We start from the raw sequence: 72,089 nt of genomic DNA on the forward strand, positions 1-72,089 counted from the left end.
GAATAAGATCTGCTGCCATCCTTAGCCTGATGTTCCTCCCATGGTGTGGCCAGGGAGGGGAAAGATTTGGGGTTGTACTTATGTGCACTGAACTGAGCTCATCATCGCTTAGAGACAGCTGGTGTTTCACCACCAGCAAGAGATGATGGACTAAGCTTCATCACGTGTCATCCGCTCTGATGCCACCCACTCCGACCTGGGGCCCTCCCCACGGGCACCACCCAGCTGCAGCAAAGACCACCTGGCAGGATGGCAATTGCCGGGAGTCCTGATGCCCCAGGGGGATGGGCATCTACCCCTTGAAATACATGGGGAGTTAACGGTGCAGGCATCAGCAGAGCAATCCCTGTGTGGTCAGGGGGCTACAACCAACAGGGTACATGGCGGCCCCACCATAGCGGACTGGCTACAGTGCTGGATATCAGGTGCAAAGACGTCCATGGCCGTCGTCAACACAGAAATCGTAACTGCATAGTGCATGGTGGAAAACGCACCCAGCAAGGTGTCCTCGCCCAAAAGATGGAGAGTGGGCAGGACTGCAATGCGACGACGAGAAAGTGGGCTGAAGATCTCAATGAATGATGGACATGATGCACCTTGTAAGGCACCCTTTCCCAATTGGCTCGCTCTTTGGGAAAATTTTGAAGAATGGAGTCAAACCGTACAGGGGACCATCACATAAAGGCCGAAACATATGAAACTCCTTTTAGTCGCCTTGTACGACAGGCAGGAATACCCTGGACCTATTCTAATGCCTGGACCCAAGGGGTGGGGGCGGGTGGGGGGGGGGAGTGGGGGGGTGGGGTGGGGGGCTGGTTGGTAGTCATACCAATAAAAAAAATTTAAAAAAAAACTGTGCAATGATTGCAGCAGAGCTGGTAAATGACAAGGCTTCTTTCACAGGTGGTGTGGCCCCTGATAGGGTAGGATAAACCTGTACAGGACTGGAATAGGTGGTGCTGGGTGGGTGGATTGGGCAGGTTTTGCACCTGGGTCTTCCACTGGGATGGACTAGGATGTTGCAGAGGTTGCGTGGGTGACAGAACACCACTTTAGAGGAGTGGGAAGTATCTGAAGTAGTATGTCTCTCATTTCAGGAAACAATTAACAATGATAAGTAATCAAAGACATGGCGAAGAATGTGGTCCAGTTGTTCCAGTCCGGGGTGGTACTGGATGATGAAGGGGACACTCCTTTGTAGCTGGTTCTTGGGGGTTGTGGGAGGATTGGGGGTGTGAGGGAGAAATGGCATGGAAGCTCTGCTTGCAGGCTAGGTCTGGGGGTAGTGCCTGTCTGTGAAGGTCGTGATGACCCTCAGCATACTGAGCAAGGGAGTTTTTGTCACTGTAGATACGCTGTCGCCCAGTGGCCAGGCTATATAGGAGGGATTTTTTTTGGTGTGAAAGGGTTACAGCTGTCAAAATGCAGGTGTTACTGGTGGCTGAAGGGTTTAATGTGGACAGAGGTGTGGATGGAGCCATCAGAGAGGAGGAGGTCAACATCTAGGAAGGTGGCATGCTGGGCTGAGGAATGAAGTTTCTATTGTCTAAAATTAAAATTAATTTCATGTTTCATAAGACATGTCATTGGAGGAGAACAGATAGACAATGAGAGCAGTACATTCAAAAAGTACTTTGCCCACAATTATGTGACTTGCCTTACAAAAGGGGCAATTACTAAAAACAAGTTGTATCAGGTTCTCTTTGTGGCGGAACTGAATTTATACATAAATAGAATAGTAGGTTCCTCCGTGAGCATGGATATGGCAGGGGATCAACAACTGCCCATGATGTGGTATGCCTTGATCATGAAGATTTAATTTGATTTGATTTTGTATATTAGTCAATCTGATCTAATCTATGTATTTTAGTGTACAATGAAATATATACTTCACTGTTACACAACCGAAATACCCTTACACACACTCTCAGCCCTTAAACCAGTGCTTCATAAATAGCAGGAACTATCTGAGATGTGGATGGCTTTAAAATACAGAATAAATATGCAGAGTACACCTCCAGCCTGAGAGCAGAGTGGAGATAAGCATCTTATCGATTGTATACAGTTTGTTTACATCGTTTAGTTTGGTGCTATTCTAACCTCCTTCAGAGCAGAAATGGACAGTAGCAGATTATTTAACTGTTTTTAATAGTGCTATATACATTTGTTGCAAGAATTCGCGTATTTTTCGATATTTTATCTTGAGTGACTTGTGTAGTTTTCCACCGCAGAAGCTGCTAGTGCCACTTTATTTACTTGATTCCACAACCCTTGTGAATAGTAAATATTCAGTAGACCTCAGCCTCAGAGTTTAATCTCGCATTTTTTTAGTGTATATACAATTAGTCAGTAGTGCAGTAGTGGCTTAGCTGTTTTTTTTTTTTAGTCTAGTGACCATTGTAATCAGCATAGTTAGCTACTCAGTTCAGTGCCAGCTATTGCCTGTGACATCTCCAGGGTATCAAGTTACATATTTAGCTCTTCCTGTGTTTTCTTAATAGTATATATTTGTTTAATTGCTTGCGTGTTTTGGTATTTAAGAAGTTTAGCCTCGCTTTTTTGTTAGCTGTATGTGTAAATTTAGGCAGTCTGTAGCTCAGCTGTCATTTTTTCTGAACAGCCAGCTACATAGTTCATTGAGGTATCAGCATCCCTTTGTACCTATCAGGAGGTTAACAAGTTGTTTACCTAGGTTTGACAGATTAGATGCCATATGATGGGGAGTGTTCATTGCAATCATAAAAATATTGTCTCTATTGAGTTTGAAATGGAGTGTGAAAGGGAAGTTATATGGTCACAGATAACAGGTCTAGATGAAACCTAGTTAATTGTTGGATGTTTTATTGACCACCCGACTCTGCTGTGACAGTTCTAGAGTTATTCACAGAAAGTCTATGGTCAGTTGTGCATAAATACCCAGATCATGCAATAATAGTTGGAGATGACTTTAACCCACCTAGTATAGCCTGGGACATTTGTGAATTCATTGCAGGGGGTACAGACAGACAGTCTAATGAAGTACTTTTGAAAACTTTTCCAAAAACTGTCTTGAGCAGCTAGTTCGGGCAATAGAATTTGGACCTTGAAGCTACAAACAGGCCGGACCTTATCGATGGATGGGGATTATGATCATGATATCATAGCAACTATGGTTACAAAAGTTAACGAATCAGTCGAATACAAAAGTTAACGAATCAGTCGAAAGGGCTAGGAGAGCATTTCTGCTAGAAAGAGCAGATAAATGGTTATTAGCATCTCACTTAGGCAATAAGCTGCAATCATTTAGTTCCAGAATGGTGACCATAGAGGAATTATGGGCTGCCTGTTAGGTTTTAAGAACCCTGAACTCTTCATATTTTCAAGCTAAATTAAAAACTGAGCTGATATTCTGGGGAACACTACTTCAGTACTCTTTTCACTGGCTTGTCACCTGACCAACTGCCAAGACCCAATCTTCCATCTTCAGCCTGTTTGTCAACTGTTCCTCTTCTTGAGTACAAGTGTCTTGAGCACTGGCTTTGAGTGAAACGCATTACAATAGGATGCAAAAATTTAATATGTACTGATACTTTGAGCTGCTCCATATTTAGGGTGTCAATAGAAATAAGCAAAACTGGCAATTAATCAAGAGTGTTTTCATATTGGTGCCGGCTTTGAGTGTGTACAGGATTTAGGACTCTTTGCTTAGTTTTGCATTCATATTACAGGATGCATACGCCTTGGGACAACTGGGAAATCCAGGAAAAACCTGGAAATTTTTTCATCTGAGAGAAAAATCGACAAAAATAAGGGATTTTTTCATTGTTTTTGTTTTCAGTTACATTTTTGTTACTCCGACTGGTAAAAACTGATACCCTAACAAAGAATTTTACTATATCCTGCTACTAGAGAATAATAATGCATCAATAAAACATAAACAGGAGAAAAAAATAAAAAATGAAACTTCAGTTGCAAAGGAAATGCATCATTTACAACAACAAAATAAAGTGCTAGTGTTTGTCAACAGCAAAATGTGTCAAAGGCTTTAGGACGAAGACTGTGCAATATTTCATAAAACTGCTTCTGATGAGCGTGACATCACAACTGTTTGCATTAGGTTCATCTGAGCAGTTCCCAGCACGCTCTTGTACGTGCTCAGTTGAGTTAGGTATGTGCAGTACGTTTTCCCACTTCTGACTACGGTAAGTGTGGCTGTTAGCTGTAGCAATAAGCCAGCCAGATGCTACCCAGAAATATTTTTCTGGTGTGCCCAAGCTGTCAGATTCGTGTATAAGCAGAGCAGAGTTGTAGTGGGGAGGGGAGTAGCCTCCACGTGACCCATGTTTTCATTTACAGCTCTCATGTCAAATGAAAGCAAAACCGATTTCTAAAATCTGGACATACAACTGTGCATTTTAAGTCGAATTATACATTTTAGTATGGTTTGTGAAATTCCAATGCTCTTGGAATATCCTTTGATATCCTGTTTTGTTTATATGACATCATGTAAGATCTCTTAATGCTATATACGTACGAACAGAGGGGCTGCCTATGTCATCGTAGGTGTGCATATGCAGTAACACCTCTTTTCTGGCGCTCTCTGACTGCTGAAATGAATTCCATTAGATCCCAGGAAAGTATTCCAAATGGTGATTTGAAAAGCATTACTTACAAAGTAAATTTTGTTTTGCTCAAGATGAATTATGTTACATGTTAGAATGCACTTTGAATTTCTGTAATCACAGAGCATTTTACTCTCATTTAAAGCTTAACTCTTTCACGGTCAGCCACTTAAACGAAATTCGAGCCCAGAAGGCCAGACATTCGTGACATTATTTAAAATTTTAATAGCATTTTTGTGTGATGTTATTAACTTTTCCTATTTGTGTGTTTGCACTAATTAAGAGTGATATTGGTATTGGCTGACTACATCAGTCCTTTGCTCAGAATCTCTGCTACCATCAGCTGGCGAGATCATGTGTTGTGAGCTATGATTGGCTTACAAAAGCACATCGCAACCTTGATTAATGTGCTTTGGAAATTAACATGCTGCATTTGGTGGAATTCAAATATATACTTCCGCAATACGAAAATATGCAGTGTACATGTTGCTGCACATCAAAGATCATTTTGAAACTTTTTTTTTTTCCTGGAGCTCATTTTCTAAAGTACCGGGAAGTTCTACACCAGTGTATAAAAGAACTGATAAGTTTTACAGTTCCAAGGAAAAGCATACTGTCACTCAATAAGGAAAAAGTTTATTTTCAACATGGAAATCCAGGATTTTTTTTCATTATCCACGTATATACCCTGATACTAGCGATGTTTCTTCCACTCAAAATAGGTCTTTGATTTTGTATATGTAAGAACTTAGTTTGAAAAAGTTGTGTCAAGCCAACAAAATATGCTGTTGAAGAAATTATTGTAGAGGAAGATGAATGTAGACTTCAGGAGGTAGCGGAAGACAACTTGGGGAATAATGATGTTATTGAGGTATCACCTACATTAAGAATCTTCGTGCAACAACACTGTTAAAGCATGTGATGCAGAAACGCCTAAGACAGCAAGTGATTATTATAAAGAATATGTAGCAGTGAAATTAAGAGAGTACACTACAAATGTACAAAACAATGCCAGTATAAAATGAATGAACTGCTGGTTCAAGCTGACATGGGAAATTTGGTTAACAATCCGATGTAGTTCAGTGAACTTACATTTAGCACATGGTCAAATGCTACTGTATATTCATACTAGTATGAATAAAAATGATTCACAGTTTGGTTATTTTCTTTAACTGAACCTTTGCACATACATAAATACAGATTAATCACAATTGTCTTGCCAGGCGACTCACCCATCTGAGTTAAAATGTTGTGCAAATCCATTTAAGATTTCTGCATGTGTCTTTGAAGATTTTCAAGTCACAGGTCTCACACTTAAAAATGATCTCTTGTGTTCACTACCTTGCTACCAGCTGGCAAGAACCACACTTCAATTTTCAGTTTTGTTGTCAATTGGTCCTATTAGTCTGTACAAGTGTATCGAGCTCTGACTTTTTCTTAAAAAATTATGCAGATATGTGCATGCTTGCACAACTACTACACGGCTGTCTATGAACTCAGAAGCAAAAGTTTTCTCAACATCAGGAAAACTGCAGGCGTAATTCTCAAAATGTTCACTACCACCCTCCTAGCTCTACCGACTCTGTAGTTGAAAACACTTTCAACCAGCTGTCATGTGTGTTCATCAAAGCATGGTTTCAACATATATTCATGCAGGGCAAGTATCCCTTGAATGTGTAAAGCATATTTGTTGTTCTCCCTACTAGTGGCATCTCCTCTGGTACACCTAAAATATTAGCATCAACCTGTTTCCAAAACTGAAGTATTTTGCAGATTCCACCATCCAATATGCATGTTTGCATACATTAAGTGGCTCCTAACAAAACTACACTGAAAAACCTGTCATAACTGTACTCATAAAAATCAGTTCCACTACTGGTAGGTGCACTAATTTCACAGTGCCTTCCATGCACATCTCCAAGGCAGTGTGACAAGTTCCTCAGGTCTTTATAAACCTTCACAGTCTGCAGCCATTCTCTTCTTTGGCAATGAAGCTGAAACAACAGGAATAATTAAATTATTATACTGTTTTGGCCTTCATATCTATAAATTGTACTTGTTAAGCAGAAATTGGACACAATGCTTCATAAGTAGTATATCACTGATGAGCTTACTACACTATCTTGTAAGTGTGTGTGTGTGTGTGTGTGTGTGTGTGTGTGTGTGTGTGTGTGTGTATGAATGTAAGTTTTTATCTTCATCACATGTTATCAATAGAAACTACAAGGCAGATTTTGTTATATAAAACAGTGGTTCCAACGTGGAGGTAATTATTCCCTGAGGCATAAAATGAATCTTTCTGAGGGGGTAGAAACCAAAAGGGTTTCACTTTCTCTCTGTCACAAAACTAAATTATTTTTGAAAGAATATTATTATTGTCACTATAATTTTGTAAGACTATTGATTATATAAGATACCAATAACGGTTTTTTTTTTCCAAATATTATCATTAAAGCATGACATGGTGTTGCAGAAATTACATCTTGTGAAATGAATGTATAATCATCATCATCTTCTTCACATTGTCCAATCTCTACAAACGTATATTCTGTTTGGTACTATGCGTCTACGAGTGAGACATGCAAGTAACAAATGTTACATATATGAAAATGTCTTGTCTGAGTTTTATGTAGTTCCTAGAATGCACCAGAAAGTCCTTCAATATTCACTTTGAAATGGAGAAACTAATTAATTGGTAATACAACAGACAGTAACTACATACTGGCTACTATGCTGCTCTATACAATCAGACATGAAGCATTGGTATGATTAAGTCTTCTGATTTCTGCCAGCTTAGAAAAGGAGGTCCAGCAATCAAGTGATTTACAAACGTGATTAAAGTCGACACATTTTAACTGGGTTGGTTTTAGTTTGGTCTATAAAGTGTGGAAGAAGCAAGTGTCACTAGGTAGGGAAGTGGCGCAGCTTTCGTTTCTGAGTAGTTGTTGATAGCACTTGTAATGCACTGGGTATTGCTTCATCATTCATTCTAGCACACAGACTACTAAAACAAAGCACAGGAAAAGAAACACTGCATTCTGGATATACATATTTGAAAGCAGATTTTTGATCACGACATCAATGAAACATAAAGGATCTGAATAGACTCAGAGCATGACTTATTATGTGCATTTCCTGAGAAACCAAATATAAAAAGATGGTTAGAAATAAGCAGTACCATTCTGTCATTGATGCGTTTTGGACACGATTAAATAAAATAAATAATTGATGCATTAGATTTTGGTTTAATAAGACACAAACAAGAACTAAATACTGTTTATCTTGAATCATTTCATAAATAAAAGCGATCAAAGAATTTTTTCTACTAAAGTTAAGGTTGAGAATACCTTTTTTGGAGGAGGGGTGGGGGGTAATTAGCTAATAATTGATTGCACTCAGTGGTAATGATCTCAGAATGGTTGGGAACCACAGACATAGAGTAATAGATGTTTTATCATCTATGACAGGTCATTTGTATATTTTTACTTTACATTATTCATATTTATTGATATTATTTTCCTTACTTAATGTAATTCTTTCGTGCTTTACATATAGCAGTCCAGACTTAGGAACTTACACTCTGGTAAGTAATATAGCTGTTGCTGAAATGTGAAATAAACACTCGAGAATGGTGTAACTGTCTCCAGTTGCTGAGAATCACAGTGCAACCAGTTGCTAAGAGCCAGATTGTAAGTGCAACTCTTTCTTCAGGTAAGACTGCTCATTCGTAGTTGTCCTGCTTCGCATTTTTTCCCTCAATACCAGTACGCAGCCAGCAAAAATTGTACACCAACATACGCGCAAAATTATGGCCTAATTAAGTTGTAAATTATAATTCAGTGACTAGTTACACTACCAGCACACATCTGATGCTTCTGCAAAAATTCAAACCGCTCTTTTAAAGCTTTGATTTTTGCATCACCAACACTGCAGCTGACATACACAACACCCCTGTCTGGATATCACTGTTTTTCATTGCAACTACTTCACTATGGCAGCATTCGATCTTATATCAGTGCATATGACTTTAGTGCCATATAAACAAAAATGCACTGTTTGCTTGGGTTCACACAAGCAATGCTCTTCTCAGCAGTGTTCTCTTTCACTCGTCTAGAGTACACACTTGTTAATTTATATTTATTATTTATATTTATCACATGAGTTCTTAACTCTGTGTTACTCAAATTCTCCTTAAGAATAAATGGACTGATAATAACTAGAAAAAAGGAGTGGGGGATAATTAGGACACTGCTTTTTCGAAGACGATAATCAGCAATCTTTTATATCTCCTCCTCTTACAGAAACATTTTTTAAGTGGAATCATGCTAACAGTTACAGCATTTACTCGCTCAAATCCCCCCCGCCCCCCTCCCTCTTTTTTACGTACCCTTAACTCAGCAATTACTCTCCATGATAAAATTTAACTGTTTCACATCTCCATGCAGACCTATGGCAGAATGTAACTACGATAATTTCTCGATGCAAACATTTTAAGCAAACTGAAACTTCAAGATCTGCACATTGTGTTTTTACTGACAGTGAAATTATCAAACCTAAAATTATTACCATTAACTGCGAACATAAATGTGGTTATGGAATGCAAGAATGGGGGGAAGGGGATAGTAAATGTCAGAACACACAAAATTGTTTGGAATGGGCAGGCAAGTGTGCTTAGTCTATACAAGTCTAAATGAAGATTATAGTAATTCCATAATAATATAATTATGTTTGTGATAAATCAAACACTCACTGCACCAGAGGGTTGTCTTCAGAGCACACCTCTCCTTTTACCACTAGAGGCCTGGCATAAAGTAGGCAATGTTGTCAAGCAGTTTCGACAGCATCTCCGGTGGACAGCTGTTGGTTTCTGGCAGCTGCCGTGTCAGACAAATAAGAGGGCCAAGAGCACACAGAAGTGAGTCCAGCAAGACAGATAAGCTACCAGAAACAGCAATTTGACCCTCATGTTCTTTCAGGCGTTCACCAATAATGCCGAGTGATTCCCCGAGCAACTTCAGATGAGCTGCCACGTCCACAGGCTGTGTGCCAACCACCTTGTATAAGCCGGGTCCCACTGCAGGCTCAGCTACCAGTCCCCGCCCACCAGATGCTCCTGCTGCAGCTCCAGCCTTTGAATCTACAACTTGTTGCTGCTGTTGCTGGTGGTGGCGTGCACTTCCACTTGATGCTGATGTACCTGCACTACTGCGTGAACCACTTCCAACTGCGCCAGTCACTGACATTCCTCCAGTAGTAGTGCCACTTTCTTGCCTAGCGGCTGCCCCCGATGTTGCACCCGATAATGAGGATCCACCACCAGCTTTATTGATGAATTTCGAGCGGGACCCAGAAGTCCGCCAGCGACCACCGTCCGTCTGCTGACTTGATCCGCCAACTCCTTGAGTTACAGAACTCTGTGCTGATGCATCTGATCCAGGCTTGGTCAAAGCGACACGTTTAGCACGCCTTTTCCAAGCATACTTCTCGTTGTTGGGTACTGTTGCCCAGAGCTCACCAAGACGCTTACTAATAGTAGCAAAGTCTGTATCGGGATTAGCACGCAGTATTTCCTGCCTAACCTCCTTTGCCCAAAGCATGTAGGCAGTGAACCGTGTTTTGCCTTTATCCTTCCGTTGTGCTTTAGTACGTCCAACTACACGACCATCTCGCACCACAAGTTTCTTCTTAGTTGATTTCTCGAGCATATACAGTGACTGACCTCCACGAGATGCCGTTCCTGAGCCTGAAGGTCCTTCATCGCCTGTCCGGCTGTTGCTTTCATCAGGAATGGCTGTTGTGTTACGTTCTTCCACAAGACGATCTTCGTCAGATGCTGCTTCATCATCAGAAGATGATGATGAACTGGAACTGGACTCATCATCTTGAACATCTCCTGTGAACTCATCTGAACTTGAATAGATATCATCTCCCCCATCATTTGACAAGGTATCACGATGGTGGACACCAGAACTGGATGTTGTGCGGTCTGAGTGTAATGTGGACGATGCCCTGCCTCGCCCTCTGCCGCCACTGCTACCGGCAACAGGAGAACTAAATGAGTCGCCACCACGTCGCCTATACCGATTGTCAATATCATCAGGTGATTCAAAATCCATCAGTTTTGAAGACTTCTTGCGAACTCGACCTGAGCGCGAAACACCTGTCACCTCCAATTCGTCTTGCTTAGCTCTTCCTCCAGAGGTAGAGTCCATGTCGTCATCAAATTTCCTCTTCAACATTTTGGACATAGCTTTAGCACTGAAACAAAAAAAAAAAAAAAAATACTGTAATTAGTGTTGCAGATGGATCAACGTGTACCAGAAAGAAAAGCAGGTACATAATAAGCTCTGCATTTATTTGTGATAAAGTACTGGTAGGTTATTAACAGGCTGTTTCACTTTTAAAACATTTTGTGTTTTATGTCTCTGTTTCAGTCCATTCGATTTAGGCCTATGGGAAACAGAGCAATGTGGAACAAAAATAACAGACAACTGGCAAGAGAATATTACTTAAAAATATTACTATTAAGTAACTATTTCTTATTTTGAAACTGTTTTGAAATCTGACCCTTTTCAAAGTTCACATCCTGTCCTGCTCATGATGCAAATGAAAGAGACTGGTTGTGAGCTTACGTTATAACATGCAACAATAACACACAAATCTGCTTCATATTTCCTTTTCTACAGCTGCTTCATTAAATGAATGGTCTTGAACAGTGTCTACATTTGAACAGTTTGCCACTGCCACTGCCACTGCCATTAAAGCAGAGAAGAAGTGGTATACTTATTATGTGCAAGTTTTTCTTTAGTGTTTCCAAAGAAAGATGCTGAAAGCAAAGACAGGTGTCCAGCCTACATTAGAACAGATCTGTCTTCTTATCAGACAGAAAATCTAAAGAACTTTTGGTTCCTCCACTAAATCAATAAAAAGACTGAAGCCATCTGTTCGGACAGTGTGACCATAATTGCATCAAAATGGAGGATGTTACAAAGAAGGTTGAAATACTAAACTCCTTTTTCCAAAACTGTTTCACTGAGGAAGATCACACTACCCTAAATAGTCATATGAATGTCAAAATAACATATCACAAAATAAGTGACTACAGGACAGAAAATCAACTGAAATTGCTCAACAGAGAAAAGGCCACTGGTTCCAATGGGACACCAATATACTTCTACATAGAGTATGTGAAATAACTTAACTACCCTTCTAGCAGTAGGTTACTGGAGAGAAAAACATTTCTAGCGACCAGAAAAAAATGCAGGTCATTCCCGTTTTCATAAGTCATCAAAAAGGTGCATAAAACAATAGGCCTGTATCGCGACATTACTATGTTGTAGAATTTAAAAACGGGTTTTATGCTCGCGTACTAGGACATTTCTGGAGACCAAAAACCTCATTCTGTAGGAATCTACATGGATTCCAAAAACAATTATTGTGTGAAACATGGTCACTCTAATAGCCTACAGGATCAAGAAAACAGCAGATGCAAGCATCCATATTGATACCATATTCCTTGACATCCCAAAGGCTACGTAACTGGATTGAAGGATCCATAACAAACAGAACGCAGCATGTTAGTATCAATGGCAGAAACTTTCATATATAAAAGGAACCTCAGGTGCACCCCTAAGGAGCATTATAAGACCATTACTTTTCGACAATATACATAAATTATCTAAAGGGTAGTGTCAGAATTTCCATGAGGTTTTTTGTGGACGATGCTGTAATAAACAGAAAAGTTGCAACACTAGAAAATTATAGCAAAATGCAGGAAAACAATGCCTGATACATGGCTGGACACTTGGCTCTCAACTTAAACAACCTTGTCCCAGGTCTTCACGCGATCAGCATGTTATTCTGAATTAGGCAGTATGTTGAGTAGCAGAGGGTGGCCAAATGCTCTTCCTGTAGTTGAATTTGTGTACCACCATCTGTCTGTGTCTAATATTATCCGACGTGAAAGTGTGCAAACGTCTTCTAAATGTTTACAAATAGTGTAATTGATATGACACATGGATATCAGCCTGATATTCATTCACCTAGTCAAATGTGGGGAACAGACTACAAACCACAGCCAGGCTGGCTAAGCACATTCTCCCTCATTGTCAATCCACAAGGCAGATCAGATCTGGGCCCAGAAGTGGCATGCTAACACATGGGGCTATCCAGGCAGATCTATAAACAAATATAGCACACTGCGGATGATGAGGTGGAAAGATCCATTATTGAATGATTACAGAATTGTAGGACAATCACTGGAAGCAGTCACATCCATAAAACATCTAGGAGTATGGTTATTGAGCAATTTAAAGAGGAACAACCACATTAAACTAGACAAAAAAAAAAATGGTTCAAATGGCTCTGAGCACTACGGGACTTAACTTCTGAGGTCATCAGTCCCCAAGAACTTCGTACTACTTAAACCTAACTAACCTAAGGACATCACACACATCCATGCCCAAGGCAGGATTCGAACCTACGACCGTAGTGGTCGTGTGGTTCCAGACTGTAGCGTCTAGAACTGCTCGGCCACTCCGGTCAGCTAAGATAGACACCAGACTGAGATTCATCTGAAAGATCCTCAAGAAGTGTAGTCCACCCACAATGGAGGCCACTTACAATGCCCTCATTGGCCCAATACTGGCATATTACTCATTGCTCTGGTCTGGGATATGTACCAGACAGGATTGACGGAGGAAATAGAGAAGATCTGAAGAAGAACAGTGTGTTTCACAACAGGTTCAATTACTCATTGCAAAGGTTCACAGAAATGCTCAGCGAATTCTAATGGCAGACACTACAAGATAGGCTTCAAATTCGGAAAGAGTATGTTCTTAGAAGAGACAAATCAATATATTGCTACCTCCTCTGTACATCTCACAAAAAGGCAATAAGGTGGAACTAGAGAGATTTGAACTCACACAGAAGCTTACCAACAATTGTTCTTGCAAATCATAAACCACTATGACAAAAAAGGAGGGCACACAGTACAATCTCCCCCCCCCCCCCACCTTCTCCCTGCACCCTTCCCAAGTCACCCCCAAGTAGCTTGCAAAGTATAGATGTAGAAGAGTTATGGGCAGCAGTGTTGTGCGATACGGAGAACTCGGTATGAAAGGAGCAATCTCGGCCTTATATATTTAATGCCCCTTTGTGTGTGGAGTAGCAGTAATGTTTAACATTGATATAGAAACTGGATGAACACTTAAATGTTTCATTAAACCAAAACTGAAATTGCCATGTAAATCAACAGGTTTTCATAACAAGATTGTTGATCGCTGAAGATTAAGTTTCCTGAGTTCTACCCAGTAAGGACCTGAGAGGAAAATAAAAAATGAGCAATGCTGATTGACATAAAAATTAAATAAGAAAACACACCCATCATTTTCACAAATAAATACTACAGAACATGATATCATACAAAAAATGCCTCCTTCGGGACTTTTGCTATCATTCCATTATGTGTGTGTGTGTGTGTGTGTGTGTGTGTGTGTGTGTGTGTGTGTGTGTGTGAGAGAGAGAGAGAGAGAGAGAGAGAGAGAGAGAGAGAGAGAGAGAGAGAGAGATGTATGAGAAAGGCAGTGGTGTGTGCCTACGAGGCTATGTGAAATTCTAGATCAGGCAGTGAAGTCACTCTATGCAGTTTACCACTACTAGTCATTTCCTCTCCTTTTCCACTCACAACTGAGCAATGGAGAAACAGAGCTCTCTTTGCCTTTACAAATGTCTGCTTGTGTCTGTGTATGTGTGGATGGATATGTGTGTGTGTGTGTGTGTGTGTGTGTGTGTGTGTGTCCTTTTTTCCCCCTAAGGTAAGTCTTTCTGCTCCCGGGATTGGAATGACTCCTTACCCTCTCCCTTAAAACCCACATCCTTTCATCTTTCCCTCTCCTTCCCTCTTTCCTGATGAAGCAACCATTTGTTGCGAAAGCTTGAATTTTGTGTGTATGTTTGTGTTTGTTTGTGTGTCTATCGACCTGCCAGCACTTTAGTTTGGTAAGTCACATCATCTTTGTTTTTAGATATATTTTTCTAAATTAAGAATTAACTATAAATGCACAAAGACAAAAGCTAAATATTTAACTTGCTACTCTCCTAGTGTGTCACCAACGGAGGCTGGCACCTTGCTGAGCTGTGTAGCTGCTCATTCAAAAGAAATGACAACTGCACTACAGGCTGCATAAATCTACATTTTACAGTTACTAAAATAGCAGATTACAATTCTTACATATAAAAACATACTAGGTATTAAGAATTAAACTATGAAAGCTCACAGAAAAAGCTAAATATAATTTGCTACTCTACTGGTGCATCACCAATTGTAGCTTGATGCTGACTTAGGCTGTGTCGAAGTATCACCATTAGGAATGTGGCAAATTAAAACAGGTAGTGTGAGTTAGAGATGACTCCACAGGATAACTGGTACAAGAATTAGCAGTAAATTCAATATGGAGGGCAGATATCTTGCAGTGAATGGGATTACAGAGATAAGGTCCAGTGAGTACATTGTATCATTTGGGGAAGGTTAAGTAAGTGTCATGCTACTGCCAATCAGTGCATTTTACACATCTTAATATGCATAACACCCCCCTCCCCCCTCATCATTAATCCCACAATCCTCCAGACATCTACCTCCACTACTCACTGTTCCCTATCCATTACCACCTTCTTATTTTTTCACTACTACTCTGTCTACACTTTAATTAGGTTTATGTGTCTACGAACTTTCACCTATTATCTTTTCTCAGCAGTTATCTCCATCCCAACCTCTGCGCCCCTATCTCCTTTCTCTTGTGTCTAACATGCAGTTATCCGTATCAACACTACAGCATTACTGCAATGGCATCACTTTTTGATTATCTTTCACTGCACTGTCTCCTTATACCTTGCCCTTTGATTCATCTTCAATTCAACCAGAAAACACAAAGTTTCCCACAGAACAACTCATATTTGTTCACCTGATGGAGATAAGAAACCCTACCAAATTTTAGTATATCATATCTCTCTGTCTGCATTTTATTGCACTACAAAATCTGGAATTTTTTGTCATTTTTTACATTTTAATAGCAAAAATGAAACTTGTTAACATTTTGAAAATAAATTGCCATTTTTTATGTATCATCGAAAGACTGTGAAATTTGGAGTCTGTATACTCAATAGCACAAGGATTGCAGAAAAAATATCTCATGCCTATAAGTAACACCATCAAGGCAGGAAAAATATGTGCTCTTACAAACATTTTATTTTGCAAAAAACACAGTTCACAATTACATCAAATATTACTTAGAGAACACATCAGCAACCAGCCAAATAAAATTAATGTATTTTGTTCCATTGTTATTTTTTTATTTTTGTAACACAGAACGGGTTTTAATTTTTTTCTTGAGAATGTAAAATAACCTATTGAAATTTAAAGTGTCGGGATTAATATACTTTTGACCTAAATGAACTTGTAAGTGGTTAAATCTATGAATGAAACAGAATCCCCCAGCAGTATTTATATTAAAAAAAAAAAAAAAACTGCAATTGACTGATTTTTTTTAAACAACACTATACAAAACAAATGTAATTTACCACAGTTAAGACTTTTTTCTGAACAGTGTACAAACACTTATCTGGAAACTGGTAAAATCTTCCAACTGTGGTTTTACAACATTCAACAACAGCAAGCACATGAGGAATGGGGAACTGGACAACTATCCTCTCATTTTGGGCAATGGAATGATGGTGAAGGTCCTGAAGGATGCATAAATGATATGGTAACATCATGTTCTGTTTATTTAGTTCAAAGATTATCCCAAAGTACCTCACGTTATAACATTTACAAGCCACGTGTCTTGATGGGATCACATTTTCTTCTCTCCAAAGGATTCCAATTTATTCCCTAAATTATGCTTCATGCTTGGTCCCACATCACTAATGATCTTCCTTTCTTCCAGATTCCATACACAATCTAATGGCTTAAAGTTATGAAAACTTCTGCTTCAAGGAAATGTTTCAAGATCAGCAAAGCATTTTATAAGGTACGAATGTGTCTTATTTATAGACTCTTCAGAATCAACATTAAACATTGTTGAGCAGTGATCTCCTGTGATGCTCTTGGCAGGATAATTTCTGTGTCCAAGTTACACACTCTGCGGCGTCCTGGTTGACTAGCAACCTCTATTTAAGACGGCTGCGGCTCGCGAGATGAGACTCGGTCAGGGGCAGTGACGCAGACTCTGTCGGGGCAGTGACAGAGACACGGTCTGCAGCAGTGACAGAGAGAAGACAGCACACGGAGCATCACAAGTAGTCAGTCAGCACTTGGTGTCCTGCAATGATGCACGGTGTTGACATTCTGGCGCCTGGGTGTGACGGTGAGCGGAACTGGAGTGCGGAAGCACTCAGTGGTCAACATAGGCTCTGTTTAAGAGTTGTGCCTATCTCGAATCCTGAGAAGAATGTGGGAGTTGAAGCTGGCGTGGGTGTTAACAGCGAGCTCCTGGACTAACTTTAAATGGTGAGCCATTTTGTGGTGGAACTTTTGGATGTGACGGCTCCATGTAGACACACTGATTTTCGCTGGTTGTTCCTTAAACCACTTGGACGTGGCTCCGGGATACTTGGTATTGCAAGACCATGTAACTGCCCTGTGCTTTGGTTCCATTGCATTTATCTTGAATTAGAAGTGTGGCCGATATTCGGTGATTCCTCTTTTTATTACTAGGTCTACAACTTTGCTTCTGCCGTTTTTTTCTCGAAGATCGGGGCTTTATTGTGAAAAACTTACAAAAAAATTATGATTCATATTATTGCCCATCACTGGCCACTACATTCTCCCATCTTTCGAATAGCATACGAATCCCATGGCAGAAGAACTGGGTATCTTTTGTGGGGATCCATGAATCGATTCAATTTTGCACTTGTTCATATGATCGGAAGTGCTGGTCAGGCAGACTGTATGCCACTGATCGAAAAAGGTGGTAGTCAGGGAGAGCAACATATGGAGAATATGGCAGGAGGGGTCGAGCACTGACCTGCTGCAAAATTGCCTTTACATGTCTATCTCTGTATTGTGGCCGTTTGTGTTTTGGTGCTGGGCTCGAATGCATTAATTGCTTTCGATAATTATGTCCTGTGACTGTCTTCATCTGTTTCAGTAGCTACGAAAATGTTCTGTCTTCCACTGCCATGCTGGTGTTTGACATCAAAATCACCGTTGTTAAGGTGTTGAAAACATTCTCTGTATGTTCTTCCACTAATAGTTACCTCACCATTGGTCTTACCCAGCATTTTAAGAGCCACAGCCACAGATTTCTTCACGTTAAAGCAGAAAATTAAAACTTCCCGCAAATAGCGAGAAATGGGAATGTAAGTTGGCGTACTTAATCAAGAATAACCTTATGATGCAATCACAAATCAACTAATATTTTTATGGCAGTATGTTTACAGATGCCTAAGTTTATTGTATTACACCTACGACCAACCACCCGAACCCCACTTGCTGCTACTGCCGTCTATAGCGAAACGGCAGCAGAAGCAAAGTTGTAGACCTAATATTATTTTTAATATGTTAAGTGGTCAGTTTTATTAATCGAAGTTTATTCTCTGTATAAAACTTCAGCCGCCAATTTTAATTAGAACTGCAAACTTCTTTCTTGTTGGCAACTATAATAGTAACAATTTTGCACCATCAAACAGTGCTTTGTATTTAAGGTTGTGTGTGGATGGTCAGGTCATTATCACCTTCAGCTAGCTGTGGTTTATAAATTTATCAAGTGAAATTTCACATCATTGGAAATTGTTTAATGAACTATTGCTTTAATAGTAACTGCAGTTGTTATACTATGATGTGTAACATCTCTTCCTGCATTTGACGTTACCCAGAGCTTGGCTGTTGGTTTTAGTATTTTAGTGACCTATGTATTAATACTGGGTTTGTGTTCTAGAAGCCGTTATTGGTGTGCACAGGCCCTCCTGCCTGTTGTTGTCACTTGAGCTCTCGAGCACAGAATTCTGACACGCAGCTGACGTGAACACCAAACGTCGAGAATGTGCCGATTACTGTGTAGATCTTTCAGAACATCTTATTGCCAAATATTGTCCATAATAGTTAATTAATGTAGTTATGAAATCTTGCTATTTGAGTTTTTTTAAACCTAATAGCTTTTACAAATTGTTATTTTCCATATTTACAAAGCCTGATAATTAACTTAATATCACAACTAGTGAGCTCAAATCTGCAGTTATGTTAAAGTTATATTCATGTAAAGTAATTATTTATTAATTTAAAGTTGGGGCAATAAGGCTGTTTTTGTTTTAATTTTATAATTATTCTCATTTCTTTTATATAACTGAATAATTGGTTTAGATCACCTTAATTTGCAAAAGCTAATTAATCATTGTGTTGTTACCAGGGCTCTGTTTTAATTAACGCAGTGAAAATAAATTTTTGTATCCCCAAATGGGGTCAGCATTCCACTCCAGCAGCCCATGTGCCCTGCTTACCAATCCTATACCTTACCAATTGGTTATGTTAACATTACAACTCTGATGCAGATAGCAACTTATTTCTTAAGGGTCTTTGTAAAATTTCCTTTTGCGCTAATATTTTAACTGGCCCCTCCATGCCATCACACTCATTTTTTTCCATGGCTTGTTGCAAAGTGTGCATTCATTTTTTTCCACGCCTAGTTGCAAAGTGTGATCATTCAACACATATATTAAAAGCATTTTGATGAAGATATAAGTTTATAAAATTATTTTTATTGGTCAACACAGTTATCATAACAACAGTGCATTACATTTTTAAGCATTTGAATGTGTTTCTTTGAAGAGTTTAGGCACAGTTTCTTGCATTTTGTGCACCATGCAGACACCTTCTTTGATGTCATCAGGTGTAATGTAAAGACATTTAACAAATGATAGTCTCCTCAGGTTTCCTGCCGGATGCTAAAATCAACATAATTTGATACTTCGGTTATCCATCTGTTCACCATCTTCCGGAGAATGCTGCTGCTGCTGTTGTTGAGTCCTGCTGAAAACTAATGCCCAGGGTGCAAATTTTCATCCATACAGGCCCCCATATGATACACACTGAACGTCCAGACCATCACAGATGCTGCCCTCCAAGACTGTGCTGGTGGCACCACCCTTAGTAGGTGTGTGTGTGTGTGTGTGTGTGTGTGTGTGTGTGTGTGTGTGTGTGTGTGTGTGTGTGTGTGTGTTTTTTTTTTTTTTTTTTTTTTTTTTTTTTTTTGTGGTTTTAGGGCGCAAAACTTCTATGGTCATTAGCGCCCAGCCCGTGACGTAGAAAACAGGAAAAAAAACGAAATTAAAATCAGCAGCAATGGGAACAAAGTCATAAAATTTGAGAAACTAAAGGCAGAAGGAATGCTTAAAAATCCACTATAGAAAGGGGTTGGTTGTCCCCCAAAAAAAAGGCTTCAAATGACTGACGTCATTTCACTGTCACTAATAAACTGTAGAACGCGGTCAGCTGAGCGCGTGTCATCTGCTAAAATCGACGATAGATCAGGCGATAGCTGTAGACGGGAGCGTAACGGATTAAAATAGGGGCATTCAATTAAAAGGTGTCTGACCGTCCACAGCTGAGAGCAGTGGGGACAGAGTGGGGGAGGATCACTGCTTAAAAGATGTCGATGGCTAAAAAGACAGTGCCCTATCCGGAGTCGAGCTAAAATTACCTCCTCCCGACGACGCGATCGGGAGGAAGAGGTCCATGCGCAAGGAAGGGCTTTCACTTCCCACAATTTATTATGGGGAAGTGTTGACCAATGCGCATGCCATAAATGAGCAACTTGGCGACATAAACCGCTCCGTAGATCGGTAAACGGAAGAGACTGAATAGCTGGCCGAGGAAGAGAGACTGCAGCCTTGGCCGCTATATCGGCCGCCTCATTTCCACAGATACCAGCGTGTCCTGGGAGCCAGAGGAACGCCACTGAGACGCCCCCCAGGTGGAGCAAGCGCAGACAGTCCTGAATCCGGTGGACCAGAGGGTGCACAGGGTAAAGAGCTTGGAGACTTAGGAGAGAGCTGAGAGAATCTGAGCAGATTACGTACTGTATCCGCTGATGGCGGCGGATGTAGTGGACAGCCTGGAGAATAGCGTAAAGCTCCGCAGTATAAACCGAACACTGGTCGGGAAGCCGAAAGTGATTTGGGGTGCCGCCAACAATATAGGCACTCCCTACACCTAACGATGTTTTCGAGCCATCGGTGTAAATAAATGTGGCTTCCGTCATTTGTGCACATAGAGCAGCAAATGCCCGACGGTAAACAAGTGTAGGGGTACCATCCTTGGGAAATTGACATAGGTCTCTGAGCAAGTCGATCCGGGGACGGAGCCAAGGCGGTGCTGTACCCCAAGTTGTCAAGAAGGTTTTAGGAAAGCGGAAGGAAAGAGAATGGAGCAGTTGACGGAAGCGGACTCCCGGGGGTAGTAGGGAGGAGGAGCGGCCTGCATACCCGACATCAAGGGAGGCGTCGAAAAAAAGGTCATGGGCTGGATTAGCAGGCATGGAAGACAAATGGCTAGCATAACGACTCAGAAGGACTGCCCGCCGATTGGATAGCGGAGGTTCAGCAGTCTCAGCATAAAGGCTTTCCACAGGGCTGGTGTAAAAAGCTCCAGCCACTAAACGTAATCCACGGTGGTGGATAGAGTCGAGACGCCGAAGAATAGACGGCCGAGCAGAGGAGTAGACTATGCTTCCATAATCCAATTTCGAGCGCACTAAGGCGCGATAGAGGCGGAGAAGGACCACTCGGTCCGATCCCCAGGAGGTACCATTCAGGACACGGAGGGTGTTAAGGGAACGCAGACAGCGAGCCGAAAGATAGGAAACGTGGGAGGACCAGCACAGTTTTCTGTCAAACATAAGACCCAAGAATTTAGCGACGTCGGAGAACGGAAGGTTGACAGGACCTAGATGTAAGGAGGGCAGAAGAAACTCCTTACGTCGCCAAAAATTAACACAAAAGGTCTTACTGGGTGAGAAACGGAAGCCGGTTTCGATGCTCCACGAGTGGAGGCGATCGAGACATCCTTGAAGACGTCTTTCAAGAAGGCTGGTCCGTTGAGAGCTGTAGTAGATCGCAAAATCGTCCACAAAGAGGGAGCCCGAGACATCAGGAAGGAGACAATCCATAATTGGATTAATGGCAATGGCAAACAGTACAACACTCAGCACGGAGCCCTGGGGTATCCCGTTTTCTTGGGAGAAAATACGGGATAGAGTAGTGTTCACCCGCACCCTAAATGTGCGCTCTGCCATAAATTCGCGAAGAAAAAGGGGCAGCCGGCCTCGAAAGCCCCAAGAGAACAGTGTGCGGAGGATGCCTGTCCTCCAACAGGTATCGTATGCTCTCTCCAGATCAAAAAATATTGCTACCGTTTGGCGTTTCCGGAGGAAATTGTTCATGATAGAAGTGGAGAGAGCAACAAGATGGTCAACGGCAGAACGATGTTGTCGGAATCTGCATTGGGCTGGTGTTAAAAGACTGCGGGATTCCAGCCACCAAGCTAAACGGCAATTCACCATACGCTCCAAAACCTTACAGACACTACTCGTGAGAGAAATGGGGCGATAGCTAGAGGGGAGATGTTTGTCCTTTCCAGGTTTCGGAACGGGAACGACAATAGCTTCCCGCCATCGCCTGGGAAAGGTACTGTCGGTCCAAATTCGATTATAAAGGCGAAGGAGGTAGCGCAGGCTATGGGTTGATAAATGCAGCAACATTTGGACATGGATACCATCCGGTCCTGGGGCGGAGGAGCGAGAAGAAGAGAGTGCATGTTGGAGTTCGCGCATGGAGAAAACAGTATTGTAGCTTTCGCGATTTTGAGAGGAGAAAGCAAGATGTCGCACTTCCGCTGCACGTTTCTTCGGGAGAAACGCTGGCGGGTAATTTGAAGAGCTCGAAATCTCAGCAAAGTGCTGACCCAATGAGTTAGAAATTGCGACGGGGTCCACTAAGGTATCATGCGCGACAGTGAGCCCAGAGACCGGGGAGAAACTAGGCGCGCCTGAGAACCGTCGAAGCCGACTCCAAACTTCCGAGGAGGGAGTGAAGGTGTTAAATGAGCTAATAAAGAATTTCCAGCTTGCCTTCTTGCTATCGCGGATGACGCGACGGCATCGCGCACGGAGCTGCTTATATCGGATACAGTTGGCCAAAGTTGGATGGTGACGGAAAATGCGAAGAGCACGTCGCCGCTCACGTATTGCGTCACAGCATGCCTCGTTCCACCAAGGAACTGGGGGGCGCCGGGGCAATTCGGAGGTGCGTGGTATTGAACGTTCCGCAGCTTTGAGAATAACGTCGGTAAAATGTGTGACCTCATCATCGACGCTGGGAAAGCGACGGTCATCGAATGTCGCTAGAGACGAAAAAAGTGTCCAATCGGCTTGGGCAAACTTCCAGCGTCGCGAGCGCAGATATGGCAGTTGAGGCTGCAGTCGAAGGACACATGGAAAGTGGTCACTCGAGTGTGTATCATCAAGGGCGAACCATTCGAAGCGCCGGGCTAGCGGAACAGTACCGACCGCAAGGTCCAAATGAGATAAATTTGCCGTGGAGGCAGACAAAAACGTGGGGACCCCAGTGTTGAGGCAGACTAGATCCGCTTGGTGGAAGACGTCTAGCAATAGTGAGCCACGTGGACAAGGATGTGGAGATCCCCAAAGCGGGTGGTGGGCATTGAAGTCCCCAACCAGCAAATAGGGGGGTGGAAGCTGATCAAGAAGATGAAGGAGATCAGCTCGTGCCAGTGGTGTAGACGATGGAATGTATACCGTACATAGAGAGAACGTGTATCCAGAAAGGGAAAGACGGACGGCGACAGCTTGGAAGGAACTGTTTAAGGGGATTGGGTGATAATGGAGAGTATCATGGAGCAGAATCATGAGTCCTCCATGGGCTGGAGTGCCTTCAACAGAGGGGAGGTCATATCGGACGGACTGAAAATGAGGGAGAACAAAGCGGTCATGGGGACGCAGCTTTGTTTCCTGAAGACAGAAGATGACCGGCGAGTAGAATCGTAAGAGGATCGACAATTCATCCCGATTGGCGCGAATGCCGCGGATATTCCAGTGGATAAGGGACATAGGGTGAACAGAAAATGGAGAAACGTGACCAAGGGTGCTGTCAACTCAACGACTGCTCAGAGCTTGCGACCGACAGCATGGAATGGCATTCAGTCGAAGGCAGAAGATCCTGATCCATAGGTTGGTCAGGAGCAGCTCCTGCCACCAACGATCGGCCAGTTGACCGGCCACCAGCAGTGCGCCTCGGCGACACGGAAGAGGGCCGAGGGCGATTTCCGCCAGGTGGTGCTGTAGTTGGGACACGCCTTGGCGGAGAAGGAGAGGAACTGTGTTTCTTCGTAGCCTTCTTGGAGGTATGATGTTTAGATGAAGGAGGAACCGATGGTTGTGAAGTTGCAGTACGTAAAAACTCTTCACGAGAATGCTCTTTTTTCGAAGACTTGGCGTCTGACTTTTGGGCTCGAGATTTAGCAGAACCCGACGAAGGGTGAGCCATAGAGTGGGCAGGCGAAAGTGGTGAGGTTGAACGGGCGATCTTTGCGCTGGCCGATCTGACGACCGTGGTACTAAATGTGAGGTCGCAAGTCTGCGTGACCGCCTCCTTTGTTGGCCGAGGAGAAGCAAGGACAGTGCTGTATTTTCCTTTCTGAGGCACGGTGGGCTGTCGACTGGCGAGTAACTTTCGAGCAGCAAAGGTCGACACCTTTTCCTTCACTCTTATTTCCTGGATGAGCTTTTCATCCTTAAAAACGGGGCAATCTCGAGAGGAAGCAGCGTCGTCACCCATACAGTTGATGCAGTGTGGTGATGGAGGTGGACAAGCACCCTCATGGGCATCCTTGCCACACGTAACACATTTGGCCGGATTGGAACAGGACTGGCTGGTGTGATTGAACCGCTGACATCGATAGCAACGCGTAGGGTTTGGGACATAAGGGCGAACGGAAATTATCTCATAGCCTGCTTTGATTTTTGATGGGAGTTGAACTTTGTCAAATGTCAAGAAGACAGTGCGGGTTGGAATGATGTTCGAGTCAACCCTTTTCATAACCCGACGAACAGCGGTGACGCCCTGGTCAGACAGGTAGTGCTGAATTTCTTCGTCAGACAATCCATCGAGGGAGCGTGTATAAACGACTCCACGCGAGGAATTTAAGGTACGGTGCGGTTCCACTCGGACAGGGAAGGTGTGGAGCAGGGAAGTACGCAGCAATTTTTGAGCCTGGAGGGCACTGTGTGTTTCTAACAACAGGGTACCATTCCGTAATCTGGAACAAGACTTTACAGGACCCGCAATTGCGTCGACACCTTTCTGAATAATGAAAGGGTTGACCGTGGAAAAGTCGTGACCTTCGTCAGACCGAGAAACAACAAGGAACTGTGGCAACGATGGAAGAACCGTCTGTGGCTGAGACTCAGTGAACTTACGTTTGTGAGCAGACGTAGTGGAAGGTGAGGAAACCAGTGCGGAAGAATCCCCCATGATTACCGGCGTCTCCGATGGCGTGCTCCTCCCTTGTGGGGGCCCTCACCGAGGGCACACCCGCCTTAGGTGATTGTTCACACCTCAGGTCACACCTCCCGACAAACGGACGGAGGGACCAATCGGCACTTTCGGAAGGTATCAGCTCGGGTAATCACCCCTCCCTGGGCCTGGCCTTTACCAGGGGGTACGTACGTGTCCTACCTGTCTACCCGGGGCGGGGAATTACGCGTTACCCCCGTCACCGGCTACGCATGGAAGTGCGTGGGTCGGCCTTCAGACACGCACAGGGAGGAAGAAAGAGAAAGGGAAAGGAAAGAAGAGGGGGTCTCAAACGCCGCAGCGGAGAAAAGGGTAAAGAGAAGAGGTAAGGAAAGGAGAAGGACAAAGGAAGGAAGAAGACATACAAGCAAGGAAGAAGAAGAATGCGGTACATTTACAAGCGTCCGTCTCCGGACGTAGGCGCAAACCATACTCCCAGAGGGGGAGAAAGTGAAGGAAAGAGCCAGAGGTGAGGGGGGGGGGGGTGAAGACAGGGGATGGGGAAGGATGCGGAAAGGGAAGGTATGCAGCCCGGAAAGGAAGGAAGGCCACATTAGCTCGGGGCCCCGTGCTCGCTACGCACGTATCCACAAAAGAGTTGTGGACCCCCTGGGGGGAAGAAGGCAATGAGAAGAAGGCAATGAGAAGAAGGCAATGAGAAGAAGGCAATGAGAAGAAGGCAATGAGAAGAAGGCAATGAGAAGAAGGCAATGAGAAGAAGACAAGGAAAGAGTAAGGAAGACAGTGAGGTGGAAAAGAGCAAAGAAAGGAACCAACCAAAGGAAGGAAGAAACGAGAAGTGAAAAAGCAAAATGACCGCAAATAGAGGTCGTGGAACCGTCCGTCTCCGGACGCAGGCGCTAACGACCCCCTTGAGGGGGTGGGACTCCTTTTAGTCGCCTCTTACGACAGGCAGGAATACCTCGGGCCTATTCTAATCCCCGGACCCGCAGGGGGAGTGTGTGTGTGTGTGTGTGTGTGTGTGTGTGTGTGTGTGTGTGTGTGTTTTTGGGGTTTACAGGTGCTCAACGGCGAGGTTACCAGCACCTTTACAAATATTTTTAAAAAATGAATGTGAATAAAAGGGGCTAAAAATGGTGTCACACCAGAAAGAGTAAATCTACTAAATGACACTCACTCACACCTCACCTGCATTGACCCACACCATCATTCCATCTCACACGCCATAAAACAAAGGAGAAACAGCGAAAGGTGCTATACCTGGGATTACGGGCAGCAACAATATACCACACTCTAGGAATACTTTCAAACACTTGGGATGGCCACACCAGCGAACACTGTATTTTGTTGTGGGATAGTACAGGGTGCCAGCCCAAGTGTTTGAAAGTAGTCTTCCAGTGTGACACGATGGCGTTCAACTAAGGATGGTGTTGCCAGAACAGTCTTGAAGAGTAGCGACTGCGGAGGGCGGGGCATGCACCATGTTTGTATGGAGGCCTATATGGGATGATGATCTGCAAGCTTGGCATTAGTCTTCAGTACAATTTAGAAGCAGCAGCAGTCTCCTGAAAATGGTGGTCTGATGGATTGCCAAAATACTGAATTGTGCTGACTTTAGGATCCGGCAGAAAACCTGACGAGACTAGCAAGAATTATTATGCCAAGAATGCGTACAATGTCACATATGTAACAAATCTTTCACATTCAATATTTTTTAGATTAGTTGTAATGTGATCTACAGTACAAAGAGTGTCCAATGTTATCATCCTGGTTAGTAAAAAAGTAATTTTTTTTCTACATCCACTGATACTGCAGCAACATTTACATTAAATAACTGTTTAAGTGTATTCGAATATTTTGATTGGTAGAATGCAGTGTAAAAATGTGGAACAAGCTTTCCCAATTTAAATGAAAGATTCCAAACATAAAGTGCACAATGTTTGCAGTGCATATGATCAATCATGTTATGCCAGTTAAAATTTATTAAGGAAAATAAATGGTTTCATTTCCATTACAGTTTTTCAAAATTTTCTATGAAAAATTTAGTAGTTTTTCTTTTGGAGGGCATTCAATAACAGCACCATAACATAAATGCAGAGGTCAAGTTTTCATATACTATTATATTTGTGATATCTTTACAGCTCTCTTCAAATTGTACTGCATTCATCAGTAAAATTATGTTCCGATGAATGACACAGACACATACTGAGAGAGAACCATTAGCACCTGCTAAAACACACCAATCAGGGCAGGGAAACTCAGTGTAGAAAAACTTACTTTACTGGCGGAGGTCCCTGCAGGAGGACTCAAATTTGCTTTACCATTCCACTACAGCGAATAAAAAGTAAGACACAATCAACAGAATGCATGTCATCTGCTAAAATGTCTGACACAATAGACGGCAAACAGTTAAAAAATGGGCAAAAGATCAGAAAGTGGCACACTGTCAAGGGTTGAGGGCAGAGGGCACAGAGTTGGGCACGGTCGCCACTTAATCAATTGCAGTGACTAAAATGATAGTGTCCCATATGTAGCTGGGTTAAAATTACCTCCTCACAATGTGAGGGTCGAGGGGAAGTCTACCACACTATTGAGAGAGAGTCAATGTCCCAGAGTTTGTTCCCCTGGAGAGAAGATCATTGTGGACTCCAAAGTGATACTAAATGTCGACAGATAGCAACAGGAAAATCATCTGAGGTAACAGAATGACTAGCAGGCCCAAGGAGGAGAGCTGCAGACTTTGCAGCAGCATCAGCACCCTTGCTCCCTGGCACACTGACGTGACCCAGGAACCCACAACAACACGTGGGCTCTCCTCCCCCCCCCCCCCCCCCCCCCCCACACACACACACACACAGTAAGCTTGTGGAGATATTCTTGGATCTGTTGTACTAAAGGGTGCACTGAGCAGCACGCAAAGTCTCTGAAGAGCACTTAGAGAGTCTGGGCAGATGACGCAATTTTGTTTTTTTTGTTTTGGTTTTAGGGCGCAAAACTGCTATGGTCATTAGCGCCTGGTCCGTGACTTAGGAAACAGTAAAAAACCGAAAATGGAAACCAGCAGCAATGGGAACGAAAGTCATAAAATTGGAGAAACTAAAAGCAGAAGGAATGCTTAAAAATCCACTACAGAAAGGGGTTGGTTGTCCCCAAAAAAAGCTTCAAATGACTGACATCATTTCACTGGCACTAATAAACTCGAGATCGGCTGAGCGTGTGTCATCTGCTAAAATCGACGATATATCAGGCGACAGCTGTAGACGGGAGCGTAACGGATTAAAATAGGGGCACTCAATTAAAAGGTGTCTTACCGTCCACAGCTGAGAGCAGTGGGGACAGAGTGGGGGAGGATCGCCGCTTAAAAGATGTCGATGGCTAAAAAGACAGTGCCCTATCCGGAGTCTAGTTAAAATTACCTCCTCCCAACGACGCGTTCGGGAGGAAGAGGTCCAAGCACAAGGAAGAGCTTTCACGTCCCGCAATTTATTATGGGGAAGTGTCGACCAATGGGCGTGCCATAAAAGAACAACTCGACGACATAAAACGCTCCGTAGATCGGCGAAGGGAATCGATTGAATAGCTGGCCGAAGAAGAGAGACTGCAGCCTTGGCTGCAATATCGGCCGCCTCATTTCCACAGATACCAACGTGTCCCGGGAGCCAGAGGAACGCCACCGAGACGCCCCCCAGGTGGGGCAAGCGCAGACAGTCCTGAATCCGGTGGACCAGAGGGTGCACAGGGTAAAGAGCTTGGAGACTGAGGAGAGAGCTGAGAGAATCTGAGCAGATAACGTACTGTATCCGCTGATGGCGGCGGATGTAGTGGACAGCCTGGAGAACAGCATAAAGCTCCGCAGTATAAACCGAACACTGGTCGGGAAGCCGAAAGTGATTTGGGGTGTCGCCAACAATATAGGCACTCCCTACACCTAACGATGTTTTCGAGCCATCAGTGTAAATAAATGTGGCTTCCGTCATTTGTGCACATAGAGCAGCAAATGCCTGACGATAAACAAGTGAAGGGGTACCATCCTTGGGAAATCGACAAAGGTCACGGAGCACGCAGATCTGAGGACAGAGCCAAGGCGGTGCTGTACCCCAAGTTGTCAAGAAGGTTTTAGGAAAGCGGAAGGAAAGAGAATGGAGCAGTTGACGGAAGCGGACTCCTGGTGGTAGTAGGGAGGAGGGGCTGCCTGCATACCCTACATCAAAGGAGGCATCAAAATAAATGTCATGGGCTGAATTAGCAGGCATGGAAGACAGATGGCTAGCATAACGACTCAGAAGGACTGCTCGCCGATTGGACAGCGGAGATTCAGCAGTCTCAGCATAAAGGCTTTCCACAGGGCTGGTGTAAAAAGCTCCGGACACTAAACGTAATCCACGGTGGTGGATAGAGTCGAGATGCTGAAGAATAGACGGCCGAGCAGAGGAGTAGACTATGCTTTCTTAGTCCAATTTCAAGCGCACTAAGGCCCGATAGAGGCAGAGAAGGACCACTCGGTCCGCTCCCCAGGAGGTACCATTCAGGACACGGAGGGTGTTGAGGGATCACAGACAGCGAGCCGAAAGATAGGAAACGTGGGAGGACCGACAGGTCCTAGATGTAAGGAGGGTGGAAGAAACTCCTTACGTCGCCAAAAATTAACACAAACGGTCTTACTGGGAGAAAAACGAAAGCCGGTTTCGATGCTCCAAGAGTGGAGGCGATCGAGACATCCTTGAAGACGTCGTTCAAGAAGGCTGGTCCGTTGGGAGCTGTAGTAGATCGCAAAATCGTCCACAAAGAGGGAGCCCGAGACATCAGGAAGGAGACAATCCATAATTGGATTTATGGCAATGGCAAACAGTACAACACTCAGCACGGAGCCCTGGGGTACCCCGTTTTCTTGGGAGAAAGTACGGGATAGAGTAGTGTTCACCCGCACCCTAAATGTGCGCTCTGCCATAAATTCGCAAAGAAAAAGGGGTAGTCGACCTCGAAAGCCCCAAGAGAACAGTGTGCGGAGGATGCCTGTCCTCCAACAGGTATCGTATGCTCTCTCCAGATCAAAAAATATTGCTATTGTTTGGCGTTTCCAGAGAAAATTGTTCATGATATAAGTGGAGAGAGCAACAACATGGTCAACTGCAGAACGATGCTTTCGGAATCCGCATTGGGCAGGTGTTAAAAGACTGCGGGATCCCAGCCACCAAGCTAAACGGTAATTCACCATACGCTCCAAAACCTTACAGACACTACTCGTGAGAGAAATGGGGCGATAACTAGAGGGGAGATGTTTGTCCTTTCCAGGTTTCGGAACAGGAACGACGATAGCTTCCCGCCATCATCTGGGAAAAGTACTGTCGGTCCAAATTCGATTATAAAGGCGAAGGAGGTAACGCAGACTATGGGTTGATAAATGCAGCAACATTTGGACGTGGATACCATCCGGTCCTGGGGCGGAGGAGCGAGAAGAAGAGAGTGCATGTTGGAGTTCCTGCATGGAGAAAACAGTATTGTAGCTTTCACGATTTTGAGAGGAGAAAGCAAGATGTCGCACTTCCGCTGCGCGTTTCTTCGAGAGAAACGCTGGCGGGTAATTTGAAGAGCTCGAAATCTCAGCAAAATGCTGACCCAATGAGTTAGAAATTGCGACGGGGTCCACTAATGTATCATGCGCGACAGTGAGCCCAGAGACCGGGGAGAAACTAGGCGCGCCTGAGAACCATTGAAGCCGACTCCAAACTTCTGAGGAGGGAGTGAAGGTGTTAAATGAGCTAATAAAGAATTTCCAGCTTGCCTTCTTGCTATCGCGGATGACACGACGGCATCGCGCACGGAACTGCTTATAGCGGATACAGTTGGCCAAAGTAGGATGGTGGCGGAAAACGCGAAGAGCACGTCGCCACTCACGTATTGCGTCACGCCATGCCTCGTTCCACCAAGGAACTGGGGGGGGGGGGGGGGGGGGGGGGGGGCGCCGGGACAATTCGGAGGTGCGTGGTATTGAACGTTCCGCAGCTGTAAGAATAACGTCGGTAATATCTGTGACCTCATCGTCGACGCTGGGAAAGTGACGGTCATCGAACGTCGCTAGAGACGAAAAAAGTGTCCAACTGGCTTGGGCAAACTTCCAGCGTCGCGGGCACATATATGGCAGTTGAGGCTGCAGTCTAAGGACACATGGAAAGTGGTCACTCGAGTGTGTATCATCAAGGGCGAACCATTCGAAGTGCCGAGCTAGCGGAACAGTACCGACCGCAAGGTCCAAATGAGATAAATTTGTCGTGGAGGCAGACAAAAATGTAGGGACCCGTGTTGAGGCAAACTAGATCCGCTTGGTGGAAGACGTCTAGCAATAGTGAGCCACGTGGACAAGGATGTGGAGATCCCCAAAGCGGGTGGTGGGCATTGAAGTCCCCAACCAGCAAATAGGGGGGTGGAAGCTGACCAAGAAGATGAAGGAGATCAGCTCGTGCCATTGGTGTGGACGATGGAATGTATACAGTACAAAGAGAGAACGTGTATCCAGAAAGGGAAAGACGGACGGCAACAGCTTGGAAGGAAGTGTTTAAGTGGATTGGGTGATAATGGAGAGTATCATGGAGAAGAATCATGAGTCCTCCATGGGCTGGAGTGCCTTCAACAGAGGGGAGATCATATCGGACGGACTGAAAATGAGGGAGAACAAAGCGGTCATGGGGACGCAGCTTTGTTTCCTGAAGACAGAAGATGACCAGCGAGTAGGATCGTAAGAGGATCGACAATTCATCCCGACTGGCTCGAATGCCGCGGATTTTCCAGTGGATAATGGACATAGGGTGAACAGAAAATGGAGGAATGTGACCAAGGCTGCTGTCAACTCAACGACTGCTCAGAGCTTGCGACCGACAGCATGGAATGGCATTCAGCCGAAGGCAGAAGATCCTGATCCATAGGTTGTTCAGGAGCAGCTCCTGCCTCCAGCGATCGGCCAGTTGATCGGCCACCAGCAGTGCGCCACGGCGACACAGAAGACGGCCGAGGGCGATTTCCGCCAGGTGGTACTGTAGATGAGACGCGCCTTGGTGGAGAAGGAGATGAACTGGGTTTCTTATTAGCCTTCTTGGAAATATGATGTTTAGATGAAGGAGGAACCGATGGTTGTGAAGTTGGGGTACGTAAAAAATCTTCACGAGTATGCTCTTTTTTCGAAGTCTTTGTGTCTGACTTTTGGGCTCGAGATTTAGCAGAACCCGATGAAGGGTGAGCCAGAGAGTGGGCAGGCGAAAGTGGTGAGGTTGAACGGGCGATCTTTGCGCTGGCCGATCTGACGACCGTGGCACTAAGGGTGAGGTCGCAAGTCTGCGTGGCCGCCTCCTTTGTTGGCCGAGGACAAGCAAGGACAGTGCTGTATTTTCCTGTCTGAGGCACGGTGGGCTGTCGACTGGCGAATAATTTTCGAGCAGCAAAGGTCGACACCTTTTCCTTCACTCTGATTTCCTGGATGAGCTTTTCGTCCTTAAAAACGGGGCAATCTCGAGAGGAAGCAGCGTGGTCACCCATACAGTTGATGCAGCGAGGGGATGGAGGTGGACAAGCACCCTCATGGGCATCCTTGCCACACGTAACACATTTGGCCGGATTGGAACAGGACTGGCTGGTGTGATTGAACCGCTGACACCGATAGCAACGCGTAGGGTTTGGAACGTAAGGGCAAACGGAAATTATCTCATAGCCTGCTTTGTTTTTCGATGGGAGTTGAACTTTGTCAAATGTCAAGAAGACAGTGCGGGTTGGATTGATGTTCGTGTCAACCCTTTTCATAACTCTATGAACAGCCGTTACGCCCTGGTCAGACAGGTAGTGCTGAATTTCTTCGTCAGACAATCCATCGAGGGAGCGTGTATAAACGACTCCACGCGAGGAATTTAAAGTGTGGTGCGCTTCAACCCGGACAGGGAAGGTGTGAAGCAGTGAAGTACGCAGCAATTTTTGTGCCTGGATGGCACTGACTGTTTCTAACAACAGGGTGCCATTCCGTAATCTGGAACAAGACTTTACAGGACCTGCAATTGCGTCGACACCTTTCTGAATAATGAAAGGGTTGACCGTGGAGAAGTCGTGACCTTCGTCAGACCGAGAAACAACAAGGAACTGTGGCAATGGTGGAAGAACTGTCTGTGGCTGAGACTCAGGGAACTTACGTTTGTGAGCAGACATAGTGGAAGGTGAGGAAACCATTGCGGAAGAATCCCCCATGATTACCGGCGTCTCCGATGGCGCGTTCCTCCCTTGTGGGGGGCCTCTCTGAGGGCACTCCCGCCTTAGGTGATTGTTCACACCTCAGGTCACACCTCCCGACCAACGGACGGAGGGACCAATCGGCACTTTCGGAAGGTATCAGCCCAGGTAATCACCCCTCCCTGGGCCTGGCCGTTACCAGGGGGTACGTACGTGTCCTACCTGTCTACCCGGGGCGGGGAATTACGCGTTACCCCGTCACCGGCTACGCACAAAAATGCGTGGGTCGGCCTTCAGACACGCACAGGGAGGAAGAAAGAGAAAGGGAAAAACAAAGGAAGGGAAAGGAAAGAGGAGAGGTCTCAAACGCCGCAGCAGAGAAAAGGGTAAGGAGAAGAGGTAAGGAAAAGAGAAGGACAAAGGAAGGATGAAGACATACAAGCAGAGAAGGCGAAGAATGCAGTACATTTACAAGCGTCCGTCTCCGGACGTAGGCACAAACCATACTCCCAGAGGGGAAGAAAGGGAAGGAAAGAGCCAGAGGTGAGGGGAGGAGGGGCGAAGATGGGGGAGAGGGAAGAATGCGGAAAAGGAAGGTATGCAGCCTGGAAAGGAAGGAGGGCCACATTAGCTCGGGGTCCCGTGCTCGCTACGCACGTATCCACAAAAGAGTTGTGGACCCCCTGGGGGGATGATGCAATTTGGAAGCCCATGTTGCCGAATGTACTGGGTGGCCTGATAAAGGGCACAGAGCTCCAGGGTAAAAAATCGAGCACTGGTCAAGAAACTGATACTGAAAAGGATCATCACGTAGTACAAAGGCACACCCAATACCATGGTCGATCTTTGACTGTCGGTGTAGACAAAAAGCTGTAAATGCAAAAAACTCACTGTGATACACCAGGCCAGGAGTAGTATCCTTAGGAAGCAAATGGAGCCTGAAATGAATGTGTACCTCAGCACAATGCCAAGGTGGTGAAGAGCTTGCATCCACGGAGAACATGGCAGGAAGCATAAAGCAAAGCTGTCGAAGTAGCATACAAAAGTGAACTCTGAGAGGCAACAGAGAAGACGGGCACAGCCCATATCGGATGTCCAGGGAATCATCAAAAAAGGGAGCATAAGCATTAGATGGGTGACGAGGCATAGAAGACAGACGGCTCACCTAACAACTGAGGAGAACATCCTGCTGATAGGAGCAGCAGCCTTAGCAACGAGACCCTCGATGGAGCTAATACAAAAGGCCTCAGTAGCTAAACATATCCCACAACACGGGATGATGTTAAGAGGATTTAAGATAGACGGACATGTGGATGAAAATACAATACACTCACAATCCAGCTACGAACAGCCAAGGGACTGGTATAAAAGGAAAAGGGTGGTCGGATCTGCTCCCCATGAGGTGCCACATAAATTACGTAGAACATTGAGGAAACAAATACAACGAGCTGCCAGGTAAGACATGTGGGAAGACCAACAGAGTTTCCTAGCAAACATGAGTCCCAAGAATTTCATTGTGTCAACAAATAGATGAAATGGGCCGAGATGTATACATGGGGGAAGCATCTCCCGGTGCAGCCAGAAGTTTATACAGACAGTTTTGTCAGTGGAAAAGCACAAGCCACTATTGATGCTCCATGATTAAAGATAATCAAGACGCTGCTCAAGCGGACACATTCGTTGATGATTTTGCAATCTATTGCAGCTTCAATGAAAACAGAGCCTGAGATGCCTGGCAGGAGACAATCCATAACAGAGATAATGGCTACTGCAAATAAGATGATGCTGAGCACAGAACCCTGAGGCATTCCACTCTCTTGAATAAATGTGTCCAACAAACCCGAGCTCATACATACCTTAAAACAAGGTCTTTTACAAATTCCCAGATAAAAAGGGGCAGGCAACACTTGAAGCTGCACTCATACATAATACGGAGGATATCCGTCCTCCAAATCAAAAGACCACAGCCACAGTTTGGTGCTTCTGCAAAAAAATTGTTCACAATACGTGTTGACAGGGTGATGAGATGATCAACTGCAGAGCGGTGTCTAGAGAATCCACATTGGGTATTGGTGAGGAGATTCCAAGACTCAAGCCACCACACCAGTTGACCATTAATCATACATTCCAATCTCTTTCAGGCGCTACTGGTGAAGGAAATTGGGCGGTAGCTGGAAGGTAGGTGTTTGTCCTTAACAGGCTTAGGTATGGGAATGACAATGGCCTGTGGCCTGTGGCCAGCGACTAGGAAATTTGTCACCTTTCCAAATATGGTTATATGTATGGTGGAGAAGGTGTAGGCCCTCGGGAGATAGGTGCTGCAATATCAGAACGTCATCTGGTCCAGGAGTGGATGACCGGGATGAAGAGAGTGCATGTTTAAGCTCCCCGATAGTGAAAGCAGAACTGTAACATTCATGGTTCTGGGAGAAGAGACATATTGTCCTTGCCTCTGACACCTGTTTCAGAGGGAGGATGGTAGTGGGGGGAACTCAAAATATTTGCAAACAATGCTCCAAAGTGTTGGAGATACCAAGAGGATCTAAAATGACATTGTTCGCTATGGTCAGACGAGTAACTGGGAAATGAATCGCAGTTCCTGAAAGTGAACAGAGGTTAGCCCAAACAACAGAAGAGTGATACAAGTGTTAAAAGAGCTTTGAAAAGAAAGACTACTAGCTTTCTTCTATCACTGAAAATGTGGCGACACCACGTACGTATCTGTTTATAATAGATACAGTTTGCAACCATGGGATTGCACTTAAAAACATGAAGAGCTCGTCTCCGTGCGCAGACTGCATCATGGCATACCTCAGTCCACCAGGGGATGAGGCATGTCGCGGCAAGGAAGACGTGCGAGGTATGGAACATTCCGCAACAGTAAGGATAGCATCTGTAAGGTGTTCTACCTCATCATCAATGCAGGGAAAATGGTATTCACTGAAAGTGGCCGGTGATGAGCACAGCTGCCAGTCAGTTTTGGAAAGCTGCCAGTTGGCTGGACACACATATGGGATAGGCATTAGCAAATGAATAACACAAAGGAAATGGTCACTTGAGTATGTGTCGGAAAGAATGGACCCCTCAAGATGACAAGCAAGCTGAGCAGTACCAATCAGAAGGCCCACGTGGGAAAAGGAGTGCGTGGAATCAGAAAGAAATGTGGGTGTACCTATGTTCAAACAGATTAGATTGAGCTGGTTGCAGATATCTATAAGGAGATAGCATCTTTGACAGGGACGGGTGGCCCAGAAGGGGATGATGGACACTGAAGTCACCGAGCAGCAAAAATGGAGGAGGAAATTGAGTAGTAAGTTGCAAAATATCTGTCCTGCTGACAGCAGAAGACAAGGGTGAGTAGGCATTGCAAAGAGAGAACGTGAAGGGAAATATGGACAGCGACGGCTCAAAGCTGGGTGCGCAAGGAAATGATGTGACTATGCGTATCTTCTCGAATGAGCAACATGACTCCGCATGAGCCATAGACTGTGCCTCAGAGGGGAAGGACAAAACGAACTGAAGTGTGGAAGGTGAAAGTGTTTGTGAGGGTGTAATTTTGTTTACTGGAGGCAGAAAATAACTGGACAGTATGATTGTGGGGCTGTAATTCAACCCTACTGGAGCCGATGCCACAAATGTTCCATCGGAGAATAACTATATCCGATGACGGACAGGAGATAAGTCAAATAGGGGGGTAGTCACTGTGGTGGCTTCCGAATGCCAGAATTCGAACACACACAGCGACCAGGTCCAGAGGTTGGAGGATCCTGGTCCATTAGTTCGACAGAGGTGTCGGTATTTGCCTTTGGCTGGCTAGCAGACTGGTTGTTGTTGATGCATCCCAGTGAAATGGAGGACTGCTGGGTGAGTATATCGCATGGTGACACCACTGAAGAAGAACTCCGAAGTTGAGAAGGGGAACAGCGTTTGCCTTTTTTGACTGCTTAGAACCGTGGCGTTTGTCAGGTGCAGACCCACATGATGGCTGGCTAGATGTGAGCAGAAAGTCATCAAGACAGCACATCTTTTTGGATTTCCATGCTTCTGTTCGTGAGGCATGCAATTTTGCAGGCAAAGGCAAAGGTTTGTTGGTGTGGTGTGCACCCGTAGCAGGTGGTGATGAGAGTGTGACCTTGGGCTGGACGATTTCACAGCCATGACACTGAACTGGAAGTTGCAAGTCTGCATTGCCATATCCTTCATAGGTCAGGGTGTAGTGAGACTGTAATATAATTGGCAGAGGGTGGCGTACTAGGTATGCGGTTAGCCAATATTTTCTGAGCATCTTCTGAACGGCTCTCTCACTGAGGTAGATCGGACAGTCTTGGAAGGAAGCAGCATGATCACCATTGCAGTTGATACAGTGAGGAGAAGGAGGTGGTCACTCACCCTTGCGAGCTTCCCTGCTGCAGGTTAGGCATTTGGCTGCATTTTTACAAAATTCACATGCTTGGTAGTAGCACTGACATTTACAGCAACGCGTGGGATTCGGGATACATGGTTTAACAGTAATAGCTTAATTTTTGACAGAAGTACCACATGGTCAAATGTGAGGTATAGAGTGCAGGTTGGCAGTAATTCTTCATCACCCCTTTTTATGATGCGGTGAACTGCAGTCACTCCCTGGTCAGTGAAACAGACTGTTATTTCAGGCTCAGTCAAGACATCAAGCAGCAACTGAATGTATATGAAACCATGGGAGGAATTTAGAGTGTGATGGGTCTCTACTTTGGCAGGATAGCTGTCGAGAAGAGTAGCATTAAGCAGTTTCTACACTTGAAAAGCTCTATCCATCTCCAAAGGCAAGGACCCATTAGGCAACTGAGATCATGACTACACAGGATTGGTAACGACATCTACACCCATCTGAATAAGAAATGGATTAACTGTTGTGAAACTGTGATCATCTTCAATGTGTGACACCATGAGGTATCGGTGTGCAGCTGAGAGAGGCACTGATTCTTTTAACACAACTCATTTATGTTTTTGAGATGAGGAACTCACCATGTGCACTCCTTCCTGCTGCCCCCCCCCCCCCCTTTCAGGGGGCGGGGCCTCACCGGCTTTAGGTGACTGACCACACCTCAGGTCACACCACCCTGACTCCAGACAGAGGGACCATTTGGTATAGAGAAAGGTACCAGCTCAAGCAATCAATCCTTCCTGGGCCTTGCCTGTACAAGCTGGTATGTACGAGCCCTACCTGTCAACCTGGCGCTGGGAATTACACGTTACCCAGTCACCTTTTAAGTATCAAACCTTGGGCCGGCCTTCATGAATGCACAGGAAGGAGGAGGAAGAAGAAGAAGAAGAAGAAGAAGAAGAAGAAGAAAAGGCAAAAGAGAGACATCAAATATCTAAGCGGAGGAAGGGTAAGAAAAGGAAGGATGGGGAAAGGAAGATGGGTGGACAGGATGAATTCATACACAGTTTTACCAGGAACAACTTGGTCACCAAGGGAGGGGAAAGGAATAGCAAGATGATAGACATGCAATGCGGAAAGGGAAGTAGCACTGCAAAGGCGGGTGAAGTGGTGAGCCCCCTGGTGGAGCTGTAGTTTCTGGTTATTTGCTTTTAAAATTTGAATAAATTTCATGTAAACTGCCTAAATTCAACAATTTTCTTTCACATTGCTTTTTCCCTGTGATTTTGACATCTTTTTAGACTTCATCACAATAGTAAAAATTTATTACTAAATCAGCTGCTTTAGAATCAGTTTGTGCCCTCTTTTCAGATTTGGTTCTGCTGAGAAATCTTTTTCTTTAAAACAATTCTGTGCTTGCTGTGCCAAATTTTCACAAACTTTGAAACTATTTTGAATTTTGTACTGAGCCTAGTTCAGTGTCACATACTGTCAGCAACTGAACCTGTCCCTTTATTGCACCTTGGTGCAAATTGTCTCTTATGTAATCAATCAGCAATGACATATGCCATCAAGACTTGTAGATCTTAAATACATCAACCACTCTGTGGTACTTTCGGATAGTCATTGAACTGAACACAACAGAACATACTGTTATTGCACAATTTATGGATCCTTCTAAATCATTCCATTTGCCCAAGCGAGTGTGTCACAAGACTAGTTGATAGTCTTCTGAACAAAATGTTATAAGTGTTCATAAACTCAGCCAAGCACAGACACAAAATATCAATTCTGGTGCACTTTTATCAAAACATTTATTTAAAACAAACCACAGAAACTTAAGTAGACACACTAAATACTTGCGTTGAGTTGTAATATGACATGTATTTGAATGAGGGCAGATACAATTGCTATGGAAGTCCAAGCTCGAGCAGCAAATAAAGTGTCGCACTGCATCAGAGAGAGAATAATCACAGCACTGCTGGTGACCACTGCGTGAACTCGTTTGATAGCTACAATGAATAAATCACCTGACGGCTTGATGATGATGTATGCCACTACACCAGCCCCCTCGGAGAAAATGGAGGGTCATTCATGAATTGCAACAGGAAGCATATGCGCCGTCCAGAATGAATTCAGTGCTCTAGTTGAGTTTCATCTTCCAGTGGAGGTTGCTGTACACGATGGGCAGACTATGGCTGGTTACAATGTGCGAGTGTTTGTAGTAATTCTGGTAACAAAAAGGCTGGGTTAACCCAGTCGACTGAAACAGTACTGGGTTTGCTGTTAATCAAAATCTCAATGGTTCGTTCACCTCTGCCAACGACACACTGAGGGCCCATGTAGCATAATGTCTGCATTATTGTAACTCATGGAGCACATCGTTGTGTGAAGTTCCAGGCTTGATAAGGCTGGCTTTGAGTCATTCGTTCCTTCAGGGAGGAAATACAATCTGTTTGATTGGTGTTATCCATCTCAACTGCGCTTGGATCAATAAACTTGTCAAGCAGTCACTGTGTTTCACTATAAATGAGCTCAGTCAATGAACAGTAGAGGTCGGGTTTGTAAGTGCTTCGCAGACCAAGCAGGACCAACGGTAAAGCTGTTGTCCAATTTGAATCAAGTGACGTAATTGTGACTTTTATTGAACAGCACCAGCATTCTATCATGCCATCACTAATTGGGTGACAGCTTATGGTCTTTTGCTGTATGGTACCACAGAATTTGCTCAGCTGGGCAAATTGTTCAGCCATGGTCTGCTGTGATATGTAGTGGACAAACAAAGAGTGAAATCCAGTGTGAAACAAAGGTGGGGAACAGTGTTTCTACTGAAATATCATCAAATGATATGGCTCCATTCAATGAAGGCAGTGGTCCTACTATGTCAATGTGAAAAAGTGTATATCTTGTGTTGTGTCAGGGAAATTTCCCATAGGTGTATTTATGTGGTGAGGTACATTACTAAGTTGATACTGAACACATGCATGAGCCCAAGCTCGACAGCTGAACTGAAGATCTGATGCCAGGGTGGCATAACTTGTGAAGGCTCTCAAAAACCTGCCTGCAGAATGAGGAAGGTAGGATCAGATGAGATCTCTCGTTTGAGACTTCACAATAAAGCTCTATGTTTGTGGCAGGAACAATGAACAGTTTTAGCTGAAGGCTGGAGGAAGCATCTTTCATAATGTCCTGATACTCCTAGTCCACCTCTTTTGTCGAGTTGAGCAAAATCTATCACATTCGTTATGCTATTTATGTGGGATAGGCAGTTGTCTTCTATGTTATCAATTCCTCATATGTGGCATACACCAGTGATGAATAATGAAGCAATAAATTCCATCTGATTATGTTGTTGTTGTGAGCACTTACTGTATTCTGTCGGAAAGCACAGATGACTGGTTTGAGGTCAGCAAAAATTTTAAACACTCTTGCCTCCAACCGTGAGCAAAAGGATTTGATAGCTTCATATACAGCAAGAAGTTTACAGTCAAATGCCCTCCATTTCTGTTGTGATGGAGAAAGCTTGTGTGAATAAAATGCTAGTGGCTGGTATGCACCAATTACATGCTGTTGCAATGCTGCACCGATTGTAGTTTGGCTTGCATCCATCATCAGCACAAGGAGTGCTTCTAACATGGGATGTGCTGCATTTGCTATACTTTGTTCAGCTGCTTCAAAATCAGAGCCTCATAGCTTCCGTCCACTGGGTTTGCATTTCCCCCTTGGTTTTAGGACCAGACAATACTGCAGTTAATGGTTCCTTTTGCGGTTTCTTATCGTGAAATCCTCAATACTGTTTCTAGCTTTCCAGGAAGTGGAAATGACCCTGCTGGAGAGATAAGATGGCCTAAAAAGATAATTTCACATTGGCCAAAAACACACTTGGAAAATTTAATTCAACCCCATACTGGTCCATATGTTTAAAGATTTTGGCAGGTGTTGTTGGTGTTGTTCTGCCGCTGTGGCTGAAAAGACAACAATGTCATCTGATGGTAAGCAAAACAAAAAACAAACCTTGCAGCACTGAGCCTATAAATCTCTGCCAAGTCTGGGTAGGAATGGTTAAGCTGAATATCACGAACTGACTCTTGAAGAGGTCAAATGGGGTTATTATAGCTGTATTCAGTATGTCCACATCAGCCATAGGAATTTGTGTGTGTGTGGGCCTTGATACAGTCCAGCACAGTAATTTTAGTTGTGCCATGTGAAGCACAATTATGGTCCATCATCAGTGGTACTGGATAATGATCTGGTATCATTCTAGCATTAAGGGTGTGGTAATCTCCATGTGGATGCCATGCTTCGTGGGCCCTAACTGTACAGGCAACGACCGTGGATTACTAGGAAATTGAATGATGCCTTCCTTCAGCTGAAAATTGAATTCTGCCTTGGCAATAACATAACAGTCGTAGGTAAGGCATCTCAGCCTACAGGAAATTGGTGCACCCACAGCAGTCTAAATGTAGTACACACTGCTGTGGCCTACCTCTTTTGGAGCATCTGGAGGTTATGTAATACCTGGCAGCTGCTCCAGCAGCTCGATGTATCTGCTACCTGCCAAATGAATAAGCTTGGTGCTGTGCTTCACTGCACTGTGTCAAAATCCAGCAACAGCTAGGCCAGTGATGCTATGGATTAGACATGCATCGGTAATGTCCAGGTGCAGACAGTATTGCACCGGAAGTCAGCCCTGATGATGGGTTCAGTCACACCTGCTATGATAAAGTTGCAAGCAAAGTGCAGCATAATCCTAAACCCAAATCTGTGTGTTGCACGCTGTGTGTCTATGGTCAAGTTGTTGGCCACAGATGCACAACAACATCAGCTGCAGATACTTATTCAACAGTGTCTATGGGTATATACATAAATCATATCCCGTGAGCACCACATACTACCGTCCTGTCTTCTGATCTGTTACGAACAGATGCAGGGATAGCAATTGGCAATCGGGTGCACCTACATCAGATTGTCATTGCTATTTTGGAAGGTGTGAGGTGGAGTGCATTTCACACATAATAAAACTTCTGAAGTTAGTAACAAATGTCAGATGACCTCTGCGCTGTGCCACACTCCGCTAAGAAGTTTGTGGAGGAACGACTTCTCTACCTTCTATGAAAGCATCCTTTAGCATTCCGGCTAGAAAATAGCTTGCTGGTTTGTTTGTTCACGGCGTCAACCTTGTTCGCAAGCTAGTCATAAGGCGCACACATCATTGTAGCTGTCGCTCACCACCGCAGCTATAGGTTGGTTGGTTTGTGGGATTAAAGGGACCAGACTGCAACGGTCATCGGTCCCTTTTTCCAAAAAAAAAAAAAATTAAAACCACCCAAAGAGAATAAAAACGAACAACAGGAAAGACGGCAGACGACACAGGACAAGAAATACTCCGAGACAAAACAAATTAAAATCACACCAAGTGTGACAGTGGTTGGCCGACCATAGAGAAAAAAAGGGAAAAGTCAACCACCGAGAAACGCATTAAAAAAGCAGACTAAAATTGTAGGCCATAGGCCAGAATCAACACAAAAAACACACACATTACATTAAGCGATAAAATCCCCCTGCCCGAATAAAACGCAAAACTAAGTCCGCTATGGTAGAGTCGTCAGTTAAAAGCGCAGGGAGCGTATCAGGCAGCGCAAAAGTCTGCCTGAGCACAGTTAAAAGGGCGCACTCCAACAGAATATGGACCACTGTCAAGGACGACCCACAACGACAAAGAGGTGGATCCTCACGACACAGTAAATAACTGTGCGTCAGTCGGGTGTGGCCAATGCGAAGCCGACAAAGGACGACTGAGTCCCTGCAGGTGGCTTGCATGGATGACCGCCAAACAGTCGTCATCTCCTTGATACGACGGAGTTTGTTTGGCACGGGCAGGTTGCGCCATTCAGTGGCCCAGAAATCGAAAACTTTGTGGCGTAATAGTGCCCGCAAATCAATCGCCGGGAGGCCAATCTCCAGGGTGGGTTCACTGGTGGCCTGTTTCGCCAGGCGGTCAACACGTTCATTGCCCGGGATACCGACGTGACCGGGGGTCCACACAAAGACCACAGAGCGGCCGCAACACGCAAGAGTATGCAGGGACTCATGGATAGCCATCACCAGACGAGAACGAGGGAAACACTGGTCGAGAGCTCGTAAACCGCTCAGGGAATTGCTACAGATAACGAAGGACTCACCTGAGCAGGAGCGGATATACTCCAGGGCACGAAAGATGGCGACCAGCTCAGCAGTGTAAACGCTGCAGCCACCCGGCAAGGAACGTTTTTTGGAATGGTCCCCTGGAGTTAGCGCATACCCGACACGACCAGCAACCATTGAACCGTCAGTGAAAACAATTACAGAGCCCTGATACGTGGCCAGGAGGGAATAAAAGCGGCGGCGGAAGGCCTCTGGAGGGACTGAGTCCTTCGAGCCCTGTGCCAAGTCGAACCGAAGGCAAGGGCGAGGAACACACCACGGGGGTGTACGCAGAGGTGCCCGGAAAGGAGGTGGAACAGGGAAAGACCCAAGCCCGGAGAGAAGCTCCTTGACGCGTACGGCGATCGGACAAACCGACCGGGGCCGACGGTCTGGCAGATGGACGACTGACTGCGGGAACAGGACACGGTAATTTGGATGCCCGGGCAAGCTAAAGACATGGGCAGCATAAGCAGCCAGTAATTGTTGGCGTCGTAACCGCAGTGGAGGGACACCTGCCTCCACTAGTATGCTGTCCACAGGGCTGGTGCGGAAAGCACCAGTGGCAAGGCGTATCCCGTTATGGAGGATTGGGTCCAGCACCCGCAATGCAGATGGGGAAGCTGAGCCATAAGCCAGGCTCCCATAATCCAGACGAGACTGGATTAACGCCTGGTAGAGCCGGAACAGGGTAGATCGGTCGGTGCCCCAGCGGGTGTGGCTCAAACATCACAGAGCATTGAGATGCCGCCAACACGCCTGTTTGAGCTGCCGGATATGAGGCAGCCAAGTCAACCGGGCATCGAAAACCACCCCCAAAAACCTGTGTGATTCCACCACTGAAAGAAGTTCGCCGTTAAGAGAAAGCTGCGGCTCCGGGTGGACAGTACGTCGCCGGCAGAAATGCGTTGCATAACGCAGGTCTTGTCTGCCGAAAACTGGAACCCATGAGTTACAGCCCAAGACCGCGCCTTGCGGATAGCGCCCTGTAGCTGACGTTCAACAGCTGCAATGCCAGTAGAGCTGTAGTAAAGGCAGGAGTCGTCAGCATACAGGGAACCGCAGCTATACTGAATGGGGATGGCACAATTGCATCCTGAATTCCATCAGCCAGACCCACTATAGCATCTAGTGGCATCTCTGTCTGGGACGTTACAAGAGCCTTTACTTGAGCCAGCAGCCAGCTGCTCCACAAATGCACAGCAGTGCATTCAGTACCGTACTCACATTGACCCTGCCATGCAGATGTCACAGATACTGAGATGGTTTTCTGTCTCCAATGTCTTCCTGTGTAAGTAATTGCATCTCACACTATTCCTAAGAGTTGGACACCTTATGCATCAACTCTGCCTCAAGCTGCTGCAGGTGGGTGTAGTTATTATATCATGGACTTCTGCAGCGACGATCTTGTTCGTTAACCATTAGCGCAAATTTTGTGGAGTCTGTTGTTACTACAGCGCAGAGAAAACTTTCCTTGACTTGAGCAAATGTAGGGCGGGACTGTGTGGCCAAAATGGGAGTAGCCACACTGCAAATTGTGATATGGCGGGTATTTCCATAATCTCAGAAAATTTTGAATCTTGAGTAGTCAGTCTTAATTCTTCTGGTAACATAGGCTTATTCATACTGACTACATCACATTAGCGTCCCCGTTGTCTGAGCCAAATGTTATAAGTGTTCATAAACTTAGTCAGGCACAGACATGAAATATCAGTTCCCGTGTACTTTGATCAAATCATTTAAGTAGAACAAACTACAGAAAGTCACTAAATAGTCATGTTGAGCTGTAATCTGAATGTAAATTGGAATAAGGGCAGATATCACTATTACGGAAACCCAAGATCGAACAGTAACTAACTGCAGTTCTACATCAGAAAATCAATAGTCGTAAGGCATTGCATTGCAGCAGAGAGAGAATAATCACAGCAATCCTGGTGGCTGGTGTGTGAACTCATTCGACAGCTACGTAGAACAAATCAGCTGAAGCTTGTTGACGATGTGTGCTGATGTATGCTGCTACAGGAGGATATTTGGCCTGTTCCCATTCTTCAGGTGTTTCCTGTCGCTGAAAAAACTGGAAGAATTTAATTTTCAGATGAGTGTATGTGCTCTACTCAGAAAAAAGTTACTCTTGTCAATTATGTCGTTCTATGTAGTGCTGTTTAAAAAGACATTAATTTGACCTTTTTTAAAACACTGTTGGCTTTAATAAGTTTAATAACTTTAAATTTCAGTTACTGGTACATCAAAAGTATATTATCGAGATCCTTGTAATTTCAATGGTTTATTTTATGTCCTTAGAAAAAAATTGAAAACTATTGTGTGTTACAAAAACAAAAAACAACAAAGGAACAAAAACTTCACTAATTCCAATACTTTTCTCAAGTGAGAGCCTGTGTTTTGAGAATTATTTTGAAATAATAATCAGGGATTACACCTTTCTGTTTATGTGATATTTGATGTAATGGTGAATCCTGTGTTTTGCGAAATAAAATACAAAAGTGAAAATATGCCCTCCTCAGTGGACACCGCCTTACAGTAGCACTGTCCGTGCAGGTGAGGGGGTTTGAGTGCTCCGGATCCTGAGGGCTATGCTGGCGGTAGCTTAGCTACCAGCAGGGTCACCCATGCCGGATTGGCCGAGGGAGAGGAGCCAGACAAAGTGTGTCCCACAACGACCCACTAAGCCTTTTCACCTATCCCAAGCCGGTCCTTACCCTGTCCTTGTCCTGCCCACTGGGCCTTTTCACCTATCTCAAGCCTGTCCTTACCCTGTCCTTGTCCTGTCACCTCAAATCATAATAAAGCGTAAGGGGGGACTCTTAGGCGTAGGGAAGCCAGCCGTGCTAGGGGAGTAAACCCTTAAAATAAAATCGGGCAAGTCTGGAGGCTCTTAGGTGGCAGCTCCACCACCAGACTAGGGAGCTGTGGGCCAATCACCAGCACTCCCAAAAACAAGTGATTAAAGAAACAGCAGAAAAGAGCAGCCGGACAGACTCAAATATGACGATTTTTGGCATAAAAAGGACAATGAAAATAGGTTTCTGGAATATTAGAACATTGAGAGAAGCCAGCAGACTGAAACAGGTTACAAAGGAGATGACGAGTTACAGGCTGGACATTCTCGAGACTTAGTGAGGTGAGATGGCTAGATTTTGGAGAAATCCAAACACAAGATGGATACACCTTTTTATACTCTGGACCTGCTGGAGAGGATGCAGAAACGGAGTTGGACTTTTGTTAACCAAAGGACCGAACAAGAGCCTTATGGAATGGAAACCGGTTTCAGAAAGACTATTGACAGCACGTTTTAAGACAAACATTCAAAATGTCACTGTCATCCAATGCTATGCTCCTACAGAAACCGCAGATACTGAAAAGAAAAAAAGAGTTTTATCTCTCCTTAAGTGACACCATTCAAAGTACCAGTAAGGTAGACATCTTGATTATTATGGGAGACCTAAATGCAAAAGTAGGACAGAAAAATGAATGCCTAGAGCATGTAAAGGGAGTCCATGGTATCGGAGAAATGAATGAAAATGGGGATATGTTTACAAATTTCTGTGCCAGTCATGATTTGTTGATTGGAGGTACATTATTCCCACACAAGAACTGCCATAAGGTTACATGGATATCCCCTGATCACAGAATGGAAAATCAAATTGATCACATAACGCTAAGCAAAAAATTTAGAAGGTCGCTGATGAATGTGAGAAATAAATGTGGGGTTGATGTTGGCAGTGGTCACCACCTCATTGTTGCAAATTTTAGACTAAAAATAATGGCTACAAATAGAAAGTTCGAACAACGAAACAAAAAATAAGATGTGGGAAAACTTACAATAACAGCAAACAAGAAGATTTCTGTGTTGAGTTAAGGAACCGCTACAAGGCACTCCAAGAAGCACAGGAAAATTCTGAAAATAGTGTTGATGATACATGGACTCAGATTAAGGACGTCTATTGCAATGTGAGCAAACAGGTCCTTGGCGTTAAAGGTTACTGATTTCAGTCCTTGTCGACGTCATATTAATAGTTAAATAGTAAATAGTCTTGCAGAAATACTAGCAATTTTTTTAGTACATAACCATTACGATTATAATTACAAAGGAGGGGGAGTTGTATATTCATTTCCTTCTCGGTTTATCGGACCTCTACAACAGGGCACTTCAAACATATACAAATCACTCTCAAGGGCGAAAGAAAAAGATTCGAGAATTAGGTTTAAACCTCGCACCTTGAGATTTATGGTCCAACACACTGAACACTTATTTCATACATGGAAGAAGTCAGAGCGTGCGTCTGCACACAATATTTTAATTACCCTTTCATCATTCATTCGCTTCTATGTTGGAACCACAATGTAAATCAATACGGACTTTAAAAAATTACAGTTATTGATACAATAAATAATTTATTTTTGATTATGGCATTATGAAGTAGCATAATACTTATATGAACGACAGTTCAATCATAAAATTGGTAATGCATAACTGCAAATATTATAAAAAAAGGTATCAAATACGTTGAAACAGCGTTCCGTTTGTATTTGGTTCATTTATATATTCAAACGTTGCTCAATGAAAATGTATTTTGTGCCTGCTGTCTAGTGCGAAAAATCATTTCAAAATATTATATTACCACTTCTTAACTGCATATTACGGACAGTCTGAGTTTTTGTGACTAACTTAAAATTAAGTTACCTGCGACGTTGCAGCAAATGACAACAAATTGCTATATGTTATTACAACACATTCACTACACAGCGTCCATAACAAAAAGTTCCGAAGTTATTGAAACTACGCCTCCACAACATTCAAAACACACAACTGCGACTCATCAAAGACTACTCAGGAAAAATATTTCAATACCGTTAATGAAATGATATCGAAATGACTAAGGTCACAGGGAATTTTAATTAAAACGATAAGCTACCGACCCTAAAAAATTACTTTCCATCTATGTCAGTATTTTTCAGGATACATCTGTTTAGGGCTTCGTGCACCTGTTACGTTGATTTACAGCAAACAAAGATCAGAACAAAATCTGTAAAATTTTATAAACATATTTCATACCGACACTACCAGGCAATTAGTTCAGAGGAAGTGAGTGTCTGTTCGCATATAATTTAAAAGGATCAAAAATATTTTACGAGATTATAAGGTAAACTGGACATCGCTCAGAAACCGATTACAGATATTTAAGTAAAACGTTTCGCTTTAGAAACAAAAAAAGTCTTCTCCAGGACTGAAAATATAAATTTCGAATTTACATATCCAATAAATCTCCAAAATAAAAAACTTCAAACATCAGTAAACATTTTTTGGGTTTGATTCTAGAAAACTTCGAATATCAACTACACATTTCTTTTGCTTTTCCGAGAAAATCAGCCGAAATGGCACAAGAAATAAACAGTACCCAACATACAACCACTACCCCTCTTCTCCGAGATTCATGTAAGAGAGAACTAACTAAAAAAGAATAGATAACAGTAAGGTTATAAATATGTAGTTATCTGTTTGTAAGAGATGCTGGAAGTGGTGGCCAGTGGGCATCCAGTATCACTGACATCTTGTGATGACATAACCAGCAAACACACAGGAATTCTGCAGGCGTGATTTTGTTAATATCTCTATTAATCATCCGTGTGCGAGGATCGTCACCATAAACTTTACTTTTTAGTGTGCCCATTAACCAGAATCACACAATGTCAAGTCTCAGGACCTTGGGGGCCAGAGGAGTCAAGTCACCCTTCAGGGAACATGTTGGTGGTGTTGGCCATTCTTTGGTTTCACCATCTTGTCAGAATACTACATACAGTTTCTCTGTATATGTTACACTGAAAAGCCAAAGAAACTGGTACATCCGCCTAATATCCTGTAGGGCCCATGTGAGTATGCAGAAGTGCCGTAACATGATGTGGTATGGTCTCGACTAATGTCTGAAGAAGTGCTGGAGGGAACTGGTACCATGAACCCTGCAGGGCTGTCCACAAATACGTAAGAGGACAAGGAGGTGGAGGTCTCTTCTAAACAGCACATTGAAAGGCATCCCAGATATGCTCAATAACGTTCATGTCTGGGGCGTTTGGTGGCCAGTGTAAGGGTTTAAACACAGAAGCAATTCTGGATGTGTGGTGTGTCGCATTGTCCTCCTGAAATTGCCCAAGTCCGTCGGAATGCATAATGGACATGAATGGATGCAGGTGGCCAGACAGGATGCTGTCAGGGTCGTATCTAGACATATCAGAGGTCCCAATTACTCCAATTGCACACACTCCACACCATTACTGAGCCTCCACCAGCTTGAACAGTCCTCTGATGACATGCAGGGTTCATGAATTCATGAGGTTGTGGCCATACCCATATGCATCCATCGACCTAATTACAAATATTTTACGACATTATAAGGCAAACTGGACATCGCTAATAAACAGATTACAAATATTTTAAAAAAAGGTTTCGCTTTAGAAACTCGTCCGTCTAGGCAACATGTTTCCAGTCAGCGATATTCTAATATCAGTGTTGGCGGGCCCAGCTTTGTGTCATGCAGTCATCAAAGGTACACGAGTTGGCCTTCGGCTCTGAAAGCCCATATCAATGATGTTTCGTTGAATGGTTCGAAAGCTGACACTCGTTAATGGGCCACCACTGAAATCTGTAGCAATTTGCTGAAGGGCTGCACTTCTGTGACGTTGAACGATTCTCTTCAGTCGTCATTGGTTCTGTTCCTGTAGGATCTTTTTCCAGCCTAAGCGATGTCAGAGATTTGATGTTTTACTGGATTCCTGATATTCAAGGTACACTCGTGAAATGATCGTATATGAAAATCCCTACTTCACTGCTACCTCGGATATGTTGTGTCCCGTAGCTCAGATAATGCAATGACTGATGACTTTCGCTTAATGACTGAGTGCAGTGGCGTGCTGACAGACGAGCAAAACGGCATTAATTAACTGCAGAAATCAACGTGGGACGTTGGATGGATGTTTCTGTTAGGGAATTTGGCTTTCATGGGCTATGTCAGCAGACGACTGACATGAGCACCTTTGCGCACAGCGCAGTATTGCCTGCAGTGTCTCTCCTGAGCTCGTGACCATATCAGTTGGACCCTTGATGACTGGGAAAACGTGGCATGCTCAGATGAGTCCCGATTTCAGTTGGTAAGAGCTGATATAGAGTTCGAGTGTCGTGCAGACCCTACCAATCAGTGGACCCAAGTTGCTAACAAGGCACTTTGCAAGCTGGTGGCGGCTCCATAATGGTCAGGGCTGTGTTTACATGGAATGGGCTGGGTCCTCTGGTCCATCCGAACCATTCGTTTGAAGAACATTCCGGACAATTTGAGCAAATTATTTGGCCACCCACACAGATCGCCATGAACCCCGTCGTACATTTATGGGACATAATCGAGACGTTAGTTCGAACACAACGCCCTGCACCGGGAGCAGTTATGGACGACTATAGAGACAACATGGCTCAATATTTCTGCAGGAGACTTCCAACAACTTGTTGAGTCCATGCCACCTAGAATTGCTTCACTACGCCAGACAAAAGTGGTCCGACACCATATTAGAAGATATCCCATGACTTTTGTGACCTGAATGTAATTAACGAATACAGAACACAGAAGAATATATTCAAAAAGAACTTAAAAGTAGTTAAGTACTGGATTAGTGCTAGTCGAAATCTGTCTCTATTCGCATGGAAGTTCTCCCACTATCACTTCATGGAAAGTCACAAAAAAACAAAGAAAATAAGTCAACCACTACTACCGAACAAGAGTACCTCTGGCAGATGGTGCAAGAATCGTTTGATAGTTGTGAAACGTTAATGCAGCAGTCGAAGATCTTGATTGTTGCATCAGTCCCTAGAGAGATACGGAGCGTCGTCCATACTTCTTGCAAGAAAGTTCACTCTGCATCCGAGACGAGTTCTTCGTTCTGCCAGTGAGTCTGCTTCAGATAGTTCTACTTGTACCTGAGGCTGAAGCTGATTTCACGGCGGGAATGTAGATGACACTTCCGGAACCCTATATGCAGGTTTTACTCTTTCGAGTGAGACTGTAGTAGCTTTACCATTACATTTTCCTCTTTTGACAACTAGATGTGGTCCTCTATACAGAGGTCATGGCGATGGTTTGACTCTGTCTGTACATAACATTACATGCATGCAAATTTGCATGTTTGCAAGTCAGTATCGTGACTATAGATTAATTGAAGATTAACGATATTAAGCAAACGTATTATAAAGTCCTAAGATAAGCACATCTGCTTGTTCTACTTAACGACAGAGGCAGACAGGCGCTCTGTCACACAGGTGCTCTGAGAGAAGATGAGGCGCTGAGAATAACACCAGTGTAAAGGGTAAACACCAGCTGGTTGAGCCACAAGAATCGTATGTCCGGGAACCTTCAAGTACTCCATGGCAGAAAGTTCCAACCAGGGACTCTCGCTACGAGAATGAAGTACACACAGACTCAGAACCTTCCAGGACACCAAAAAATAAATTGGAAACGAGGATAAAGCATATACACAGCATTGTACCGAAATAAGAAAGACTTTCGAGAGGTATGTAAAAGGGGCAACGAAGGCAGTATCAAAGCAGTTCAGGCGGAAGTCCAATACAGCAGGAGATGTGTATCCAGTGAGCATCAAGCAGCAACTGGATGCAGTGAAAGGATGGCAGCTATGAGTAGTAGCCACAACAGCAGTAGATGCAGCGATTGAATTTCACCTATGAGAAAGCAATAATTCAGCAATGCAGAAAACGTTTGACACATCTTTTCATCTTCTAGAATGAAGACAGTTTGCCTTTGTCTCAAATAGTAGTGCCTTGTTTTCAGTTTTTAGTAGGAACAACTAGCTGCAGAAGCACTTGTCTCCTGTGGAATAGTTCAAGTGTCCACTGATTTAATAGACGGCAGAATGAGTGGCTGCAACAGTACTTGTCTTTGAGATAGGTTCCGAAGATAGTGTATCTAATTGTGAGTAGAGCCTAAAGCAAAGTGGCTCTGGTCTTGTAGTAATAAGAGAGGAGATCCAGCTGATGAAGCTAGATGTATATATTTGTTAGTGGATTTACTGCTCAGACAGCTCACATATATATATGAGTTTAAATTTAAATAAACTACCAATCCTTATATCACCTGGACAGATTAACACCCCTGTGAGGCTCCTCTTCTGCTGCTCGCTGGAACCACAAACCTAAAGCAACCAAGGAAGCTCTACTCTCTCTCAACTCCACTATCCAGTTTAGGTATGGAAACAAACAAATCCCATTATCGTCAATGTTCTGACTACACCAAGCAGGCCACACCAACCCTCCATCGCTACATTAGCAGAAGTTTTCATTTAGCTTTTTCCTTTACTTTTTGAATAGCAGCTAAAAATCAATTTCTGTGCCAAAAACTAGAAAAACTTAACTTAGTAAGCTAAAATGACAGCACCATAATTGATGTAAGTAATAATGAAACTGTACCAACTTTGACTATGATATTGTAATGTAATAAACGAACAGAACATTAGGAAGAGACAGTTCATAGCCGCTATCTACCATTAGCTACATTGGAAAAAAATTCTGGAGGTGAAAGTTTAAAAGTTATTGGGCTGATAATGTTATACAGTACAAACAAATTATAGACTTACTTAGAGAAAAACTGAAATCATTGTCGGTCTTTCACTATCATCGATATAAATAATTTTGTAGTCATAAAGGGTGCTAGATGAGCATTGTTGCAGATGATGGAAGCACTTTTGGAAATGTGTTACGGTCCGTTACAGAATGTGCCCTCATTCTGTCCGTGTCTACGTCCACTTATTCCTCGGATGGCATTAATGACTACAGGCAGATTGTTTTTCGGTCGAATGTCTTGCGAAACTGTGTAAAAGTAAACTTACTTGGTTTAATAATTTAACTGAAAGCCCATGTTTCATATTCGATGTTCTGTTTTGTGTGCTACCAGCTGTATCATATAAAACCACATGGCAAATATCTGAGACAGTTTTCCATATTTAAGTAATTAAAAATTAGAAACAAAAAAGTGGAAATCGTTTCTGAGCAGTGTGAAGTGCTGAGTACGTTAGAATAAGTTTTATGACTCTCCAAACTTTCGTCAGAATATACTGCTCAGTTAAATGACAGCAGACTTTTTATTTATCACTGTTATTCCTGATTCCTCCGAATTATTCTTACAGTGTTAGAACTTTTATTTCAGTTTCAATGAGCTGAAGTATGAAGCTTTGGACTGATGATTATTGAGCAGCACGTTCTCCATTGCCTTCTGGCTGTCGCACAAATAATTTCAGTCCATTGTAAAAGGCTATGGTATCCAAAACTCGCACAGGACTACAAAATATTACAACTTTTAAAAGTGATAAGGAGAAATCCAACATTTTTAGGTGCACAGAGCGGCATGTTTACAGCCAGTGTCAGTACAGATGAACCACCAGCTGTATATCACCAGCTGTGCATGTGAACACTGACCTCGATGTATACATGTCACGAGCACAGATCATGGATTATGTGCATGGGACATGGAGCTACATACATAGCGCAGGACTTTGAAATCCATAGACTTGTTTATAGCACAAGGCACGATGCAAACATGCATGCCGTAGCAACGCCCGCCAGCTGGTGTGTGAAGTAAGGCAGAATGTGGTCTGAATATTCACAGCAAATGAGCACAGCATGAATACCTCATATATTGTCATACTTGTGTATTTATTTAATGAAGAGTTAACTATTTTGCCAGTAACTTTATTTAAATATTAATTACAATTTATAATACAAAATCATCTTAATTTAAGAAATGGTCAGTCACGTATGTTACTTGACACCAACTTTGTAAACGAATGCTAAAAGATGTTCCTGACAAGCAGGCCTAAATAATTGTGTAAAGCGTATTTACCGGCAATTTTATTATCAATGCACTTGCACAAGAATACTAGCTTATTTGTTTATGGACAAACATTTATTTATATTTGTCATGAATGGTCTGAGTGTCACCAAATGTTTATAACATTTCTTTATTTAACCCTTTCGGTCACGAATTATTTTTTCTTGAAAAAAAAAATCGTGCCTTTGCCATCCAGTTCTTCGAATTAAATTATGATTTTTCGGATCTATGAAATATTCCGAGGTGCCCCCAAGAGGGGATACAATGCGTCCCCAAATGAGGACATTGTGTTCAAGTGGGTGCAGTATAAGTCGAAAATTCAAAGTATTTTGTTTGATTTTATTTCATCAAAATACATAAATTACAAACGGCTTACTTAACGATTATCTACATAAACTATGGTTGTACCCTTGTGGAGAATGATAATCAAAGAAACAACATTTTTTCTATCCAGACATAAGTGAATGTTACATTTTACACAATAACATTTGATTTTGCAATCCAGTTTCTAGCACCTGTCAAATGATTTTTTTGTCACTGAACACTGGAAGATGCCCAGCATTGTCGAAATGAACATCAGCTTCTGGACGAACTTCCACATTGACTCGTTTTGAAGTACTTGTAGATGACATTAGACTTTCACTAGTGGGACACCCCTTTTCCTGGCAGCTGGCTTATCTATTTTTGTCAGTACTTTGACCACACTTGCCCTAAAGCTAGGCAAATCAAGTATCTTATTTTTAGGAACATCTAATTCTGATGCGTTTTTCTTGTACTCTGTCCATGCATTTACGCATGCAATATCAACTGCATGAACCAACATGGCTGTCGAAAATCGTGTTCGGTTTCAAAAGCAGCCAACCGCATGTTGTCTTCAGGTGCAAATCCCGCTAAATGCCCAATAGGCGTAGCTGTCGCCCTGCCATCTCCAGGCGCAAAGCATATAAACAGACATCAGACTTACCAATCTAGACATTCAAAGCTACCTTTCAGTCTGTTACGACTAAAATGGGTATTTTTCTTATTCAGCTTTAGACTGGCTGTGCTGTAACAAATTCATACGCAACAATAACATTCTCGCTGACAATGTGTTGTCGTTTGAATGGGAAGAGTGTTTCGTGATTATCTCAGTGTTACTTATCATGCAGTTCGCGGGTTTTGCGTCTAGGCTACTCAGCTTACAGTATACCTTATGGTATAAGACACCTATAGACTGTGTAACAACTGCAAAATTTCTAGAAATGGATATTGATTCTCAGTTGAAGTAGTGTGAACACACAAAGGTACTTGCAAACAGAATGTTATCAGCATGTTATGCCCTTAGAATCCTATCTTCAGTGTGTAACATTCGGTGTCTTTCAGTTACATATTATTCATGTGTACACTCAATTCTTAGCTATGGCATTCTTTTTTGGGGAACAAACGCGCAAAATGTGAACACAATTTTCAAACTCCAGAAAAGAACCATAAGAATAATATCCAAGAATATATTAGTCGAGCTCATTGTAAAGATCTGTTCAAGACACTGGGGATTTTAAGTGCTGCGTCTGAATACATTTAGCAGTCAATTGTACACATCAAAAATAACATTGGTAATTACTGCACAAACAGCTCTGTTCATGACCGTGCAACAAGAGACAGACTCAACTTACATTTACCAAGAAAAAATAAACATAAAACTCAAAACAGCATTTTCTAACAAGGAATAAAACTGTACAATAAATTACCAAAAGAAATTAAAGAAATTGAACAAAATACACTTATTTAAAAAGGCTGCTAAAAATTACCTGTTATGCAATACATTTTATACATTGAAATATTACTTAGATAAAATAGAGTAGGTGTTTGATAAAAAATGTTATCAAATGAATAATAACAATAATGATTATAAAACATCCAACATTCCACATAACACCTTCACTTTATGTTTTTTTTTTCCTTTTTTCCCATTTTGGAAATACTTACCCCCAAGCTAGGCATAAGACAATACTAACACCTCTTCCTCTTTCTGAGCTCAACATCTCATTCATTATGGAGGGATGCTGACTCAGTTTCTCAGGATAGCAAATGGGAAGTGGCAGTACAGAAAATGGCTCAGAGATCACTAGTGTGTATGTGTGTGTGTGTGTGTGTGTGTGTGTGTGTGTGTGTGTGTGTGTGTGTGAACTCTTCATTAAATAAATACACGAGTATGGCAATATATGAGGTATTCATGCTGTGTTCATTTACTGTGTAATTGTGGAGAATACAATTCAGATAAACATTTGCATAATGAGAAGATATAAAAAAATAATGAATCAGTAAATAAAATAGATACCAGACATGATAGCGTTAGTGCAATGCTATCATCTGATATGTCGTATGTTATAATAGCATGAAGCATTTAAAAGTTGTTAATTCAGAAGTTCACTGTGAAAATATTTATTCACTGTAAAATATTAACTTATGTAGTTTTAAAGATATTGAAAATATTGTGTCAGTGGATGCACATCATTTCTCTTGGATCACAGATGTATTCAGATTTGCTTTAATGCTTGGCTGTGAATTATTACAGTTTCTCAAAGAGCTGCAAGAAACCATCTTTCAGCTTGTCTGACACTTCGCTATTTCTTGGAGCACTGTCTGTCCTCTTAAGTGACTGTCCATCATCAAAATTCCCCATACTGGGATTTACCCCCATGTGGCCCTTCGATCATGCCCTTGCACCTGGCTCACCTGCCCGGCCATGAAATGCTCTCAGCCCATGAGGCTGCACAACTTTGCAAACAAATTCAACTCACCTCGTACCAGTTATAGGTGGCCGATTAGCACGCCTACTTATGCATAACGTTACAAAGGGGATTGACTGAGTTATTAAATTTATTTTGTCTACCATCTGGAAGCCAAAAACAGGAAAGTCTTCTAATCCAAAGATATTGTGTGCCAATGTGAATTAATCACTAACAATGTAAGTTGCCATTTCACATTCTTATAATGTACTGAAGCAGAGAAGTTCCCCTCTCAATGGAATACACTGTTTACTGTAAGGCACAACTTGATGTAGTGGCTGTTGCAATGCAGGGCAACCAAACAGTCTGTATGTGTCTAAGTAAGTGAGGCTCACCCATCGACAGTCGGTGTTAGCAGAATATGCTGTGGAAATGCTTCTGGGGCGTTAGAGATAGCCTCCAACGCTGGGACCTTGACGCTTGCCCTGTGTCTCGCCAGTTGTCGCAAACTGATGTCAAATATCACAGTCCTTGACATACTCCACACACTACGCCTACCTGTGGGCAATCATGTCTAATATATAACACGACAACTGTAACAAGACCACCGGCTGGCCCATTGAGCGGAAACACCTGCAGAAGGAGAGCAATGGAGAGACCCTAAAGGACCACAACTCTTTGACTTATTTGTAACCACCATGATGCTGTATCCGAAGGTGGTGAGTCTCATGACATTACCACATGCAAATTGACAAAGGAGTGATGATACGGCAACTCAATGAAGCACATGGTCAACTAGCCAGCCCTATGGGGCATGGGAGGGGGGGGGGGGGCTGTTTACCATGTGTTTCTAACTTCACCAGCTGCAAATTATAGGAAAGCACATTACTTGCCACCACCATACAATCTGGGCAACACTGGCTAAGCAGAAGTTGGGTAAGGCCAGTCCCCTAGTTTGAACCCTGTGATCAGGTGCTATGTGGAGAAACATATCCCAAATTAGCGAGTTCACATACATAATAGCACACTAGGGACATCCGAACTGACACTTGCTCAAGAGACCTTGCAAGTCGCTCCAAGCTGCATATGACTGTCCAGGGTGCTTGTTGTGCTGGTTAAATTGCAACCAGGCAACTGGGGTCTGGTGGTGAAAATACTGCTACAGTAACTGACAGAGTAACTAGAAGTGAAGTTTCTCACACTCGTTCGTGGACTTCAAATTTTACATGATTTCGTACAACCCTACAGTGTTGGACAACAACAAGTCAGCTTTACCAGTGGGACTGCCGATATGCCTTATTTGGAAGTGCGCCAAGAACCATTGCAGGTAATTTTCCCACCTTTTCGCAGACTTGTTGAAGTCGGCAAACAGCTTTGGGGGTTTGGGGGCAGCAGGGAAGAAAGCTTCTCTGCAGGCACTTTGCCTGCCACCATTATAACGTAAGAACAGAGCAATTCCGCATTCTGTTTGAACAGTTCCTGCATGTACTCATGCTGCAGCTTTCATTGCTGCTCCTGGAGGCATAACTGCTGCTGCCAGCATTTCAAAATGCCAGATCCACAGTAGCCACAAATTAACGCTATGAGAAAAGAAAGAAAAAGAAAAGCGTCACACTTCTAAGAATATCCGCTGTCGCCACTTTTGTGTCTGCACAGGTCATCACAATACCGCAAACCCATTGCTGTCAGCATAAATATAGCTACAAAGCTGGGGAGTTGCACGCAGGAAGAGGGAATGAAACTTGATGTGCGAGTCATCTACAGAGGAGCAAATTTTCCGAGCATCGCATAGAGATGAGCCTGGATATAAACACCAAGTGTGACCATCGCGAGCGACTGAACAACCATATTTGGGTTCAAGTAGAAAGGCAGTGGAGTTGGGGCTTGCTCCACGAACTTGATGTCATACATTCTCTGGCAGCCAATGAGCGTTCACTACTTGTGCTCTTCTGTGAACATCATAGCCAATGCGAGCATTAAATGTGATTGTAGTGAGTTATTTGTTGAATTTTTATTCCATCTGTTTGCGTGTTGTCGTGGCTGGCGAAAAATTCTCCATAAAAAAGCGAGGATATAATTATAGGATAACGCCTTATTCAAGCGTGGACAGGGCAGCACTTATGCTGTTGCCGGATGAGGAATCTTTAACACAGCCTCTACTTTATCAGGTAATGGACGCGACCTTTCCGTTGAAATTCGGGTCCAAAAATGTCACTTCCAGTCGTCCAAACACACATTCAGGACGGACCTATGCCAGGTGTTGCTGGTGCAATTCCGGAGTGTCCGAGTAGATGGGAAAGTCATCAAGGTAAGCAAAACACTAAGGCATGCCATGTAGGGCGGAGTCAATAAACCTTTGCCACATTTGGGCTGTATTACAGAGGACAAAGGATAAACAGGCTCTCAAACAGACCTTAAGGCGTGATTATTGCTGTCTTTCGCATGTCTTCCTCTGTTACCGGAATCTGTGTGTACGCTTTGGCGCAGTCAAGGACGCTAAACACACGTTTTCCACTCAGAGCATGATTATAATCTTCGACATGAGGAACCGGGTATCGGACGGGAACTATGCGAGCGTTCAGGTAATCGCCACACGGTCTCCATGCGCAGTTCTTCTTAGGGACGGGATACAGCGGGGATGACCAGGGACCACTACATGGACGTATAAACATAGCATCAAACTCGGCTTTGGCGATAGCGTGTCTGTCTAGAGCTAAGCGTCTAGGTACACACGAAACCGAAAGCGCCTGCTGTGGTATTGATATAATGAACAATGCCATGACATTCCTGATCAGGGCCCCCGGAGGCCTTGTGAGTGCAGGAATCTGGTCGAGCAGTCTGGCACACTCGTCTGATGTCCGTCTGGATGAGTTTGACATCGGAGCTGGCCTCATGGCGTCGGTAACTGGTCGCTGACAACCCGGTGACTCCGTATCGGAGACAGGTGTCGACGATGTCAGGCAGCAGGTGTTAGTGGGCGTGCAGATCCGCACCAATAATTACTTCTGCGACGTCTGCTACGATTAATTTACAGATATCGCGCGGCGTACTTTGTACCATTAATCAGAAAGTCTGAATTATTCCTGCTGACCGCTTGAAGGTTTTGGGCGGGCGAGATTTGTGCATCCTACCCCTCGCCAGAATTTTCCGATCGGAGGCGATGTCTATTAAAAATTTACGGCCCAACTTGCGGTCTGTTAAGAACAGGCGGGTAGAGGCGCAGGTAGGCGCGCCGATTTCTGCTTGCTGTTTGGTATTTCCGTACTCGCAGGGTAAATTACATTTTTGGGCTTCATCTACATCTACATCTACATGATTACTCTGCAAGTCACATTTAAGTGCTTGGCAGAGGGTTCATCGAACCACAATTATACTATCTTTCTACCATTCCACTCCCGAACAGCGCGCGGGAAAAAAGAACCCCTAAACCTTTCTGTTAGAGCTCTGATTTCTTTTATTTTATTTTGATGATCATTCCTACCTATGTAGGTTGGGCTCAACAAAATATTTTCGCATTCGGAAGAGAAAGTTGGTGAATGAAATTTCGTAAATAGATCTCGCTGCGACGAAAAACGTCTTTGCTTTAATGACTTCCATCCCAACTCGTGTATCATATCTGCCACATCTCTCCCCTATTACGTGATAATACAAAACGAGCTGCCCTTTTTTGCACCCTTTCGATGTCCTCCGTCAATCCCACCTGGTAAGAATCCCACACCACGCAGCAATATTCTAACAGAGGACGAACGAGTGTAGTGTAAGCTGTCTCTTTAGTGGACTTGTTGCATCTTCCAAATGTCCTGCCAATGAAACGCAACCTTTGGCTCGCCTTCCCCACAATATTATCTATGTGGTCTTTCCAACTGAAGTTGTTCGTAATTTTAACACCCAGGTACTTAGTTGAATTGACAGCCTTGAGAATTGTATTATTTATCGAGTAATCGAATTCCAACGGATTTCTTTTGGAACTCATGTGGATCACCTCACACTTTTCGTTATTTAGCGTCAACTGACACCTGCCACACCATACAGCAATCTTTTCTAAATCGCTTTGCAACTGATACTGGTCTTCAGATCACCTTACTAGACAGTAAATTACAGCATCGTCTGCGAACAACCTAAGAGAAGTGCTCAGATTGTCACCCAGGTCGTTTATATAGATCAGGAACGGCAGAGGTCCCAGGACGCTTCCCTGGGGAACACCTGATATCACTTCAGTTTTACTCGATGATTTTCCGTCTATTATTACGAACTGCGACCTTCCTGACAGGAAATCACGAATCCAGTCGTACAACTGAGACGATACCCTATAGGCCCGCAGCTTGATTAGAAGTCGCTTGCGAGGAACGGTGTCAAAACCTTTCCAGAAATCTAGAAATACGTCTCCTAAACGCCGATGATGCCAACGCATGTTGTGCATTGGCGTGTCATCCTGACGTGGAGTATTGCGCGCAAAGGGGCTGTGCGATCACGGTCGGCAGTCGTCCTTTGCACCGCGATCGACGAGAAGCTCGCTCAATAGTTTTGACAAGGCTTCAACTTTGTTACATAAGCCGTTATTCAGTTGTTGCTCCAGTGCCCTTACCTTCTGGGATAGTGTATCGAAGTCGCGTCGCACATCTACTGAGGCACTCACACTAATTACCGCCGAGTCAGTATCGGAGGCAGACAAGATAGCGTCTTGGATACGGTTGGCTAGGGCAGCTACGTTATCTAAGGAGACATCCATCTGCGTCGCTATTATGGCTTTGACTTGCGCCGGCAGTCTGCTGCTCCACAAGATATGCAACAATGCGTCGGGAACTGTATTCGCGTTCACAGTACTTCGCAGGTAGCGAAGCTGTGCGTCGTCATCAAAACGCTGCATAGCCAACCACTTCTTCATTGCTGGGAATAAGTGGTAAGTCGCTCGGTGCCAGATCGGGACTGTACGGCGGATGAGGAAACAACTCCCACTTAAAAGATTCGAGAACTTCACGAGTGGCATTTGCTGTGTGGGCCCGGGCGTTGTCGTCAATCAGCAAGATCTTTGAGCCCAACTTTCCCCTGCGCTTGTTTTGTATTGCTCTTCTGAGGTTGTGCAGAGTTTGGCAATACTTTTGAGAGTTTATTGTAGTGCCTCTTTTCAGGAAATCCACAAAAATCACACCTTTTCTGTCCCAAAAGACAGTCATTAGGTGGTTGAAGGCGCAGGCGACCAAATTTTACGACGAAGGAATTATCGCTACGATAAGTGCCTTAATTTAAATGGCAACTATGTAGAAAAGTAGTCTTTAAATGTGGCTTTCATCTGTATATAATAAAAAAAATTCCAATACTTTATTTATTTTTAATTCCAAAACATAATGTACTTTGTGGATAGCCCTCGTACTTTGTTGTGGGCATTTTGTTCGTAGGAGGAACGATGCATTGTCCTGGTTGGCCCAGCCGTGTTAGACCCAGAGAAATGCAGCTGAGCTTTTCTTGGAGTGGAAAATATGATACGTCCACTTAAAATTACTGCCAATACATATGCCCAGGATATTAGAAGTTGTCACACTCAACAAGTCTTGACAATTACATTTATGGTTAATCTGTTCCCTGCAATTTTTTGTTCACATGAAAATGAGTGCACTTGTTATGTCTGCATTTATACAGAGTCAATTTGCACCAAACCATTTTAGAATGTCTCCAAGAATTATTTATAATAGCCTCAATATTGTTTTTGATTGCTTTGATAACCATACAATCATGTCATCAATGTAATGTGTTAACTGGTTCCCAAAACTAGCACAGACTGGACGAGTGTTAATAAAGGTGACGAACAGGAAGGGATGAAGCACAGAGCCCTGTGGGACTCCATAATTGACATCATTCCACTTGCATATACAGCTTTCCATTTCTGACATTCAACAAAAATTTCTGCTTTCTGTCACTTAGATAGAATTTAATTCTACATAACCCATAAAACTCAGATTTCCTTGAAATAATCTGATGTGTGACGTCAAAAGTTTCAGACAGATCACCAAAGTTTCCAGTATGCAACACTATTCTTCTAATTATTTCTAAGGTTTGGTTGGTAAATGAGAATATGCCATATTCAGTTGATATACCACGCTGGAAATCAAATTAGATTTTGTTCAGTGAGTTGTGTATTCTTAAGTGGTCAACTTACCTTCAGTGAACAAGTTGTCAGAAGCATATTAGAACGGAAACTGAATGATAACTAGTTGCTTCCATTTTATCATTGTTTTTACAACACGTTTTAACGATGGCATACTTCAGTCCACGTTTTTGCATTCATTAAAAGCATACCAAAGTTTCCCACTTAGAAGATGATAACACTGCCTAAGAATTTTGACAGGTCTGTCATCAATGTCAGTGGAGTTTTTAGTTCTTATTTCTCTTATTTCCCCATCAATTTCATTTACAGTGACATTTGAAACTGCACATAACATCTGAGGGACACGTTCTTTAAAACAGCTCCAAGGCCTCATCAATAGAGCTACTACATCCAGTTTGGGATGCAGTTGAAAATGTCTTCTACTTCTTCAGTTTTATTAAAAATGATACCATTGTGTTTCACTACGCTGAAGTTACTCTGGTCTGAATTTCCTACTGCCTTCTTATTGTACACCACATTTTGTAGGTCTTCATGATAAGTGGTTGATAAAAAATATGAAATTATATAATTATTCACAAAAGATATAAGTGTTTATATTGACTCATAATAGTGAGATGTCATGTTTTACTGTAGATGATGTTAAGCTATCCTTCAACTGTTATATAGTAGTACTCTAGATGTGTTCTGCATACTCTTATTATCGATGTGCGAGGCCCTACATTCCTGTACTGTATACGACATAGCAATCAGTCGCCCAGTGCAAATAAATTATGGAGTCGTAGCTAGACCAGTTCCCTCTCTCCATCTCCACACCCTCCATCTCCTTTCCCAACACAACTTCCACCGTCTACCACTCCTGGATGATGAGCTTCGCCCTGACATCTACCCTTCCTACCAACTCTAACCCCCTCTTCCTGCCTCCTCCTCAGATTAGATTAGATTAGATTAGATTAATACTAGTTCCATGGATCATGAATACGATATTTCGTAATGATGTGGAATGAGTCGAATTTTCCAATACATGACATAATTAGGTTAATTTAACAACATACTTAAGTTAATATAACAACTTTATTTTTTTGTGTTTTTTTTATTTTTATTTATTTTTATTTTTTTTTTAATTTATATCTAAAAATTCCTCTATGGAGTAGAAGGAGTTGTCATTCAGAAATTCTTTTAATTTATTCTTAAATACTTGTTGGTTATCTGTCAGACTTTTGATACTATTTGGTAAGTGACCAAAGACTTTAGTGCCAGTATAATCACCCCTTTCTGTGCCAAAGTTAGATTTAATCTTGAATAGTGAAGATCGTCCTTTCTCCTAGTATTGTAGTTATGCACACTGCTATTACTTTTGAATTGGGTTTGGTTGTTAATAACAAATTTCATAAGAGAGTATATATACTGAGAAGCTACTGTGAATATCCCTAGATCCTTAAATAAATGTCTGCAGGATGATCTTGGGTGGACTCCAGCTATTATTCTGATTACACGCTTCTGTGCAATGAATACTTTATTCCTCAGTGATGAATTACCCCAAAATATGATGCCACATGAAAGCAATGAGTGAAAATAGGCGTAGTAAGCTAATTTACTAAGATGTTTATCACCAAAATTTGCAATGACCCTTATTGCATAAGTAGCTGAACTCAAACGTTTCAGCAGATCATCAACGTGTTTCTTCCAATTTAATCTCTCATCAATGGACATACCTAAAAATTTGGAATATTCTACCTTAGCTATATGCTTCTGATTAAGGTCTATATTTATTAATGGCGTCATACCATTCACTGTACGGAACTGTATGTACTGTGTCTTATCAAAATTCAGTGAGAGTCCGTTTACAAGGAACCACTTAGTAATTTTCTGAAAGACAGTACTGACAATTTCATCAGTTAATTCTTGTTTCTCAGGTGTGATTACTATACTTGTATCATCAGCAAAGAGAACTAACTTTGCCTCTTCATGAATATAGAATGGCAAGTCATTAATATATAATAAGAACAACAAAGGACCCTAGACTGACCCTTGTGGAACCCCATTCTTGATAGTTCCCCAGTTTGAGGAATGTGCTGATCTATGCATTTTACGAGAACTACTTATTTCAACTTTCTGCACTCTTCCAGTTAGGTACGAATTAAACCATTTGTGCACTGTCCCACTCATGCCACAATACTTGAGCTTGTCTAGCAGAATTTCATGATTTACACAATCAAAAGCCTTTGAGAGATCACAAAAAATCCCAATGGGAGGTGTTCGGTTATTCAGATCATTCAAAATTTGACTGGTGAAAGCATATATGGCATTTTCTGTTGAAAAACCTTTCTGGAAACCAAACTGACATTTTGTTAGTACTTCATTTTTACAGATATGTGAAGCTGCTCTTGAATACATTACTTTCTCAAAAATTTTGGATAAAGCTGTTAGAAGGGAGATTGGATGGTAATTGTTGACATCAGATCTATCCCCCTTTTTATGCAAAGGTATAACAATAGCATATTTCAGTCTATCAGGGCTCCCTCTCCTCCCCCTCCCTCCTTCTGAGCGGATTTCCCCTCCTACTCCCCGTCCATCTCTTGTGCCTTCTTTCAGTGTCTCTGCGCTCCCTCCTGCCCTGTCTTCCCTTTTCCTCTCCCGCCCCATGTGTCTCCTGCCTCTTCGTGAACCCACGGTTGCCCCTCCTCTCTTCATCCCGCCGCTTCCCCAGCTGCCCCATGCTCTCCCCTCCTTTTCCATCCTCTCTGCCCTTTCCCTCGGCAGGTCCCGCCTGGTAGTTTTATTCTTCGTCGTGTGTGCTCCAAGTGGGTTTTAAGTGTGTTGTTTCGGAGTGTTTTTAATACTGTGGCCAACTTTTAACCTGTGCATGCGCATCCAGTGTCTTCTGTGTTTTAAGAATCGCCAACTGTGTTTTTTAACTTTCTGGTGACTTTTTTTAACTGTCCCCAATGAACTTCTACATGTCAGTGTATTTTTACCTCCATTTTCTCCCCTTACTCTGTTTTATGTTCCCCTTTTTTACCTCCTTATGTATGTATTATTTTATTCTTGTTTTAGTTGTCATTTACTCGGCTGAAGAGCGGCGGATTGTGCTGCTGACAGCCCTCCCCTGCCCGTATGGGGCAGGGGCATGAAATCACAATAAAGGAAAAAAAAAACTAGACCAGTTGGTTCCATTAACATTTAACCCATTCTGTGTGTATGCTTTCTCTGTAGCAATTACATTTAAATATAGACTATATGCAGTATCTGGAAATGATATCCAGTATTAACTAGCTTGCTTTCGTGGTTGCTAAATAAGAATACAGTATTCTTATTTGTGAGACACAGGAGATATAATCATACGAGCGGTACAAACTAGTATATTCGTCGTGAAATATTTATCATTACTTTCAATTGTTACATTTCACTGTAAATAAAATGTGTTCTCTTTTCGCCATCGTTATTTTGTAGTAGCGAACGTCTTTGTTATTTACCTACATCAGTTGAAGGTCCAGTACAAACTGTCTAGAAGGCAGTGACATAGGTGAGAAAATGGCAGTCATAAGGGAGACTAGGTTTAATGGAACAGTTCCTACATTATCGTTAAATAGCCCATCGAAGTCTACAGAAGCCGAAGATGTTGATCCAAGGCACGACGAGCTTCACAACATTCAAAGTATGATTCGTCTGACCCGCGAAAATATCGACGCACTCAACGCAAAATTCGCAGGTTTTCAGCATCCTCCGTCAATGTATCTGACAGAGTACCAAGAATTGACCAGCAAACTTTACGAGTTCCAAGCAAAAGAACACGAATTAATCGAACAACTTAGTAATGGACGTGAAAGCCCGCAGGATATAAGTGAACGTAGTGGTTTCAGTAACAATAACAGTGGTTGTGGTGGTGACAGTTCTCCAAAACTAGTACCAAGATCTCCTCTTAAGTCAGTGGTGCGTGCCCATCTACCTAATCAGCAGAGAACAACAGTGCAAGTGAGACCAGGCCAAACTCTTAGGGAAGCATTGGCGAAAGCGTTAAAACTACGTAAGCTCACTCCCGAAATGTGCGTAGTGTACAGAGGTCAAAGTAAGATTTCCATTCCATGGGAGGCAGACATATCCTCATTGGAGGGCGAAGAAATCACTGTTGAAATTCTAGACAGGTTTTCAATTACGACAAGTATATCTCACAATTTTGTAAGGAAAACGTTTTTTTCTCTGGCATTTTGTGAGTGTTGTACACGCTTGCTGTTCCAAGGATTTTACTGCAGGACTTGTGGTTACCGCTTTCATCAGCGATGCGCTACTGGTGTTCCAGCATTGTGTCAACAGGTGCGCATGCAGGACACGTACTACCGCATCTTACTAGCCCAGAATCCTGTGACATCTGCTGGCATTTTGCAGACTTCATCAGATTTTGGTTCTTCGCATGTGTCAACACACTCCCAACGCCAGTCAGTGCCTCGTCGTCACCCTCCAGCATTGGGTGCTCGAGAGAGATCCAGCTCAGCCCCCAACGTTTGTTACAACCTTGTGGGTCATGGTGTGGAAGGTCCATTGCTGGATGAGTTTGCAGGTCGTGTGGCACGGTCGGCAGCGGGTATGCACCAAGGCCTCGGAGGCACCAGTGGACAAGGTGCTACATGCAGTCCTGGTGGCAGTCCAACGAAGCCATCCCACAGCCAGAGTGCCCAGGCTTCTCCAACAAATACTCTTCGACCATGGAGACCACGTGCACGTTCTGCCGACGAGAGTGGTAACAAGGTGAGACCTCCACGAGAATCAATAGAGGATTGGGAGATTCCTGCGGACGAGATTCTCATTGGTCCTCGGATTGGTTCGGGTTCCTTTGGAACTGTATACAAGGGACATTGGCATGGTCCAGTTGCTGTGAAGACACTCAATGTGAAAGATCCCACACCTACACAACTACAGGCTTTCAAGAACGAGGTGGCTGTCCTGCGGAAGACTCGACATGTAAACATCCTACTGTTTATGGGTTGTGTGAGCAAGCCACAGCTGGCAATAGTTACCCAGTGGTGTGAAGGTTCCAGTTTGTACAAACATTTACATGTGATAGAAACAAAGTTTGAGTTATTGACTCTTATTGAAATTGGGAGGCAAACTGCGCAGGGTATGGACTACCTCCATGCAAAAAACATTATACACAGAGACTTGAAGAGCAACAATATATTCCTTCATGATGATCTCACAGTTAAAATAGGTGATTTTGGACTGGCCACTGTCAAAACAAGGTGGTCTGGATCACAACAGTTCCAACAGCCCTCAGGTTCTATTTTGTGGATGGCACCTGAAGTTATCAGAATGCAAGAAGATAGCCCTTATAGTTTCCAGTCTGATGTCTATGCCTTTGGCATTGTGCTGTATGAACTGTTGGCTGGTCAGTTGCCATATTCTAACATAAATAACAAAGATCAAATTTTATTCATGGTTGGTAGGGGCTATTTGCGACCTGATCTCAATAACTTGCGATCTGATACTCCTAAAGCACTTCGTAGGCTTACAGAGGACTGTATCAAATTGAACAGGGATGAACGTCCTCTATTTAGACAGATTCTTGCTTCATTAGAAAGTGCTCTTCAGTCATTACCAAAAATACACAGATCAGCATCAGAACCTACCCTGAACCGTACTCAGCTTCAGTCAGATGACTTTTTGTATATGTGTGCCTCTCCTAAGACCCCAATCAATTCTCAATTTGGAGCTTTTCCATTTTCTGTTGGTGGTATCATTTAATTGTCTTTGACTGTAGTAAATTTCTTTTCCTTTTTCCCCTTTACTGTTTTTTTACTTTTCTTGATTGCTGTGTAGAACAACATAGCTTTCCATACTAAAATAACGTAAATCATTTGAATATGACTGTGGAATTATTTTTCACAATTGTCTTCAACAGTAGAATGTTCAGAGTAGAATTTAGCAATTGTGCCTGCACAGTACTTGCATATATGCAATCTTCCTCATCTGCCAAAGAATTGTGATAAACGAATAGATCTTTTGAATAATTCCTAAAAAACCAGTGCCATTCTAATCTCTCAGTATTTATGCCAGCAAGTTGGCCTTATAAAGCTAGGATTTTTCTTATCAAATACCTAGTATGTAGTAGTGTGCATGAATTCTTTACTCTTCTTCAGTGCTATTTCATTGCTTGCTAGCTACATTTTCTCAAAGCACTAGTTAAGACATTTCTGTATGAATGTATTTAAGGAGGTAAAAATGCAGTATAGCCCATCCAAGGGCAAGTACTTTGAAAAGTTAAATTGCATGCATAATTATATTTATTATTCATAAATAAGACAAAAATTATTTACTGAAAATTAAAATGTGGGACGAGAAGGGACATCTTAATCTGTTCGGCGGATTGTAGTGTGTTAATAGATGAAATTATGTACTACTATCTTTATTCATAAATCCTTTCCTTCTCTCACTGCTGAGCTGAGAGATAAAAATGCAGAAAATGGCATTGAGTCTTAGTAAATATGAAGACTGTTGTTTGTTGGTCATCTGAAGTGAAGTGCTCCCTCAGGCTCAGAGGTAGTTATAATTGCAGAAAATACCAATAGTGTGTGTGTCACTTGTGTCCATCACACTACTGGGGGCCCATTATCATCCCACATTTTTAATGATCACATTCTTGAGTTGCATTATTTGATTTATGTGACAATGGTGTAAAATACTGCTACACTGAGAGTTCATAATAGATTAGAGCAGATAGCTGGTCTCTTGTTTGACAGCTTATAAGTGAATGCCAGATACAGGATATGAAATGAAAACAGGACACATTTTTCTCATAACTCTCCCTTTAGGAATTTATATGATGGGATTAATAAAGAGCCAGTGCTACCATTTGCATTGGCAGCATGTGTGTTCCAGCATAGACCTAATGTTCATAAGATTATGCTGATTATAAAGAAATATATTTATATGGAACAAAGGAATTTCACTGTAACTGTATCTATTTTGAGATATCTTACACTATTCAGTTCTGCAGAGGAATTTCTCTGTAGTCTGTTGTATATGTGAAAGAGTTATTTATTTATAGTGTAAGTGATATTTGCAGTAAATGTTATGATATAGAATTTATCTTTTTTTCTGTCAAAGCATTCATTTAGCAGGTTCATCCACAAATGAGCCTTCAACTTTTTTTTTTTTTAATGAACATTTAGGTTGTTTCATTTTCTCATCTGTAAATATCACAGGTTATTGGAGTTTCCTATTACTTGGATAGTGTCTTCTTTTATGATGTCCTGTAATCTTTCTAAACAAGTGCTGAATAATATGGGAAAACACATAAATGGAAACTTTTTCTGCCCTTGACACACGTTGCAACAACAGAAAAGATACGGATTAGCTGAAAGCAAATGTACCATACAGTTGCAAAACATATTCAGTTTAGGCCAAATACACACAAAACAGAGAAGGGAAAAGGAGGCTAAGTCACACATCAAGTGCTAAATTGCACTTACAGTTCCCTCTCACATTTACCAGTTAAGAAAATATATGCCACTTTTGAAGACTTAGATGTTTATTTTCTGAACTTAACTCAGTGATGGATTATTCATTTAAAGCAGCCTGGCTCATATTTACCTGCAGTTGTGTTTCATGCTCTTGTATTTCCGTCAGCTGTGCTGAATTTTTGATTGAATGCTAATATTAAATATTCTGGTTGTTTGTAACTATTTCATTATATGACCTTGGATGTTTTCACAGTAGCTTAAAAGACTATGAGGACATTATAAAAAAGTCTTCAATGTGAACTGGATTGATTGACAGTTCCAAATGTCATTTATTTGAGACAGTGTATTGATACTATTTTTGTCTTTCGCAAGATATGTTTGCGTACAGAGGTAATTTTATTTTTTCCATTTTAATTGCTTATCAGTGAAGTTTAGATCCCTGTGAATGATTTTGAGTACTCAGTACGTAGTAAAATGCAAATGTAGATTGCACCTTCAGCAGGCTCTGAAACTAATGTTACAGGACTGTTAATGTTTAGATAGCTAATTTATGCAATTGGAAGAGGTTTCATTATGTTGAAACACAATGTTGTGTAATGTATAAAGATGGATGTAAAATGCAGATTCTGCTTGAAATATTTACCGATAAACAGTTAAGAAAACATTTTGGCTTTTTGCTGTCTTAAGGACATACATCTTTTTGTGTTTAGGGATTGGTGTAACAGATACTTCTTGCTTTTCCAAGAACTGTGATATTTGGTTACTTGCATGTTCCGTATATCATAATTGTGACCTCTTGATACGATGTAGAACAAGCTACGGTAAACTGTCAATGAAAAAATATGGCATTGCATGATTGTCATAAGCTATTTCTGTCCTCTCACTGAAAAAGTACGAACCTTTTTCAGCACAAAGATTTCAAGCACCAGCATTGAATCTGATTTTATTCCTGTACTGAGAACGAGTGCTTTAGTGGACTCAAAATGTGGAGCTCATCAGGTCATTGCTTAAATCACAAAACCTAGTATCTGTT

The 72,089-nt window shown here is 43.0% G+C and overlaps 2 protein-coding genes across 2 annotated transcripts; one reads left to right on the forward strand and one right to left on the reverse strand.

Moving 5' to 3' along the window:
* Positions 1 to 5,215: 5,215 nt before the first annotated feature.
* On the reverse strand, positions 5,216 to 48,930 carry LOC124798627 (HMG box-containing protein 4). The gene is made up of 3 exons (XM_047262110.1): positions 48,599 to 48,930; positions 9,352 to 10,859; positions 5,216 to 6,595 (listed from the first exon to the last, which is right to left on the reverse strand). Exon 2 carries the CDS (start codon positions 10,847 to 10,849, stop codon positions 9,395 to 9,397), a length of 1,455 nt encoding a protein of 484 aa, XP_047118066.1. The 5' UTR covers positions 10,850 to 10,859; positions 48,599 to 48,930; the 3' UTR covers positions 5,216 to 6,595; positions 9,352 to 9,394.
* Positions 48,931 to 67,120: 18,190 nt separating this feature from the next.
* Positions 67,121 to 70,537, forward strand: LOC124798635 (raf homolog serine/threonine-protein kinase Raf). Its single transcript, XM_047262123.1, has one exon. The coding sequence runs from the start codon at positions 67,134 to 67,136 to the stop codon at positions 69,336 to 69,338; it is 2,205 nt and encodes a 734-aa protein (XP_047118079.1). The 5' UTR covers positions 67,121 to 67,133; the 3' UTR covers positions 69,339 to 70,537.
* The last annotated feature ends 1,552 nt before the right edge of the window (positions 70,538 to 72,089 follow it).

This window comes from Schistocerca piceifrons, chromosome 1 (assembly GCF_021461385.2).
Source record: "Schistocerca piceifrons isolate TAMUIC-IGC-003096 chromosome 1, iqSchPice1.1, whole genome shotgun sequence".
NCBI classification, from domain to species: domain Eukaryota; kingdom Metazoa; phylum Arthropoda; class Insecta; order Orthoptera; family Acrididae; genus Schistocerca; species Schistocerca piceifrons.

What these genes read in the sequence shown, in the direction of transcription:
- LOC124798627 (XM_047262110.1), bottom strand. Translation starts at nt 10,849, where the DNA reads ATGTCCAAAATGTTGAAGAGGAAATTTGATGACGACATGGACTCTACC.
- LOC124798635 (XM_047262123.1), top strand. Translation starts at nt 67,134, where the DNA reads ATGGCAGTCATAAGGGAGACTAGGTTTAATGGAACAGTTCCTACATTA.